General features: G+C 37.4%; 2 protein-coding genes, 1 long non-coding RNA gene and 1 other non-coding gene across 5 annotated transcripts; 2 read left to right on the top strand and 2 right to left on the bottom strand.

The window, feature by feature from the left end:
- Positions 1-8,333: 8,333 nt before the first annotated feature.
- Positions 8,334-13,595, top strand: LOC143853249 (transcription factor bHLH68-like). Of its 2 annotated transcripts, XM_077362978.1 has the most exons (9): positions 8,335-8,693; positions 9,570-9,882; positions 10,640-10,714; positions 10,851-10,916; positions 11,062-11,127; positions 11,276-11,329; positions 12,720-12,764; positions 13,012-13,056; positions 13,190-13,595. In XM_077362978.1, the coding sequence occupies exons 1-9, from the start codon at positions 8,488-8,490 to the stop codon at positions 13,319-13,321; spliced, it is 1,002 nt and encodes a 333-aa protein (XP_077219093.1). In that variant the 5' UTR covers positions 8,335-8,487; the 3' UTR covers positions 13,322-13,595. The 2 variants fall into 2 exon arrangements, with proteins under 2 accessions (XP_077219097.1, XP_077219093.1); XM_077362982.1 differs by lacking the exon at positions 12,720-12,764 and having other exon boundaries at positions 8,334-8,693.
- An 11,777-nt stretch (positions 13,596-25,372) lies between these two features.
- LOC143870187 (small nucleolar RNA snoR86) lies at positions 25,373-25,495 on the top strand. The gene has a single exon (XR_013244978.1). It is a non-coding gene; the product is annotated as a small nucleolar RNA snoR86 (small nucleolar RNA).
- A 63-nt stretch (positions 25,496-25,558) lies between these two features.
- Positions 25,559-27,439, bottom strand: LOC143861727 ((RS)-norcoclaurine 6-O-methyltransferase-like). Its single transcript, XM_077372620.1, has 2 exons — positions 26,940-27,439; positions 25,559-26,455 (listed from the first exon to the last, which is right to left on the bottom strand). The coding sequence occupies exons 1-2, from the start codon at positions 27,264-27,266 to the stop codon at positions 26,069-26,071; spliced, it is 714 nt and encodes a 237-aa protein (XP_077228735.1). The 5' UTR covers positions 27,267-27,439; the 3' UTR covers positions 25,559-26,068.
- Positions 27,440-34,122: 6,683 nt separating this feature from the next.
- Positions 34,123-35,727, bottom strand: LOC143861735 (uncharacterized). The gene is made up of 3 exons (XR_013240007.1): positions 35,554-35,727; positions 34,960-35,435; positions 34,123-34,223 (listed from the first exon to the last, which is right to left on the bottom strand). It is a non-coding gene; the product is annotated as an uncharacterized LOC143861735 (long non-coding RNA).
- Between the last annotated feature and the right edge of the window lie 25,271 nt (positions 35,728-60,998).

Consider the following 60,998-nt stretch of genomic DNA (forward strand, 5'->3'; position numbering starts at 1 on the left):
CTTCTTCATATCTCTCTATTGGATTTTCGGGTTGCTCTTCTAAGGTAAGGATATCCTATCCTTTCCGCTCGCATCTTGAATGAACTCTTCTTCTAAGGATGCGGCATTTCGGCTCACAAAACAATTTTGCTCACCAAGATTATAAAACATATATCCCTTCTTTTCCTTAGGATATCAAATAAAGAGACAACTATTGGTTCGTGCCTCCAACTTTTTAACACCTATCTTTTTTACATGGGCAGAACAACCCCATATCCTCATATGATTTAATGTGGGTTTTCTGCCCGTCTATATCTCATATGGAGTCCTTGGTACTGATTTAGTTGGTATTCGATTAAGGATGTAGAGCGTCGTTTCTAGGAAAAATTCCCATAGAAACAGAGGTGCATGTGAAAATCTCATCATAGATCAGACCATGTCTAACAGTGTTCGATTTCTCCTTTCTGACACACCGTTTAACTCTGGTGTTGCAGGTGGAGTCCATTGAGAAACTATTCCGCTTTTTTTTAAGGAGTCCTTAAACTCATCCGAGATGTACTTTCCTCCCCTGTCAGAGCAAAGTGTCTTAATCTTCTTGTTTAACTAATTTTCTAATTCACTCTTGAACTCTTTGAACCTTTCAAAGGTCTCAGACTAACATCGCATTGGGTACAGGTATCCGTACCTTGAATGGTCATCCGTAAAAGTCACGAAGTAGACAGACCCTCCTCTCACATGATGAGAAAAAGTACCACATATATCCGTATGTATCAATTCCAATACACTTTCGCTTCTTCCACTCTTGCCCTTGAAGGAAAATTTAGTCATTTTGCCTTGGAGGCATGGCTCACAAGTTGGAAAGGGTTTCACTTGGATTGAATCCAATGGACCATCTTTCACTAGCCTTGTGATCCGCTCTAGACCAATGTGACCTAATCGAAGATACCAACGGTGTGTTGGAATTACCGTGTCCCTTACCATTTTGAGGTTTGGAACTTCAACACCCTGAATATTCTCAACATTACTTACGTTCTCTAAGGCGTTAATCAAGTATAGACCATGACTCATTGTACCTTTCACAATCAAGGAATTTTTCTTTTAAATTAAAACATAACTTTTATTAAAACTAGTAAAATATCCATCATCAAATAACTTTGAAACTGAAATTAAATTCCTTCTTATTGAACGTACATAGAGACAATCCTTTAATATTAGAAAATCGCCTGAGAATGTCAAAATGTAGTCTCCTATATCTTGGACTGCAACTGTTGCTTCAGTTGCAACCTGTAGGTTGAGCTCGCCTATAGTCAACTTTTTTATTTTTCTGAACCCCTGCAAAACATTACAGATGTGTGAGGTCGCACCTGTGTCAACACACATGGAAAATACTGGACCAATCATATTGGTTTCAGCAAGTAAAACTTGCAACATACTTGAGGTAGGCTTGTTGCCCTGCATGGTAGCTAGATAGCTCCTGCAGTTCCACTTCCAATGTCCATTCTTTCTACAATGGAAGCAAGTGTCGTTGCCCTTGGTTGACTTTTTCTTTTTAAAGTTCTTCTTCTTCTTTACCACTTGCATGTTCTTCTTAGAGCCTTGGCATTTTGCTCTTCATTTTCCTTTACCTTTTGACTTAGGTGCTGAGGGTCCATTACCATCTGAAGTTGATTCATCAGCTCTGTCAGGGTCATTGTCATTTTGTTCATGTGGTAGGTTATAACAAAATCTTTGAATGACCCACATAGGGAATAGATAGCCCATCATCTTTAGCATGTGGTCCCTAACTGGGGTTCGCTCTACCATCTTGGTGGTATTAGTCCTCTAATCGCCAACAGCCTAGCTGTGCGATGTTGCTCTCCAAATATTTCTTTAATATTTAGCATTATATCTGAGGCTGCTGCCATTCCAATATGTTGCTGTTGAGGACATTGGACATAGAGTCAAGGATGTAACACTTTGCCATCTTATTGTCTTCAAGCCACTTAGACTTTCTATTGTGCTTTGCTTGAGGCGCATCGGGACCAGGTAGCTCAGGCTCCTCATTAGTAAGAACCCAATAAAATTTAGCAGTTGTGAGCACTAGTATTAGGTTCCTTTTCCAGTCGAGGTAATTTAGACCAATTAACTTATTTTCGTCTAGGATCTTAGCTAATGGATTGAATGAAACCATGGTATCTGCGTGCAAAGGAAAGAGGCATAATTAGCAAAACTACCATTTTAGTTAATTTCATAACATATCCATCAGATCTGGGATTTTTGATCTACGATGGAACCGCCCATTTCACGTCTCATTCACGGGCCCCTCAACCTCGTGAATCAAGAGAAATGTATGATTTCTCCAATAGGCATTGGAAACTTATTCAACAACTTTGAATAAGTAAATTCATCTAATCCTTTGTATTCCGATTTATGTTCGGCCTTCAAGCAATGCGGTATGTATATCCTTTGGACGCCAATACCCTTTGCTTGGTTAAGTTATACCCACCACCTAGAAAAACTATGCAAATCTACAATGGCCTCTACTTTGACATGTGACCAATGTATTTTGCACATTCTCCTTATCCTAGTAGGAATCTGACAGTTACTCTAGTCAAGAAATAAGATCGGTTTCTACTTTGGCATGTGACCATCTTATTTCCTAGACTAGCCAACGGTCAGATGGCTATGGAAGGCCATGAGATATTGTCCTTTCGAGTTAACCTCGTTTATCAACTTAATATCATTAAGAGGATTATTTAATGTGGGAGTAATAATTATCATTGTGTATGTTTGATTAAGGAAATATTGCATAAAAGTAAAACATACATAGCAAACCAAACCATGACATCCATCACATGAAAAACAAGCAAACAAACCATGAAAATAAACACACACCATCTATGAAACCCAATTTTGCATCTTAGATCATAGGGATTCTCCCACCTAACCTTTCTTGAACAAGAGAATCCCTAAAACACCATCTTGCCAAATTGAGGGTGAATTATGGGCAACTTTGTGCAACAGCACAAGGGGAACTTCATTGGCCTCAAAGCAAAATTCCAGATGAGTGCAATCAGATTTGCCTCATTATATGAAGCACAATAACATCAGGAACATCAGCAAGTGCGTCCCTCTTTGGTTGGATCGAATCCGCCTCCATCTGCCAGTTGATCTGGAGCATTCCCATGCCACAATATCCACGATCCATCGATTGAGTTCCAAGAGAATGATTTCATCCTCAATTGGTCTTGGACAAATAGATATAAACTATCCTAGTGTCCTACACTAGCCTAGGTAATCTATACATCATCATCAATCTCCATGGGAAACCAATTGTCTGCCCAACTGCCTAGAGGGGGTACTTTAAAACTGAAATTATTAAATTACATTGCGAACTTTAATATTACAAACTATAATATAAACCATCAGATCATATCATCTATAGAAAAATCATGCACCTCATGCATGAAGTGAGGTCCAATCTCCCTTTTGCCCATCTTTCACCAATAGTGATCAATTCGCACAAGAACCTGGTTAATTCAATTTTGATTAACACACAACCATCCTGATTTTAATTAGAAACATCATAAAATACTTTTACATGGTTTGATAAATCAGCGTACAAAATTTTTATCGACAACAAGATCATTTGATTTGTGAAAAATAAAAATTGTTCCATACCGGGAACACAATCCGGATAGCATGACCGTTCGAGTAACTTTGAGTGGGATATAGTTAGTCGAATGCTTTCTAAAGGCTATGAGCATGCTACGAACACCCCAAAACTCTGTTTGAAAAGTCTATGTCTGGGTTATAGGTTTTTTAAATCGTTTTGGGATCGAGAAACAAAAACCCAAATCAATTTTCAGAATTAATTTCCAGAATTCCAGCAACTTGCACCCAACTTTGAAAAATCGTATCTCCTAAACTGCTTGTCGGATTTCGATGATTCTTGATGTGTTGGATTTGTATTCGAGTCTAATTTCTAACCATGTGATGAGATCAATCAAGAAATCCAACGTGTGATTCAGTTCTGCTGTTTTCCGACAAACAGTCCTATGTCTATTAAAACACACAAAGACTATGAACCTTGGATAGCCGGGATAAACGTCCGGACTCACAGTAGATTACCGCATGATCTATCTTTGGTTCGTTAGCCTCCTAATCTATTTCCTAGTTTGCTCTGATAACACTTGTTAGAAAGGTTGAAAAACCCCGAGCAAAATCGCTACACTTAGCGGAAGAATAAACCCTGTAAAACAAAAATTTTGATTTTATAGTGATTTAATAAAAATAAATATAAATCAAATATTTTTAGTTGCCGTAGAGAAGAACACGTCTTTTTGATCTACTCCTCGAAAATACACCAGCGATCTAATCGACGCGAAACCCCAAGTTGAATCGATGGATTTCTTTTGTTGCACAAAGGAACTTGTGTACAACTCTTGTTTACTTTATAATCTGATCTAAATTAGGTTATAATATGAGAATAATTGTTTAGAACAATGGAGCTTAGTTGGATATTTTCTTTGACCTTGAAAATACAAAACTAGTTGATGGAATTGAGAGAGAAGAACATGAGAAAGACATTGGGGTGTCTCTACCAATTTTCAGCACATGGAATTATGGGAGAGCTCTTAAAAACTCCAGCACTTTGTCTTGTATTTATAGAGTTTTGAATTGCCTTTGCTACAATCCAAAGTTTCTAGAGAAATCCCAAACACTAAGGAAACTAGTCAAAATTGGAAGGTCCAATTAGGAAACAAGACACACCCAATTGGGAAACCCACATGAGGCGCCCAAGGTGGGCGTGCCTTGCTGCCCAAGCAACCTTGAGTTGCCTCATGTGGTTCTCTTGTTTCCAATTTTATTTTGTACATTGTTTGCTTCTTTCTCTCATTCCATTTTTCATCACATGTGTTGCTTTAATTTGTTCAAACAAATCAAGCAATAATATTTCAAATATTATTCGAATTTCAAATTGATAATGGCACACCACATGGGGCGGGCGGACATGGGTCCCACCAAAATTCGTCCTCTGTGGGTTCCACTTATCCAATTTAAATCCTCTTGCATTTTTATTTAATTCCTAATTAAATTAATCCAATCCAATCCAATAGGATTAAAGCTCCAATATAATTTATGTTATTCTCAAACTACCCTTACGGTTAATACTTTACCATTTTGGTATTCCCAATGTATCCTAGAGTGCATATACACTATATACATTGTGTATATCCTTTCAATGCATCTAATGCCACAAAACTAGTTCGTGTGGGCAACTAAATATATGCGGGACCTCTATCCAATAGATTATAATAGGTCAATCAAGTAGTGAGTGGGATCGTAGCAGGGATTTAACAGTAGATCCTGTAGAACCCACAAGTGAGCCCCGCTGCGATTATTGCTCCATAGCTAATGCTCGATCGCATTGAGTCAGTGGCCTCGATCGAGACGTAACTCTGAAGATAACCGTCAAATCATCATACCCCTAATCACATCAAATGTGCAAGTCATTTCTCCAAGTCCACTTCTACCGAGTTGAGTCCTACAGGGGGTGGGTGGACATTAACTACTCCATGGGCTCACTCAAGTTACACCTTTCAGTCATGCAGTGCCGTCCTGCAAATGCATTTGCTAAAACCATTTCAATAGAAAACTTATTTTGTGAAATCCTTTTGATAAACATTTTATCAAATCCATCTGGCCAGGTATTTTTCTAGGCCTACTGCTCTGACCAAAACCGTAGATGTTATCCTATTAAATCGGCGAAGAATTCCTTGTCGAGTGTCATTATTGACCTCGAAGGTTTGTCCAACACTCTAGTACTTCCCTCTGGTGACTCCAATAAGAATCACGGTTAGATAGACCAAAAATGAGAGACTCGTCCAATAACCAATATGACCCATCAGGTCAAAGGACATGTAAAGGGTCATGTCTGGTAAAATAGCTTAATTGTCTCCTATCCACAAGCTATTCTAATGTGATCCTGGTCAGTACACAATCTCATTGTTGTACCCATTCTATCTTGCTTAGGGGTCACGCCTCGACCCCACTGTGTAGATTTTGTCCGGTTTTGGGTCATCTACCCTCTCCGGTTTTGTTTTCCACCATCACTAACCATGCCCGACCCACTCCGCGGGGCCCACCCCTTGGAGATGCTGAAAACGCGTCTACATAGGGAGAGGAGAAATCCACATATATAGCCCAGTAACTTTTCCTCCCTTTCCTATGTGGGATCTTTCAACCATTATGTCATGCCCCTGCGCCGCTGTGTAGATATTGTCCGGTTCTGGGTCGCAACCCTCCCCGGTTTTGTTAGGGAGAGGAGAAATCCACATATATAGCCCAGTAACTTTTCCTCCCTTTCCGATGTGGGATCTTTCAATCCACCCCCTTAGGGCCCAGCGTCCTCGCTGGCACACCATACTGGATGGGAGGTCCCTCTCTGATACCATTATGTCACGCCCTGACCCCACTGTGTAGATATTGTCCGGTTCTGGGTCATCTACCCTCCCTGGTTTTATTTTCCAGCCGCACTAACCGTGCTCGATCCACTCCGCGGGGCCCGCCCCTTGGATATGTTAAAAACGCGTCTACATAGGGAGAGGAGAAATCCACATATATAGCCCAGTAACTTTTCCTCCTTTTCTGATGTGGGATCTTTCAATCCACCCCCCTTAGGGCCTAGCGTCCTCACTGGCACACCGTACTGGATGGGAGGTCCCGCTCTGATACCATTATATCACGCGCCGACCCCACTGTGTAGATATTGTCCGGTTCTGGGTCATCTACCCTCCCCGATTTTATTTTCCAACAGCACTAATCGTGCCTGACTCACTCCGCAGGGACCGCCCCTTGGAGATGCTGAAAACGCGTCTACACGGGAGAGGAGAAATCCACATATATAGCCTAGTAACTTTTCCTCCCTTTCTGATATGGGATCTTTCGTCCCCTACCCAAGTGATTGAGATAAGTCACTCCACATCTCGTGCATGTAGGCAAGATAGATGCTAGTTGTGTACAGGAGGAGGTGTCCAACCTCAACCCCAACTAGGAACTACTAAGGTCTGAAAAGAACCGGAATCCCTTATCTCCTTGCTCCCTAGGATCTGTGAATCCATGAGCATGGGTTTCCTACTTTGCTACCTAAGAACGAATGCGTGTCAATAACAAGTAACATATCACACATATTTAACTTTTAGTACCCATCAATGTCATGAAAAAGAAACTTTTATTTATTAGCATGCAAAATATACTGGGTTTTAAGGCACCTACTCTAACATGGCAAAATTATCCTTTAATCCTAACCAGTCTTTTGATCTCCAGGTGTCACGTGTCAGGTTCCTATTAGATGCCACATGTCAGGTTCTGATTGGGTGCCAGATTTTTACCCCTCAAAGTTTGAAAAAATGAGAGAGTTGTCCGCGTCACTAGTGTGCATGAAAATGTGGTGTAATCCACATCTGATTCTAGCATTTCACTAAAAAAAGAAGGGAAAAGGTTTATTTTCGCCTAGTTTCTTTGTGAAAATCATATAAATTCTTCCTTCAATTATTTGAGAAGAGAAAGAAAGTGAAATACAAATAGGGGTGGCAACGGGGGAGGGGGCGGGCCGTACCTTGCATTCACAATCCTTGTCCCGCTTCCCCGCCCCGTCCCAGCTTGGGGGATGCTGGGGAATCCGCATCCCCGTCCCGCACACTTCGGGGAAATATTCCCCGCCCTGTTATAATAACAAGGGATTTGCTAGGGTCCATCGCAAAAGGCATTTCGCAGAATGTCTGTTGCATGAGAGAGTAGCTACCGCATGAATAATGACAAAATTTGTTGAAAAGTGAGCCTATGTAGCTGCTCTCGTATGCAACAGACGTTCCGCGAAATGCCTTTTGCGATGGACCCTAGCAAATCCCTAATAACAATTTCTACTTTTTTTTTTTAATCTAATCTACGAATCGAAAGTTCCAAACTAAAATATAACACTTTATGAAGATATTTTTGTAATATTAAAGATATATGTATATTTATGTAATTTTATAGATGGGGATTGCGGGGCAGAACGACGTAGGGCTAGAACCACGCCCAGCCCTGTTTTGGAAAATATTTTAATCTCCGTTCCAGCTAAAATCTGGGAATCCCCGCGGGCGGGGCGGGTTCCCGTTTTTTTGCGGGTTTAATTGCCAGCCCTAAATACAACTCTAGGGACTAACCCTAACCCAAACACTAACTCTATCTCTAACTCCAAGATTAACCCAAATTAAAAACTAAGTTTTACTCATTTCAGAATTCAGCCTAGAAACACTGCCACCACCTTTTCTGCACCACTTTGTGATAAAGCAAAAGTAGAAAGAAGCAAAAAAGAAAAGGAAAAGGAAAATATAGTAAAGAAAGAGAGAAAGGAACCAAAACAAAGACCCCCCGTCTCATGTATCATATTCCTCATCCAAAGAAGAAAACCCAAGACAGTTGAGCTTTCAAAAACCGATTTGGGAGTCTAAACGAAAGGAAAAAGAGAGGAGACTTTAAGGGATGAATCGAGGGCCTTTGCAGGGCGGCTCGCCGGTGCAACAGATGATGGCTGTAAATCCTAACTGGTGGAATATCAATAACATGCGGCCCCCTCCTCAACAACCTTCTTCCATCTTTACTCAGTTACCATCTCCATATTCTTCTCTTCCTTTATCCTCTTGGCCTGAGAACCAAGAACTACCAGAGTCTTGGAGCAAACTTCTTCTGTAAATATCTCTCTCTCTCTCTCTAGTTTATCATTTTTTTATTTTCAATTTTTTCAAATGGGTAGTAAGGATTTTTTTCTGGATTATGAATCTTTTTCTTGGGTTTTTAATCTAGCTAGTCTTCGTGTAAGCCACTTCAGTCTCTCTCTCTCTCTCTCTCACGTTTATCATTTTTTATTTTTTATTTTTTCAATTGGGAACTTGGATTTTTTCTAGAGAATGAATCTTTTTCATGGGTTTCTAATCCAGTCATGGTGTAAGCCACTCCAAGCTCCCTCCCTCCCTCCCTCTCTCTCTCTCTCTCTCTCTCTCTCTAGTTTATCATTTTTATTTTTCACTTTTTTCTACTGGGTACTTCGGCTTTTTTTTCTAGATAATGAATCTTTTTCATGGGTTTTTAATCCAGTCATGGTGTAAGCCACTTCAAGCTCTCTCTCTCTCTAGTTTTTCATTTTTATTTTTCATTTTTTTCAAATGGGTACATATGATTTTTTTTGTAGAGAATGAATCTCTTTCATGGGTTTTTAATCCAATAATGGTGTAAGACACTTCAATCTCCCCCTCCCCCCCCCCCCCCCCCCCTCTCTCTCTCTCTCTCTCTCTCTCTCTCTCTCTCTCTCTAGTTTATCATTTTATTTTTCATTTTTTTCAAATGGGTACATAGTATTATTTTTCCTAGAGAATAGATCTTTTTCATGGTTTTTTTATCCAGTCATGGTGTAAGCCACTTCAATCTCTCTCTCTCTCTCTCTCTCTCTCTCTCTCTCTCTCTCTCTCTCACACACACACACACACACACACACACAAACACACACACACACACTGGTTTTATATCTAAAAATGAAAGACTTTTTGTGTTCTGCTGGCTGTTTTCAGGGGTGGATTGGTGGATGAAGATGATAGGTGTAGTTTTAATCATTTGCAGGCTAAGAAAATGGAGAATTGGGAGGAACAGGTGTTATTTTCATCATCAAATGCTCATATGGGTGATGTGAAGCAAGAAAGCTCTGAAAGTGGTTATAGCTGTAGGCCTAGAAATGAAGAATTTCAGGAAGTTATGTCTCCATGGGGTCAAATTCTACCAGCCTCTTCTCCTAGGTCATGTATTACAAATTTCAGCACCAATATGTTGGATTTTTCTAACTCCCAGCTAGAAGGGAGGCATCAACAACCAGATCATTCATCTGAGGTAAGAGAGAGAGAGAGAGAGAGAGAGAGAGAGAGAGAGAGAGAGAGAGAGAGAGAGAGAGAGGTATTAACTTGCATATTTTGCTTGTCTTAGATCATTGTTGGTAGCCATAAATTATTTTTCCATGAAATGTTAGTTTATCAAGTGGTGAGAGGGGGCTAGGGAGGGTTGGAGATGAAGAGACTTGAGATCCCATGATTGTGGAGAAGGTAAGAACTAGATAAAAATCCAGGAAAAAATAAATAGTATTTTGATTAGAGGTTTTTCTTTTCCTTCTATTTCAGGGTTTTCTCACCCTCTCCTCACCCATGCCCTCTCTAGTCTCTCCTCCTAGCCTCTCTAGCCCTCTATCACTGCTTGATAAACTACAATTCCATGGAAAAAGTTTTGTGGCAGCGCCTTAGTGATTATTAATTTCATGTGTCTTCTGATTGTCTCTTATCATTCAAAATAAAAAGTTCTAGTGCTACCATATATGACTTCATGACCTGATATATTCCTTTATTTTATGTACCCATTCTCTTAAGCCTTCCTATTTTTTTTATAAAGAAACAAATATAATTGTCCCAACTCCCAAGCAGATTGCGTATATCTATGGCGGGGTTACATTGACTAGGGTATTATTTCCTATATTTAGAGCTGGGTTGCATTAACAAGGATTTATTTGCCTATATTTAGAGATGGGTTGCATTAATTATGTTTTTTTACAGTTCTACAAATGGGTTCTTATTTTTCTGTTTCTTTTTTTCCCTTGAAGTGTAACAGCACAGAAAATGGTTCACTATTTAAGAAGGCTAGGGTTCAATCCTCTTCAGCCCAATCAACTTTCAAGGTTATTATCCATGACACATCGCCCTCCCTTCCTACCTCCCTTCCCCATCAAAGCAAAGAAAGAAATACAATTCAATACATGTTTGAAGGTCATGAAAATAGGCTATTAAGAGTTTTCAGGGTTTTAATTTTTCCAGGTAAGGAAGGAGAAACTGGGAGATAGAATAACAGCCCTTCACCAGCTAGTTTCCCCATTCGGAAAGGTATGTTTTGCTACAAAGTACACAACAAACCATTTTAGATTAAGAAAAAAAAAATTCCTAACAAGTGAAAGAGCTCTTTCTATTTCTTTTGTTTGGGTCTGTTTTAAATAAATGTGTATTGAAGGTGGGTGGTGTTCTTTTGCAGACTGACACAGCATCTGTCTTGTTAGAAGCTACTGGATACATAAGATTCCTTCAGAGTCAAGTTGAGGTGATGCTTCCTTTCGTTTTTTTGTAAACAACAAAGGAATCGTAGTGCACACAGTTAAAGTTTCATTTTCTCCATCTCTTTTAACATCTTTATGTTATGGGAAATAGCACAATGAAGGTTTAAAAATATTCCCCCCACTTTGATGCAGGCACTGAGCTCACCGTACTTGCGTAATGGATCAGAAAACAACATGAGGCACCCTGTAAGTAACTGTAAAAAACAAACATTCCCATTTCCCAACTCTCTCTCTCTCTCTCTCTCTCTAGATCTCTCTCTAACACACACGTGTGTATATCTGTATGGATATCCACATGAATACTCTCAATTGTGGCGATTATCTCGACCGGTCTCTCACAATGCTAAAACTCACAATTTACTCCAATAAAGTTTCCTTGATCTGGTTAGGAGTGTCAATGGATCCACTTCAAATCAGATCTACCGATATCTTGGTCACGATCCACACATGGGATTTCGTAACAATCGGTTCGAATCTCTGTGTCATGCCCCAATCCCACAATGTAAATATTTTCCGGTTCTGGGTTTACCCAGCCTCCCCAGTTTTGTTTTCTAGCAGTACTAACAGTGCCCGACCCAATCCGCAGGGCCCACCCCTGGGAGATGCTGAAAACACTTCTACACAGGGAGAGGGAGAGTTCACATATATAGCCCATGAACTTTCCCTCCCTTTCTGATGTGGGATCTTCCACTTTGTTGAAGTGATTTTGGATCCTACTTTATGAGTATGAATCAGGACCCATTTCCGATCGGACCATCCAACGGAGTGTCCTATCTCCTACTTATGTTGTACACAATTAGGGCTTACAGTTATCGTAGGGAAGATATGATAAACCCAACAAAATAAAGAATCGTCATCAAAACTAAAAAAGGGAAAATTAATGTTGTCTGCTGTTTTGAGTAGGACTTGTAAATACTTGGAAAATACCCCTGACGGATAGACATAAATGAACGAAAATATGAAGGGTATTTGTGTACATTGGTGCATCGAGATGATTTATATATGCTACTGATATTTGCACTGCCATATTTTGATATTGACACGAACACATCTCGTCTTTTCCTTTTAAATTAGCTGCCGAGAGCTTTGTAATTTTTTTTTAACAGATGGTTAAACAATAATTTGTGGTGTCCACCATCAATAATCACAACCTTCATTATAGCAATCACATGCCAATGGTGTCTGTATGCTTGTGTTTTACATATGCATTTTCTTCTCCAACACTTTGTAATGCATGCAGTCACTGAGTGTTCTACCACAAGCAGCCGTTTAGACTCTTCCTGTTGTCTATTGTTATTTGTTAGGTGAGGGAGTCTAAGCACCTTTGTATTTTCTGCCTTTTCTCCAACTTTTGGATTTTGAAAGTAACACATTGTAAGGAAATATTTTGCTGCCATGTATTTTTTCTGATGTATAGCTTTCCACATGAAAAGGTGGGGCACAAAGGTTGAAAATTCAAAGGTGTTTAAACCATCTCTTACTGTAGCCCATTTTGTTAGCTGCCATACTCAAGAAAGTGTATTGATCGAATATGTGTGTATGTGATAAATTACCTAATGCCAATGAGATTTGTCAGGTTCAAGGGGAAAGGAATTGCATTTTCCCAGAAGACCCTGGCCAGGTATTCTTTATTGGATCCAAGACCATCTCAAAAACTTTTCCATATTCCTTACTGAAAAGACACTATTTTAATGTTCTGCACCACAAAAAGTAGTGAAGGAACAAAGTTTTTTGTTCAAAGCTCTACTGACTTTAGTTAGTAAATATATTAAAAGCTTGACTGGAATATCTTGGTTGCGTTTAAGAATAATTAAACATTTAAAACTTATAAAAATGCTGATTCTTTATCATCATTTTTGCTTGACCAGCTGTTGAATGATAACTGCATCAAGAGAAGAGGAGTCCATGAGAAGGTAACATTATTGTCTAATAGCTATTTGTATAAATAAATTCATCTCTAATGTGTAATAATTAGTTTTTCCTTTTATTTTTCCATTAAATTAAGTCGGATTGATGATTTTTAATTTTCTTCATTGATAATGTCAGGATGTTGATGAGGCGCCGAAGGACTTGAGGAGTAGAGGGTTGTGCCTTGTCCCTGTGTCGTGCACTATGCAAGTCGGGAGCGACAATGGAGCTGATTACTGGGCTCCGACTCTCGGCGGGGGGTTTCGATAGGTACCGTTGAATCTGTGGTGCACCAAAGATTCATGTAGTGATATAATATCATGAGCAGTCACTCTGCTAAAATTCAAGGCTGATTGCTCATGATACTATGCACTTGGGATTGAAAATAAGTGTGCCTTCCAAAACTAGGATATCCATATCCTAATTTGACATATGTTTGTTCTTGTTTATCCTTGATTTTGACATATAATGGTTCATTGTATAAGAAATGGTATTACCATGGATAATCATGTTAAATTGTCACTTCGAAATTAGGGTTTGGTCTCTTGCTTTTCTTCCTTAATCAAGAAATGGGATTTGACCTTCTGTGTTTTAGCACATATAAGTCGCGCAGTTGAGCTTCAATGAGAAGATCATGGGCTCGAGTGGAAAACGCCATTCCCACGACTAGATATTGATAGATATTGATCTTATCACCTATGTTTATTTTCTTAATCTCGACAAGTGAAGGGGATTTCATATATACTATTCGCATAAGTGGTAATTACAATGGCTGACTTAGAAACTACACTTTTCCTTTGTAGCTACATAAATCATTAAGAAAATTTTGCGGCAGAGAAATCTGCCATTATATATAAATTTTGGTAATGGTTAGTCAGTGCAACGCTAAACTTTCTGTCATGGAAAATAATTTTATTTTTTATTTAAAAAATATTAAATTAGCAACGGATTTATCCGCTGCTATTTTAATAATTTGCGATGGTTTTGTGACCGACACAAAACATTTAGCAATATTGTGATGGATAGTTTTCCGTTGCTAAATTTATATAGCGATGAATTATGTCGATCATTAATGAGTCTATTTGTTGTAGTGCTTTAAACTTAGCAAGATTTCAGGATTTTACTTTAAAACAACACTTTTCTTCCCCTAAATAATTTGCATGGTGTAGCCGTGTAGACACCCTAAAATTTGCCTTTGTAGTCGGATGATTTGATTATTAGATGATACAAGGGCTAATTTGACTTGTCAGGGCTGGCGGGCTCAAGAACATCGAAGTTTATGATGAAAGGAAGATTCATGTGCTATAGAAGCGCCTATATAGCACGCCCAAGACCGGGTTAAAATCTTAGAAATTTGGATGCTTGTGGGTTCACACATACAAATAAGAGAGATCATGTGAGAACCCACATCGAAAAGGGAGGAAAAGTTGTTGGGCTATATATGTGACACTCTCCCTTGACTGTGTATACACGTTTTCATCATCTCCAAGGAGTAGGGCCCTACGGGGTGGGTCAAGCATAGTAGTGCTACTGGAAAACAAAACCGGGCCGGATAGGACTTAGAACCGGACAATATTTACACAGTGGGGTTAGGTCGTCACAAAATGATATCAGAGCGGGACCTCCCTCAGTATGGTGTGCCAGCAAGGTCGTTGGCCCCAAGGGGGGTGGATTCTGAGATCCCACATTGTGAGATCCCATATAGAAAAGGGAGGAAAAGTTATTAGGCTATGTATGTGACACTCTTCCTTAACTGAGTAAACGCATTTCAGCATTTCAAAGGGACAAAACCGGGGTGGGTATGAGACCTAGAACAGTATAATATTTACACATTGGGGTTGGGTCGTCACAGTTGATGTTTAATATCAATCAAAATCAAGCCAATTTGATTAGATCATTGAGAATTGCACCCCACCACTAAATTTTGAATTCTCGGCCATTCGTTCAATCGAACAAAATGGGGAATCAATGGACAAAATTGATCCCATCTCAAACAAGTTATTAGGATAACCACATTTTTAAGGACCGAATTTCCAAAAGGAAAATGCTGTGGTACCCGAGAGTATCATGGGGATCAATACCCGACAGCCAAAGTTTGCCATGTGTACCAAAACAATTATTTTTTTCTTATTTTTTCCGTTGTAGTCAAATTAAGGGCATGTTTGGATGTAGGAACTTTTTTTATCAGGAAAACTTTTCTTAAAATGGGTTTTTCATGGTCTGGATCAAAGTTACTAGAAAATACTCCCCAGAAGGTGCGAAGCATGTTACGGAACCAAAAAATGTTGTGCTTCCCAAAATTGGGGAGTTCATTTCTGTAGAGCGGAAAGCACATTTCCCAATTATTTTGTCTGTATCATTTGTAGAATTACAAGATTAACTTAAAATAATATTATTTGTAAATAAATGCAAGACGTACTCTGGGCTGCCGTTGGTTAAAGATAGATTAGCGTTCTAGATTCAAGATGGTTAAAAATGAAATTACCAAAAATACCCAAAATTAGTGTATAATTATTTTGTTAATTAAGCCCGGTTTGATTTGGATTTGAGAACCCATTGTGAGTCCAAATCTGATTATTGGACTCCAAATTACGTTTAGGCCCTGTTTCTTAACGGATTGTGGTGTCCAATAATCAGTTAATCAGTTTTGGACTCAAAATCAATTCTCAAAATCCAAAAGAAATGGAGTTTTAGTGTAGCCCAATCATATAAAGATAAGGTGGTTAATTAAATTTTATTTGATCTCATTAGATCAAATAAGCTTACCTGTCAACCACCACAACTCTCCTTTGTGGCAATAGTAACCAAGCAGATCATCTTCCAAAACTCTCCCTGGGAGTAAAGAAGCCAGCAAAGACATCCAATGGGGAGCCTGCCATTTATTTCAATGATGATAATACCTACAAGGCTTCAGCTCCCTTCGGGCTCTCCCTGATTGCAAAATGTTCATATGGAAAACCACCCGTAAACATAGTTAGGAAAACCCTCAAAGGCAAGCTCTAAGAGCACCCACTTGCATTGGTCTGGATCACCCTTCCTGGGCTCCCACTATTCTGCTACAACGAAGATTTTCTAGTTTCGACGGGCAGCACAATTGGGCATGTGCTAAAGATTGATGGCCCGACTCTTCATGGAACCAAGACTGATGCAGCTAGGCAATGTGTGTAAATCATGGTAAACTCCCACTTGCCAGAGAGGTTCTGGATAGGCTTCTCTCATAACCATGGCAAATGGCAGAAGGTCTACTATGAGATAAATCCAAACCACTGTTCAGGTTGTCTGAACTTTGGCCACAAGAAAGAATTCTTAAGTCCTCTCAGCCTTCTAAAGACCGGGAAAATCACCATGGGAATGCTAATATGCGGCAACCAACACAGGCAGAAACTGCTCTTCCCACCACTACCCTAGCTGTATCAAAAAAATTGGACTCAAGTAGGCAAAAAGTTGGGCAATGAGGCCTGAAAACACCTCCCACATCCCTCCTAGATAAGGACAATCCTCACAAAAAACTTCAATATGGAAAAGGAAAGGAAATAGTGATCGCTGGATCAAGCAGTGAAGCAGCATCAGGATCAGAGATTGATGTGGCAAAAAGGAAATGGAAGCTTTTGAAGATCACCTCATTTATCTGGCTAGACTCACCAAAAACAAGCCTGTACCCTTCCTTCCTAAACCAACACCCAGTTGCATAGCTGCCTCTATGTCTGATGACACCAGTTATACCCGCACCCAGATGGACAATAATCAACTTCAGAATTTTCCAAACACACCAAGGAGAAACCTCCCTACCTCCATCCAAGATAGCATTGTTATTGAGCCCACAATTACCATAGATCTCCAAGGTAGCATTACAGACACAGTCAAGGTTTAAAATTTGGATTTCGGTACCGGTTTCGGACCTTGAAATTTCAAAATTTCAGTCGAAATCTGGTACCAAACCCGAAACTAATATTTTATTCAATATTAAATTTATGCCGAAATTACCCAAATTTCGGTGAAATATTAAATTAATATTAAAAATTGGGTCAAATTTCGACCGAAATTCCGAAATTTGGGTCGAAATAAATGACCGTTTCGGTTTTTACCCATTTCGGTGTCGTCTCCACCGAAATCGGATTTCGGTCGAAATTTAAAACCATGGACACAGTAGCCACAACCCACCTGATGCACAAACCCACACGGGGTGCAACTCGGGTCGGGTTGAGGCCAACCCGACCCAACCCGAGGAACCCATTTTGCCAACCCGACCCGACCCAACCCGATTTCTAACCCGGCTGGACCCAACCCGATTTGCAATTGGGTCAACCCGACCCGACCCGACCCAACCCGATTTTCAATTTATGCACATGTTTTTTGTGGGCCCTACTGTTTTTTTTTTTTTGCTCGCATTCCCACAGAGGCATCCACCATATAAAACCTCTGTAACTGAACTGAAGGATAAATTTATGTTGAAATTTAAGCACATTTCTAGCTTCAATGGGAAATGTGTTCAGTTGAAATCGGGTTTTAAGCATATATCGGAATTGGAAATCGGGTTTCGGGTCGGGTCGGGTTGCCCGACACCCCAACCCAACCCAACCCGATTTCCAATTCGGGTAGATATTTCCCAACCCAACCCAACCCGATTTTGAAAAAAACCCAACCCAACCCAACCCAAATTCGGGTTCAACCCGTCGGGTTTGGGTTCAACCCAACCAAAGTTGCACCCCTACCACACTATAGCCACACTCACATTTCACCCCACCCACCCCCCACGTCTCTCTCCACCTCTCTACATCAGGACCTATCTTATAAAACCCTCTGTACTAGACTTTGCGAAAACCCAACAAGCTTCTCTATCCCCCCATCCTACACCACCTTTCCACCCACTATCGTCCACCATCATCCCTCTAACTAGTAGAAATCTGAAGAAAAACAGGGGGAAATCTCCCTCCTTACCCAGCTCCTCTGCCCCCTTAAGGCCCCTTCCAAATTAACCCCTCCTGGCCCTGCATCTGTAGGGTTCATCCCATCAAAAATCCCTTTAGCTTCAAAACTTCTTCCAGGACTGGATGCTAATGTGTTGCTTTGAGGTGTTGTGTTATATACAGGATTCTCATGTCATAATAACCATTACACAACTCAACTCAACACATGGCTTATAGATCAAAGGAACCAAGAGCTTGCACCTACATTAGATGCATCAACATTTAGAGATGTCTATGTCAAGAAGCTCATCATGAAGATTCCACAAGTTACAGTCAAGTGTCAAGAAGGAGCTTGGAGTTGAACAAGCCATGGTGACACCTCATGAACCATTCAACATGATTTGAAGATTGGAGGATGTCACAAGAGCGAAGACAAAGTTCAAGATGTTCACTCAAGCTAAAGAAGTCCGAGGAAGTGCAAATGAGCCAAGACATTCCAAGAAGACTCAATGATATTCACTATTAGAATGTATTTGGAGTCATCTTGATTTTATGTAAAATGCACTTTCAATAGGTTTTCAAAATGGTTTTCATACTTAAGTTTTTACATCTTTGGAAACCACACACACACTCAAAAATGTGTTTGAAAACCTAGGACTTAAGCCCAAAGACCAAAGCCCAAAAGCCCATGATCTTTAAAGTTAAAAATAGAATTTCACATAGGGCCGGTCGACCGGGCTATGGTGGGCGACCGCGAGATGATACCTGGAACTCCAAGTATCTCGAAATTTATTGGGCCGGGCGACCGCGGATATGTTTCTGTTTGAAACAGAAACAATCCAGGTTGGGCTTGGAGGTCGACCGCCATGGGTCCGGTCGACCGCGATAGTGTTTTGAGCGAAAATTTTATTTCAAACACGTAGCCCTCGCCGGGCAACCGCCTTGGGCCGGTCGACAGCGATGCTATGAATTTTGAAATTCAAATAGAGAGCCCGATAAGGTCAGGTGACCGCTGTGCCTCAGTCGACCGCCGCGGCCAGGAAATAGATCCGTTGGGGCTTTCGCAGGTTAACTTTTCAACCCTGTAATTTACAGTTTTTCTCCCAAACGGTCATATTTTCTTGTGGGCTATATATATACTATCAAAACCTTTCTAAACAACCTTTTGGAAGATCAAATCTCATCTTCTTGAATCTAAACTTTTATATGAAAGGTTAAACCTCTTTGAACTTATATTTTTACATTCTATCAAGTGGTACTACATAGGCTTTATATTTGTATCTATTCCTTGGAGTGTTTGTGAGCTTTCAAAGTTGTAATCTGCCTAATCTAGAGGCATTGAGAGTTCTTTCTTTTATTTCTTCATTTATATTTGAGGGTCTCCGATTTGGCCCGGTAAGAAAGGTAAATCATTTGTAAGAGGAAGGTGTCATTGGAAAGGCTCCGTGCGAAAGGGTGTGATCCCTTTGAAGTTGAAGGAGTTGGTGAACGGCTTTGAGATTCGCCCGTTGAAGAATCTTATTGGTTAGTGGAGAATCCCAAGGAGGAAAACTTAGAAGAGTGGAGTAGGTCAAGTTGTGACCGAACCACTATAAATTTTGTGCCTTGTGGATGCTTTCTCTTCTCCTTCTCTTTGCACTTGGGTGTTTGGAATCTCTACCCTTTACTTGTGTTTATGTTTGATTGAACAAGGGTTAGAGTATATAAGCATAAAGTAAGAGGAAGGTATCATTGGAAAGGCTCCGTGCAAAAGGGTGTGATCCCTTTGAAGTTGAAGGAGTTGGTGAACGGCTTTGAGATTCGCCCGTTGAAGAATCTTATTGGTTAGTGTTGAATCCAAGGAGGAAAACTTAGAAGAGTGGAGTAGGTCAAGTTGTGACCGAACCACTATAAATTTTGTGCCTTGTGGATGCTTTCTCTTCTCCTTCTCCTTGCACTTGGGTGTTTGGTAATCTCTACCCTTTACTTGTGTTTATGTTTGATTGAACAAGGGTTAGAGTATATAAGCATAAAGTAAGATCTAATCCCTAGCCTTCATTATAACTATTGATTGATTAAGGGTTAGACTTGTTAAGGCTTAATTGAAAATTTGATTTTAATAATCCATTTAATTAAGCCCCAAATTTTTAATTAGCCAATCCCCCCCCCCCTCTCGGGTTGTCACCTTGTATTTCACTTATGTCCCAGATAAAATGGTTCATTTCAAGCTCAATCTAAATAATGAATGATTTTTCAGAAGAAAAAAAATTTGAATCATGATCAAATGGAATGGATTGTGCTGGAAGGGTGCTAGCTATTATGAAAGTAGTTGACATGGAGAACATTAACTGCTATCTTTGACGAGAGAAGGTCATGATATTATGTTCCAGATTTAGCCAACTCGTCTGCAATTTCATTAGCAAATCCGCGGATGATCAAATTTGAGGTGCTTCTACTTTTTAATGACTCGAATTCAAATCTATTTCAAAAAAGAAAAGAAAAAAAGACTCGGATTCAATTGATCATATTAGCAATCTCCACAATATACTCATAGACTTACTAAGGGCCCAAGAAATAATGACCTTTGAATCTCTTTCAACATGAAACTTGTCACATCAGATGCTAACTAGGATGTTTATGCCTTCCAAACGCGACTTCATTTCTACTTCATTGGAGTTTGCTACTCCAATGGGACAGAAAAGCTTTTAGGACTTCGCTCTTGTGATTTCAAATATGCCACCTATTCCAGACGGTACAGATTTCCTTTCGAGCTTCCGCCAAAGTTTAGTGTGAGCGGGTGAAGAGACAAGGGTTTCCATCTCGTGCGTGCTTTACTCTTACGCGCTCTGTCATTGAGAGCAAGCCAACTTCAAATAGTACAATCATGGGAATGGACCTATTCTGAAGATCAGCTCTCGTCCAATTGAGAATGTCAAATTTGATAGTTGGGACTAGCTCCTCAACTTTAGTTTCATGATCTTAAAAAGTACAGCATTATGTTCATTCCAAAGTCTTCAAGCAATAGGGAAGGGTGTCAAATTCCAAAAAAATTTGGCCTTCTAGGACACTTTTCTGATTTTCCAGCTATTGAGAAGACTAAACCAAGAGTTAACGAAAACCCACTCAGCTACAAAGCTTGTTAGAATAATGGGTCAAACTTTACAAGCGTAATCGCAATCTATGCAAAGATGACGGGTCATTTCTTCATTTTAACTGCACATGATGCATATATTATTGATGCAGGGTAAGCGTATAGCGGAAGCTCTGATACACGATGATTCACGGTCTGTAGTGGAAGCTTTAGTATAAGGGGTAAGGTTAAGGGCAATTGGATTATTTGAGGGAAGATCAAAGGAAATGGGAGGAAAAACTAAGGAAAAGGGAAGGAAATTTTTGAAAAGTTTGTCGAATTTGGTGAAAAGGGACATGAAACTGATGAAAATCTTAATTGAAGGGAAGTTGGTTGTGTAGGCCAGTAGGGAATCCTATAGGGAACTAATGTGTGTTGTTGGTTAGAAGTGGAAGGTGGTTTCTTGGCTTCGAACCAAGAAGGTTGATAATGGAAGTTCTTGAAGGCCTTATTGGGTTGTTAAAGAATCGGATTAGGGCTTCTAAAGAATCAAGAAGAGAAAGAAGAAGGGGGGGGGGTGTTATTCACGAATTGGTAGATGGAGGAATCAGTTAAGGTACGAGGGTGCCTTGGTTACAAGTTTGATGATGAGGTCAAATAAAAGAGGGTTGAAAAGGGCTTGCAATGGGTGGTAAAAACCAGCAAGTGGGTTTTTGTGACTGAGACATTGTTGTTGATCGGCTGCAAAGGAAAAGGAATTAGGAACCGGTCGAAAGAGCGATTAGGCAAGATGTTGGAAGGGCTAAAATAAGTTGAACATGAGCAGAAGGTGGGAGGCTGAATGATAGGAGGGAAGGGACTGCTTGCTCTTGCAGCGATCAGATGGCGCAATAAGGAAGCAGAGAAGGGGTTGCTTCGTAATTCAAACTTGCTTGAAACAAGTTGATAATTTTAAATTTCTGGAGTAATAAAAAAATTTAAAATTTGAGAATTGATTAAACTATTTTGGCAAATCCACAAATCTTTCCATTTGAGGTTTGCCGAATTCAACACTTGATATCCGCTCCTTTCACCTTAGGAATTAGAGTTATAAAAGTGGCTCCCTTACCTTTGTCCAACAATAAACCATCATAGAACTCCTTGAAGAAATTCATAAGATCCTTTTTTACCACCTCCCAACACGTCTGGAAGAAAGCTAAACAGAATCCATCGGGCCGGGAGCTTTGTCCTTCCCCAAGGAGAATAGCTCTTTTTCAACTTCCTCCTCCTCAAAAGGTCTTTCTAAACTCGACCTAATCTCCAGAGACAAATTACTGAAATCAACTCCTTCTGGGATAGGCTGAACCCTAGCATCGGACGAATATAAATCACTAAAGAATTCTAGAATAGTACTAGAGATATCCTCTTTGCTGTCCACCCTTACACCGTTGACTTCAAGAGATTCGATTATGTTATTCCTTCTTCTAGCACTGACCATGGCATGGAAATATGCATTAGTTACCACGGAGGTTCTTTTTACCAATAGTAGAACAGAAATGACAAATGAGTAAATAAAAAATGCTAAACAATAAATAGAACTCGAATGTCGCTTGACTAGCAATTTCCTTATTCTAGATGCCATGACAGATGGATTGCATGATATATGGTAAGGTTGTTCCTATTTAACGGTTCAGACAAAAACACCGAATTCTGTGGATATCTTGTGTTAAGCTTAGAAAATAGAAAGAGGCTAAAATTGAGCTGAAATAATCAAAAGACTGGCAGAGACAATTACTAGAGATAGCATGGACACATCGCTTAAGGAAGTTGAGAAGCATCTGTTTCTCATAAGAAATAGTAGGCAATTTATATACGCTTAGAATGCTAGGGCATCTTCCAGTGAATTTAAACCACAACCAGAAAGAAACAAAGAAAGCAAAAAACAAGACATGTGAGATTAGATGTTTACTGTCAAGAAGTGCAATGAGGAAACAAACCTTCACTACAGTCTGGCTGAACCAGGAGATGAGACCATATTTGTTGAGAAAGCCGGCCATTGCAATAAGAGCAGCAAACCAAGTGAGGGTATCCCATGCCACTGATTCAGCCAAACATTCTTTCCATGTCACAACCCTAGTTATAACCACGATAGATAATCCGAGAATAGCAGCTGTGACACCCACATTCAGGACTCCTCCAAAAATCCAGAGCCCCACCTGTGGAAAGAACCACAAAGTATGGAAACTATTACCAAGATAAATAACACACTTTGTCAGACTTATTGATGTAAATTTCTCAATGGCTATTAAATACCTCACATGACAAACAATTATATTAAGAGGATCTATAAGTTATTATATAATATGGTTGAAACTTTAAACAGATATAAATATGTACACAATAAAATTTTCTAAAAAAAAGAGACTATAGCTTAATGTAAGGAGGCGGGACGAGGACGTAGTAAATATGAGTGGACAGGAGGTACCTAAGAGGGATATATTTTGATATCTTGGTTCAATTCTACATAAGGAAGGAGAGATTGAAGAGGATGTTAACCATAGAATAAGAGCAGGTTGGTTGAAGTGGAAGCTTGCCTCAGGAGTTTTGTGCGACCGTAAAATCCCTACGAAGTTGAAGGGAAAGTTTTATAAGACACCTGTGAGGCCAGCTATGCTGTACGGCTCAGAAAGTTAGGCCACCAAAATGCAGCATCTGCATAAGATGAGTGTAGCGAAGATGCGAATGCTTAGATGGATGTGCGGCCACACAAGGTTAGATAGAATTAAAAATGAAGACATTCGTAAAAAGGTGGGGGTGGCTCCAATCGAGGAGAAGATGAGAGAGCACCGGTTAAGATGGTTTGGAAATATCCAACGTAGGCCTTTGGATACTTCAGTGAGAAGAGGTGACTCGTGCCAAATTGAGGGAGTAAAAAGAGGTAGGGGTAGACCGAAAATAACATGGGTAGAAACAGTGAGGAAAGACTTGATAGCTAGGAACATAACAGAGAACATAACCTTGGATAGGATAGAATGAAAGAAAATGATCCACGTAGAAGAACCCAACTAGAACCAGGATTAGAGCCGGGTAGATCCCTTTTACTTTCTTCATGAATTTTTTTCTAAAGGATTCATTTAGCCGACCCCAACTAGCTTGGGACAAAGGCTTTGTCGAGTTGAGTTGAGAAGAGACTATAGCTATATCAAAAGAAATATTAAAAATATAACCATTCACATCCAAGGATTCTGATAAAAAACCATGCACGCATACATGCACAAATGCCGATACCCACGCCCGCATGCACACGTACATGCATGCGTACACACACCCACACATGCAAGTATGGGGGTAAGGAGGACAAAAGGAAATGAAGGATGACTCCACAACAATAAAGCAGTCTTGAAGGTGAGACCACTTGAGAGAGGCATAGGCGTAGGAGGAGTAGGATGCCAAGACCTAGCAGTAGTTATGGCTGCCATTGATAAAATGAAATACAGGGCCCAAATTTGCATATCGATACGGTCGTTGACAATCCATGCGTCCAGGCCCATGAGATTCACAAAAGGACAAATGAAGGGGTGTCGTTAGTGCCTTTTGGGAGTGGAATATCAATCCCCTAGAATTTATTAAAAAGAGAACAATAATTATTCATAGGGTAGATATTGTGCACATCTCAAATCCAATCTAGATACAACTCTCATTGATTATTTCCCGCCTCATTGGCTTCCCTCAAAATGTGTGAATAATGCAAAGGACATCAATTCCTCTATTAAGATCTGAACTTTTATCAACAATGTGAGCTATCCTCCAAGGTCCTAGATTTCTCTATTTCTTCCAAGCAATTCATTAGATGAGTCACTCTTCATCAATAATTTTCCTATAAATTCATCACAAAATATTCAAAGCATGATAAGAAGCTCAAAAGCATCAGCCTCGTTTGAATCTTTTATTCCTATGGATCAAAGTAAACCTTGACTATTTCCCCCATCATTTTGAAGACCTCCTATACATGCAGGAATAGGCTTTGCAAAATAAGACATATTCGGAATTGAACTTCAGTGTGCAGCTTAGAATCCAAAAGTAAGTGGGAACAAGAGCAAGAGCAAGAGCAAGAGCAAAAATAAGTTCAAGGTTTTCAATGGATTCAACATTGGGAGTGGTCAAGGGAATGCCTGTAAATGGATAGATCTATCTTCTAAGTTGTGCTGACTGGTGGAGCCATCCACCCAGCCACTACTCTATCTCTTTGTGAAGCGACCAAAGTCCTAGCATAATAGATTCCAATAGATAATTGAATGCATGAATGCTTGTGTTAACTTCTCAACTGGAATGGTGTTGTCTTTCTCCTATTGCTCCCCTCATTTGAAGGAAGCACTTAGTAATTTCGACAAAACTGCGGTAGACAAAAAGGTATAAAGTATTGAAGGTTGGCAAAATCATGCCCGAGAAATTCTCCGTGCCTCTAAAAAATCCCTCTTTTGAAGAGGCCCTTGAACAAATTGCCACATTTTTCATTATTTGTTTATTTCTTTACTTTTCAAAAAAAAAAAAGGATATAAATCAGTATGTATTTCTAAAACAATTTTATCAGTGCTAAATTTGCAACTCATTACATAAGCTGTAAATTATTTTTGTTTTGAATGCCGAAGCTATAGCTCAAGTTTGAAAGATTAATTTTGATATAGTAGTGAGAAGCGCTATTTAGAAATTCCTCGAGTTGATAGCCGACTTGCCTGAGTCAACTCCCTTTTACCTTGGTTGCGGCCTCATAAAAGTCCATGTTCTCCCCTACCAAGTCAATCAAAACTCCTTTGACTCACCGGAGTTAGGGTAAATTTGACAACGCCAATCATTGGCTCACCTATGTCAACTCCCTTTTACCTTGGTCGAGTTCTCGTCCCAGTCCAAGTTTTGAAGATGACAAGCATGTGCGAATCTCCAGCTAGGGCTTAGTCTGACTTTTGCATCATGAAATTGCGTAGAGTCATGTGCGAATCTCCAGCTAGTTCGGATTCAAACATGACCGCTAGACTGGACTAGAGACTGCCTCTTACTGAGCCTTCCAAACTAGGTGGGTCTGGTTTATATATGCAAAAAGTTAGGACTAGTGAGTAGTTCCACTTGTTCCACCTCAGGGTAATTGGGTATTGTCTCGATAACATGAGGAAGATCAAGAACACTGCACTTTATAAATGGAAAGGCCTTGGCAATGGCCCTCAAAGTAGTGCCTGTGCCACCTCCAATATCTACCAAAGATGTATTCCCTTGGAAAACGTCCCTACAACCATCAATCAGAGCCGGCATAACTATTCGGGCGTTGGAAGCCATGGCCTCATTGAAGAGCTTGTTAAATTCAGCATGTTTAGCAGCATAGCTCCACAAATCTTCTCCATTTAAAGCCTCAAAGGTCGTCTTTGATCCCTTCTCTTCTAGCAGAGGGCCCAGTTCAAGACAATTATTGGGGTCCCCCTGTTGATTTTTTTTTTTTTTACAATGAAAGATAACTATATTAAAAGAGAGAAAATATTACAGTTGCAAGTCAAGGGACAAAGATTCAACATAAAAGGAATCTCGCAAGGCCTAGCTAATCTCGTAAGGCCCCTGATTTCCTTGATTTGGTCAATCGATATGCAAGATCAATGACACTCCTAAGAGTATGGAAAAAAGAAATAAATATATCATACTAGAAATTTCATCCAAAAGCCGAGCTAATCTCTAAGGACCTATACTCTTAAGAATCTCGTGAGATTCAACATAAAAGGAATTCTGCAAGACCCCTGATTTGGTCAATCAATATGCAAGATCCATGACACTCTTACCTTGACAAAAGAAACAAATCTATCATACATTGTAGAAATTTCATCCAAAAGCCTAGCTAATCTCTAAGGACCTACACTCTTACCTTGAGCTCAAGAAATAACATTAGATGAATCACCATCTACTTCTAGGTTACCTGTTGTGTAAGCCGTGCGAATGGGACTAAGCTCTTTGCCTCGTCGGAGAGGATGAATTTCGTGGCCAAGGTAAGCCAATACAGGTCTTCTGCTTGGCTACTGAGGAGTCCCATGTGCACTAAGTAACACATTAAACGGCGAAGGTTATCGGAGTTCCCGGCGGGCATTGGTAGAGAAGAACTTAGTTGAGAAAGCGTGGTTGGGCCACCGTGCCGTTGGATAATGTCAGCTATGCCAAGATCAAGTGCCCATTTGAGAATTGCACTATCCAAGAATGCAACTATATGCCCCCAAACAATAGCAAGATCATTAAATTCTTCTCCCATTTCTTCTTTGTTGTTACTTGTATGACTTTTTGTAGAGATTTAGGCTTCTTCTCACAACCCCAACTCTTACCTCTTAATATATAGCGAAGATAATTGTTTTTACAAAGCTATTTTGTTGAGATTGGATTCTCAATAGATAGTCATTTCCACGTGATAATCTATTATGGAGTATTACTTTTCAGGCTAACTAAAATTCACTGAAGTTCGTTCCCCTATATATAGCTATCTATGTTTTTAATCCTCCGTGAGCTACCGAAGGAACGAGACCCTTGATATATAAAAAAGAGTGGTGTTTTTCACGTTATATCACCATTGATTTATTGTATCCTTGATCTTGCGGCTGAGATTTCCAAATTAATCTGGACGCAATTTGCACAATGGAAATATTTTATTATTGATTCTGCACACTGTAGTTGACAATCCACCGAAATGCACCAAATGGCATAGTGGGACTTTCATGTTAATGCGCATAGGTTAGAATAATTGGACCGTTAGATCAACAATCAACTTGCAATTTTATTATAGGTAAGGCACTTGATGGGTCTAGAGGCTTGGAAGAGCACGTAGGGCTGAAAATGAACCGAGCCGGATCACGAACATGTTTGGGTTCGGCTCATTAAAAGCTCGGCTTGGGCTCGTTCGTTTACTAAACGAGCCGAACCCGAGCCCAAAAAATAGGCGCATCAAATAAACGAGCCGAACTCGAGCTTTGTGTATAGTTCGGCTTGGACAAGCTCATAAACGTTTTAGGCTTGGTTCATAAACCGACCCGAGCTTTAAAGCTCGGATTATGTTCGTTCTATTACTATATATAGATATTATATATATATATATATATATATATATATATATATATATATATATGAGAAAAGAGCAGGTACTCCTTGGAGTAGATAACTTATCTACGCCCTAGCTTAAAAAAACAGTTGGAGCCACATTGTTTGGGTGATCCAAAGCATTCATTTGATGGGCCCTCACATAGATAGGGTGTGCCCAAAAAATCAGCTCGATAGGATCATCCTAACCCTATGAACTGTTGAGTGATCAAATGGTGATCATTCAAACCAATCCAGAGATGTCATAAAGGGATGTATCCCTTAATGAATAGACATCTAATGCTCTACAAAAAGAGCAGAATTCTGTCTTTTATAGATACTGAAAATCAGTTATTGCTGTATTTTTTCTTTCTTTCTAGCAATCTCCTATTCCCTTGATTTTTATTTTATTTTGTTCATTAAACAGCGCAAGAAACTAACATAAACATTCAAAGCAATATGCCAAAAGCCAATAAAACCAACTTCTATAGGCAGCCAGCAACGAAATGCAATAATATAATGTGCCCATCCATTCTGCTTTCTCTTCCATTTCAATTCGGTTCCCAGCTTTATTGCGTGACATCAATTTCAACAATTACAAAAGCCAAAACATTCTTCGTCCTTCTCAATGAGCATTTTTTTTACATGCATTTGTACATCGTTGTAATGAGCTTTTTTTGACATATATTATCCACATACGAATCTTGCCAGACCCAAAAAGCAAAAGATTCAATTATTAAAATTGACAGCATACACAAAAAACAGAGCATAAAGATCAAACTCTAATCATAAATTGGCTATGCTATGTCACAGACACCAAAAGACAGCCCTCCAAATCTAATGCTACCAATCAAGACGAAGAGGTTAGCAAACTAAATGAAGAAGAAGGCAACTTATATCCCACAATCATATTTTTATAATGATAGCATCCTGAGAATTTAGATCCGAAAGAAAGTGACAATAAAAAAAGCAGTTTTCTAATTGCAAAAAGTATGGTGTCTTCATGACAAATCATATTGGAGATCAAACATTTCCTGAAGAAAAGTTCGAGCAATCATGTGTCATGTAGAAAATACCATCCCTTCTTTCCAAGTATAAACCTTTCCAATATTAGCTCATTTAGCAAAGACAAAACCGAAGTAGAATTAAAAAAACTTGACATCAATGTCCTTGAGCTTTCATGCATTACTACTACATTTAATCACCCGAGGGAATAGACTTTCTAGGCCATAGCATTATTAGGGCTTTCTAATACCTTCTAAAAATTACGAACTTTGGTACAAAAAATGTTTGACCCTGATAGACCACAAGTATAATACCATTTCAATAAAAAAGGGACCTGAAATAGAATATTATGTGACCGGCGGATCACGAAAGTTATGAAAGATCTCCCACCAAGCCGTACATACGGCTTTCCACATTCATTGGGTCCACAATGTACCTCTTTACTTCATTGCCTATGTTTCTTACCACATTTCTCTTCTGTGTAGAGATGTTGAGGATGCGATCTTCAATGCTTCGCTTCTCATTCTCGGAATAGAAAAATTGCAAAAGCATTACTGTGGTTAAAGGGTGTTGGATGATGAATGAAAAAATGCAAAAGAACTATTGGAATATTGGCTGATGAATGAAACCTATATTCTTTTAATTGTGTTGAGTGGAATAAAATAAAACCAACAAGTGTTAAGACTGCAAAAAATTTTTTTTACAGAAACAACCAAATATGTAGATCTCTAAGATTCCAATTTCAAAGTAGAATACAAGCATCAAACACTATAGTGAAGATAATCAATGGGTAACAAATAGTATGTTTTGTGAAATGTGATTTATGAGGCAAACAAATGGCAACATAAGAATTTTGTTTAATGGCAGGCAGCATAATTAGAAAAGCCTTAAAAAGGATTGGGGACAGAAATAATAAGTAAACATACCATCACAATCCTTGGACATCTCAAATTCTCTAACATACTTGAGGAGGGTAACTTGAGTAAATTTGAGCTTCACCTTGGCTTGTCAGTTCACTCACTTATCCTGCACATAGCAACTATTATTAGTTCTCATAAATTAATAAAAAAGCACGCACAACCTGCTTTTCAAATTTCAAACCAGCTTGAAGCAAGATGTCTCAAATAACCCATGGTGAATATCCACAAACAGGGACTTGTAGTTCTTCTAGAGCTCAAAAGTGAACCTAGGAAGAAGTAAAGTCCTTCATAGGACTTTGCTCAAAGAGTTTGATGCATGCATCCAGCCCTAACTGGTCTGAAATATTCTTTTGCATTATGTAATAGAGAAAAGGCAATAAAAGACCAGCAAATTGTATGTCTAAAAAAGATAAAAATTTGAAAAGTGGAGCACTTATGAATACCATATTATCTGATGCAACATGTTTACAGGACGAGCGATTAGCAGTAGAACTGAAATTGAGCATCATATCTGGTTATTCAGTTTCATGGTCTTAGCAATGATGAGGATCTTTACATGGAGGGAACCTTAGTAAGGTAGAATGTTCCATGAGACAGTAAGCTTCTTTCCTTGGTGGACAACTTACAAAATCCTTGGCCCCATAGAGATGCCCTATCACCTATGTATTTTCGAGAAATTTTTCGGGTGGACACCGCACAAAATCCTTGGGATCGGGTTGATTCCAATTCACATTTTAGAAAAATCTCAATCCGACCCAACCCAACTTTGACTTATTGATCATGCAATCCACCTTTTCCTATTAAGGACTATAAATTTTGCAATATTCCTAAAGTACTACCCATTGTAGAAGAATCAGAAACCTTTTTACAGAACTTTTTTTTACAAATGAATTTTGTGACCTTCATCACCATTTTTTTCACATCGTTTCTTAATTATCCATTGTGATATCAATGACGTATATGACCAATGAACTTACTCTCTCCAAGAACAAAAGACTACGCACAATGTACCCATTAACCAGTAACCATATATATAGGGAAGTGATAAATCGACCACCAAATATCATAAATCGACCCCCTATGTGTTTCTCTCCATCAATTCTACATGTTCCTAAATGCCACTTTAGTTTCTTATTGTTTTATTTGTAGTAAGCATATATTGGCTCTCAAAGTCAACATCAACATTTCTCAGATATCTTTGATCTATCTCCAAGCATCAACTAACAAAGCTCTATAAAGAGCCAGAATGCATTACCCCTACCTAAAACCCCATCTCCTCCCACAACCATCCAAACTTTCAAGTTGGGATAAGAGGATATATCAAAGCATCAGCATTCATAGACCAGCTTCATTCTCACATATCAGCATTACCACCAATTTCATCCCTTTTTCAAAGACCTCACATCTCTTGAGCCCTTCTTCTGCCTCATCTTCATAATCACCTTCGTCTTCGGCTATCGCATTCTGACACCGCTGATATTCTGGCACCGGATCGTTCATGAGGCTGAATGATGTCGCATCCTGATACCGCTGACATTCCGACACCAGATCGTTTATGTTGCTTTCAGCCTCCAAAAATTCCATCTCATCCATCCCCCCTCCAGTGTAGCAATAGAAGAAAGATTTCTGTCTAAACATGACAGTAAACCGGTCTGACACTCTGTGTCAGTCGGTAACATCTCCTGGATTGAGTTTCCAATAAAAGTTGCAGCCATGGGCAGCCCCCGAGGGGGGATGTCGCATAAACTTGACTTCACATTGTTGGGGATCCATTGACCTTCAACGAACTTCAGTTCTTGTTCTGCACGTTGATCATGATCTGCTCATCTACTTGGTGCTCATCTTGCTTCTGAACATGGCAGAGGCAATCAAATAGCAGCCATGGCAGGGGTCATCCGCATACATCATGTTCTTTGAATCCTACATTCGCTGGGTTAGCTCAGGGACAGAGGGAGGTACTGCTGAGACACCCCTGAGGTTAGAGGGCCAAAACCAACCATGAAGAAGTGGAAACGGAGGAATGGGATCAGGTTTGCTACAAGCTTTCGGAGGTCAGAGTTCAACCGACCAGGGAACCTCAGGCAGCAAGTAACACCACTCATTGTTGCAGAGATCAATTGGTTCAGATCACCGAGAGAAAATTCAGTAAATAGGTTGTCATTATAGAAAAGAAACATGTCCAATGAGAAAGCATTAAATGAGAATACGAACTTCAGTGATCCTAGACTAAAAACACATATGAAGGGCAGCCAATTACATTAACAGCTTATGTGATTTTTCCTCCACTGTCCAGGACAAGCAACTTAGATCAGTTGTGTATCGAAGGCCAATCTTCATGTCATCAACTGAGCATTCGAGCTTAAGATAGAACAGAAGCTTATAGTGAAAGTTTGAAATCCTCCGAAAATAAACTTTGGATTAGCATATCAAATGCTAAGTTTCTTTACCCATGGCTTTAGCAAGCAGAAGAGATCAAGTAGAACTGTAAATATAATCAACACGAGTTTTAGCATTTCTATTAGGGCAGGAGGCAATTTAATCCATATTTTGGGTAGGGATGTCACTGCCAATTCTATTATCCAGCCTGATACGTGGCGTCGTCCTAAACCTCATAAAGAAAAGTCTTAAATCTCATAAAGAAGCACACTTAACTCATAAAGAAATGAAGTATGTAAATACTTTACTTTATATCTAAGAATTGTCATGGGGCGTAAATTATGTTGTTTAATATACACCTTTTAGCATCATCGTCCAATAAACCATGTGCATTGTGTTGACCTACTGACTGCTTGGTCAGTCTGCTGCCACATATTCATTTAGTCCAAAGATATCAAGTTCCAGAGAAACAGGCCAGTAGAGGGCCCGTCCCTTTCAAATTCTGATTACAAAACCACTTGAATCTACATATTATTACATGGGGAAATGTCACTTTTAGATTTGAGTACCGGCTTGGAAAAGAGGGCATTTTATGGACGACAATCCGAGAAAATTATATGGCAGTCATTTTACTTCTAATAAGCACATCATATGAAAAATTAAACAATGGTAATTTCAAAATTAATGGGTTTTCCAGACAGCCAGAAATACAGATTACCAACATCCAAGTCTAGATAAAATACCCTAGTAAGAAATAAACAACCCCATGTAATGCACTGGAGCAATAACCAAGCAAAATAAATTTTGAGGATACTTCTTCATGCTGGTTTTCCAACTTCCTTTTCAGTTCCAGCAAAAAAAAAAAAAAAGTTGTCTTATACTATAGATGGTACTCCTTGTCTTATTTTCCCAACAGGAGCTTCCACTCAAGCCGAAAGTGATAGGTGCCATAATCCCAACATGAGCTTTCCCAACAAGTGCAATTTAAATATATAATACAACATCATCTCACTTTGTTAGAAACATGAATATAAAAATCCATCTTACTGAAAGATAACAAAAATCGTTTAAATCATTACTTAATAAACAGTGTAGTTACAGTGACTATAAATAAAAGTAACCCATTTTTATAAACTAAGAAAAAAACACTCATAGAAATATCGAAGACCAAAAAAAAAATTCATAAAAATCCATATAATACTCTAAACAAGGCCCATTAAAATGATATTTATGTAAGTATTTGAAGCATATGTGGCACACTTACAGCTATCAGCTTGAGAGTTCTGAAGCAGGAGAAATTATATGATGACAGGGCGTACAAACATGTAAATTATATCATAGAGGGCCTCGTTATCCAGAACCATGCACTCATTGGCCTTCTCCCCAGCTGATGAACACAGAGAGTGTCAATGTATGGCTCAACCACTGTATCCAAAACCAACCAAAAATGTTAAAGAAACAAATCAAAGGATAAAACATAGATATCCAAACAGAAACCCTAAGTCCCTAACTACATAAGGAAAAAAAATCCTGTATAAATATGAAGGGTTTTATGTTGTCTGGCACAAGAAATTAGCAATGGGGTTTAATTGATTTGAGAGGGATGAACACCGACCTGAACCACTGGAACAAAAAAGTTTGTGAAGTGTCAAAACGAGTAGGGAAAAAAATGATCTAAGAAGCCCAACCTGCTTTGAGTAACAGGAGCTAATGAAGACTCTACCATCCATCTCCTCGAGTCCCCATCTCAAATCATACAAAAAACTACCATCCTTGAAAAAACAAGAGAAAAAGTTCAGAAAACCTTCAAGACACCCAAAACCCCAGAAAAATTTCTCTACCTGCCAACAAGAAACTAAAAAACCCTGAGATTTCAGAACACAATTTTAATAATGCAAAGGAAAATTATCTGAGAAGAGAAGAAGAACAAACCCCTAATCAAGGTCTCTATGTGAGAAACAGAGGAACAGATGCAAAAGAAAATCGTCTCTCTCTCTCTCTCTCTCGTTTGACGTAAGCTTGCCTCTGCTCCAGGGGAAAACTATTTTGACGATGGATGGAGGGTTCGATTTCGATCAACAGGTGGGGTGCTTGACTGAAAATGAGCAACAAGTGTGCTTCTTCTTCACGGATAATTTAGGCGGTTCGATCGACAGGTGTGATGCTGGAGGAGGACCGATGAAAAGACGAAAATGGGCATACACAGCGGACGCATGAGATGATTTTTATGATTGAACTTGAAAATCTAGGGCAGTGAGAGTTAGACGTTGTAGGATACAGTAGGAATTACAAAGGAAGATGGTTGATGAAATTACACCATTTAGGCTTTTAGAATAGGATGGATTAACAAATAATATGGTTTTGCAATCTAGTGTGGGACTATATAAAATTTGAAATTTTCTTAGTTCCCCATCACATTATATATGACATAGCTATTGATGTCACAACTGCAAAGAATTTTGAGCCGAAGTACCCTTAAAACACTAAGGCTGAGAGAAACAGATGAAGCACAAAGTATTCAATGCACGAATAATAGAAGAATTTCCCATTAGAAAAAACTTTAAGTAGTGCACTTACTTGAAAGATTGCTCGTATAATCCTCAATGGCCAGACCATCAATGAGGAAAGTTAAAGAAAAATTCTTTCATCAAATTCACTTGGCATCAACCAAGGGGCTACTGCTGATGCATTTTGAACAAAATTCCTGTCATTTGCACCTTCAGATTCTGTAAAATCTATTGGGCCAGGCAAAGGTTCACTCGGCACTAGCTGATTTTCCTGACTGTTCCGTATCATGTGTTTCACGCTCATAATTATCAGGTTTTGTCTACTTATCTTCTTCATTCCCTTTGTCCCTTGAGATTGTTTCTGCCATCAGAATAGAAGCAGTTCAAAAACCCTCAGGGTCATTTGTATGACAAGTGATGTTTAAGTTGCAGTAGATGATCTCCAGAATTAGCAGCAGCGGCCAAATAGTCAGATCGTTCGTAGTTCCTTCTCAAACATCTTCTCATTCTCACAGAACTTTCCATAAAATCCAACTTCCAGAAAACCTGCATAAGTGAAGTAAGCAGCACACCCTGAAGCCTTCAACAGAAAATTAAAATCGAATGCAGAATTGTGTGAACTAATCTGAAAACATATTGTTAAACAATGAATAACTTAAGATACCTGTCATTAGGAACAGATGATGAGTTGTTAGGTGTGTCAGGGGGCTTCTGAAAGCTTTAAAAAGTGTGCAGCCTAATTGTTTTTCTCTGAAGCAATGAATTGTCACGTCTAAGTTGCAAGTGTCACAGTTTCACTACCAGCAATTATTGCCAATGCCAACAGAGGAGGAGAAGCAAAAGCATCCCATCCAATAGATATCATCGGAAGAGAGGCCTGACACAGATATAACTAATACTAAATTTCAATGACAAAAGTAATTTGCAATTTAGAGAGAGAAGTTATGACAACAAAGCGAATGTAGGACGAAAGAGTCAATACTCAACAAACACATATATGAGTATAATTTTTCATATAATAGAAACATCAACTATTGGTAAGTAAGAACCAATTTAATACTAATGTATAGGACGAAGGAGACAATACTCAACAAGCCTATATATTAAATACTATAATTTTTGTATACCAGAGATGTCAATAATTGACAAGTATGAACCAATTTCATACCAACAACAGTGAGACTTCTCATAATTGACATTAACTATTACTATTCACCAATCTTGAGCATTTCCTTCATGAAAAATGCTGAAAACAATTGATGGTTTTACATGCTAGAACTCTAAAAGCAAATCCATTGCAGAATAAAATATTGTTTTATCAACAACTAAATAAACGCATTTTTATGTCTACCATCTCAAACATTTTCTTTTCTCAACTCTAACAAGGAAATAGAGCTTCTTATAATGAACATGCATGACACAGATACCAGTACCCAATATGGGTAAAACATGAGTATGGTTCTCATCCAAAAGTGTTGATAACACGGCTTTTTTAACAGAAATTTTCTTATAATTCTTCAATTCTCACTGAAAGGTAAAATAAGCATGCAATAATTATGAAACCCTGAATTATAATAGAACCAATAATGATTCAATATAGATTAAACATAGGCATCAAAAAGTTACATAAAACTAAAATGCCATAAATTCAAATGACCACAATTTACATGTACCACAAGCATAAGAAAATGCCTTATTAAGTAGTTACGAAGAAAAAAATTGCACGAGTTCGAAAAACCATTGTCAAAATCCATAACTGTTGAATAAGGCTGTGTATGGCGCACCCCCCCCCTCCCCCTCTTTATAGGGTCAGTTCTGTCTTTTCCCATGTATACACATACACACACATATATCAATAAAAACAGTGCGTGGGGTGAGACTCACCTCATTCACTCATTTTTCTCTTCTCTATCTCTATCTCCATCGTCTTCATCTCCAATGGAACGTAGCAACTTTAATTTCCTACAACCTATAATGATCTAAAGAGGAGTGGTAGAACATGCCCTTGTATCATTGGCAAGGTCGTGACTGCTAGTCTAGCTTACATACAAGACAAGCAGAGACTGGCAGACCTACCGTCATCCTACAAGGGTGCCCTCAAATAGCTGAGGCCAATACTCATACATAAAAAATTTAGCATCATGATGACCGGATCTCAAACCATAAACAATAAAGTAAAACTTAAGGAAGAAAATAAATAAAAGAAGGGCCGGAAGATTTAGTCTGGTATATTGTCCATTTATCCTGCAATTCCAAAAACAAAAGATGGAGTTTCTCCTTCCGACTTTGATTGGTATAAAAAGAAAGTAAAGATAAAACATGTGTTGTTTTGTAGATGGCCAAAGCATAAACAATGTTTTAAGATCAAATACAAGTTTTTATTCAAATTGGGCTATGAAAGAGGAAAAGGGGGTGTATACAGGCATAGATTTTTAAAAAAAAACAAGTAACCAAGAACTGAAATAGGAATGGCCATTTACCTGAAGAATGTCCCAGCAAACACTGCCATAGAGATCTACATTGGGATGGAAGCACAATGTCTTGAATTTCACCTTTGGATGCTCGATCGGATAATCAATGGGAAAGGAAACAGAGACCTTGTAAGCCATTCCTTCCAGTGATTGTCCCTTTCCGACCATAGACGTTATACCCAACAGGTAAAGCAAACCCTTTAGAATCCAGAGACATCTAAAAAAAATGTGGAAGATATGAATATGAGTACTATACAGAATTCTTTCAGAAGCAAGGGTTACAATATTAGGTATAAGGGGTGTTGACAAGAAATTTTGGCATGCTTCTTACCATTAAGGCAATACCTCAGGTTGTAGTCCGTTCCATCATAGATGAACATAAAAAAGAAGACCATCAGAAACAAGAATAACAAAATAAAATCAACTGAAGTCTGACAAGGCGAATGATAAAGTACCTTAGTAGTACCGCTTTAAATAACAAAAATGCATGATTTTCCTACCTACAATTCACACATAAATGTGCTCATCAGATTTCCCCATACTTAAACTTTGTTTCTCCTCAAGCAAACAAAAAGAAAATATACAAAAATAAAAGTACAAACAAAAACAAAATCCAAACTCACTATCGTAGAAATCATGATTGCACTTAGCATGTGCAACAAGCCTTTAAACCCCTAGGTTACCCTAGTGGACGAGTTTTGTCTCGTGTGTGTTTGCTGTGAATATACACACAAAATTCTAAAAATAAACTTTTCTTTCCAAATGTCACTATAGAATAAAGCCAAAAAAACTCTAATCATTTTTCTTTGATAAATTACTCAAAATAGAAGAACAAGAATACCCCCATACTTAAACTTTGCATCCTATCCCATGTTGAAAAAAATTAGAAAAATATTTTAATGAAGGAATCCTCTTTTGAATTTGTCCTACTTTGCTCCCTTAAACTTGCGTCTAATGTAATCGTACCATAAAAGAAATTTGATTTTGAAACTTAATAGAAAAATTGCAATCTTATATGGTCCACCATCCTTTACACTTTTCCATTACTTTCTAAGAATAGAACTCAGTTTTTGTAATCCTCTACTGCTTTTGGCGTGAATGACATGCAGGGCATGCACCAGACACCCAGGCTACTAAACAGTGTCCGACTAATCTTTGATTTGCATATGTCATAGACATTGATGCAAATGAGTTCAAACTTTATCTTTGATTACGTGCAATGCTTTGATTTATTAAGCTTTCTAATTGACCCATGTATGGAGTTTTCAGTCAGTTATTCTCAAGCCAGTTGGCTTTAAGGAACTAGGCGTAAAAACCCTTAAGAATTAATAGCTCAAGTCAAAAAGGCTACAAATCAAAACTACAATCAAGAAGCAAACTTTCTAAAAATCATTCTTTCTTTCTTTTGTTTCAACCTTTCTTTCCTTTTTATCAATAACATATAAAAAGCAAGTTTCTATTTCTATTTCTTATTCAAATCCTTTTAAAAGAAAGATTCCAAAAGAAAACAAAACTAAGAAAGGAAAGTATTCTTTCTAATTTTTCAAATTCCAAAATTAAAATATCCACTAACTTTCTTTCTTAAAATAGGAAAACAACTTTCTTTCTAAGAATACCAAGTTCTTTCTAATTTGAGAGAAATACCAAAAACAAAAGGAAAAGAAACTTTCTAACCTTAAATTATAGAAAAGACTAGAGAAGGAAAGTTTCTAAAAGCTACCCCCCATACTTGAATTACGCATTGTCCTCAATGCGTTAAAAATAGAAAGAAAAATATGAGGACTAAAAATAGAAAGGAGGGTACGTACCGTATTTGTTTAGGCATGATTCGAAATAGGAATGGGCATTTACCCGAACAATGTAACAGCAAACACTGCCATAGAGATCTACATTGGGATGGAAGCACAATGTCTTGAATTTCACCTTTGGAGGCTCGATTGGATAATCAATGGGAAAGGAAACAGAGACCTTGTAAGCCATTCCTTCCAGTGATTGTCCATTTCCGACCATAGACGTTATACTCTACAGGTAAAGCAAACACTTTAGAATCCAGAGACATCTAAAAAAAATGTGGAAGAAATGAATATGAGTACTATACAGAATTCTTTCAGAAGCAAGGGTTACAATATTAGGTATAAGGGGTGTTGACGAGAAATTTTGGCATGCTTCTTACCATTAAGGCTATTACCTCAGGTTGTAGTCTGTTCCATCATAGATGAACATAAAAAAGAAGACCATCAGAAACAAGAATAACAAAATAAAATCAACTGAAGTCTGACAAGGCGAATGATAAAGTACCTTAGTAGTACCGCTTTAAATAACAAAAATGCATGATTTTCCTACCTACAATTCACACATAAATGTGCTCATCAGATTTCCCCATACTTAAACTTTGTTTCTCCTCAAGCAAACAAAAAGAAAATATACAAAAATAAAAGTACAAACAAAAACAAAATCCAAACTCACTTTCGTAGGAATCACGATTGCACTTAGCATGTGCAACAAGCCTTTAAACCCCTAGGTTACCCTAGTGGACGAGTTTTGTCTCGTGTGTATTTGCTGTGAATATACACACAAAATTCTAAAAATAAACTTTTCTTTCCAAATGTCACTATAGAATAAAGCCAAAAAAACTCTAATCATTTTTCTTTGATAAATTACTCAAAATAGAAGAACAAGAATACCCACATACTTAAACTTTGCATCCTATCCCATGTTGAACAAAATTAGAAAAATATTTTAATGAAGGAATCCTCTTTTGAATTTGTCCTACTTTGCTCCCTTAAACTTGCGTCTAATGTAATCGTACCATAAAAGAAATTTGATTTTGAAACTTAATAGAAAAATTGCAATCTTATATGGTCCACCATCCTTTACACTTTTCCATTACTTTCTAAGAATAGAACTCAGTTTTTGTAATCCTCTACTGCTTTTGGCGTGAATGACATGCAGGGCATGCACCAGACACCCAGGCTACTAAACAGTGTCCGACTAATCTTTGATTTGCATATGTCATAGACATTGATGCAAATGAGTTCAAACTTTATCTTTGATTACGTGCAATGCTTTGATTTATTAAGCTTTCTAATTGACCCATGTATGGAGTTTTCAGTCAGTTATTCTCAAGCCAGTTGGCTTTAAGGAACTAGGCGTAAAAACCCTTAAGAATTAATAGCTCAAGTCAAAAAGGCTACAAATCAAAACTATAATCAAGAAGCAAACTTTCTAAAAATCATTCTTTCTTTCTTTTGTTTCAACCTTTCTTTCCTTTTTATCCATAACATATAAAAAGCAAGTTTCTATTTCTATTTCTTATTCAAATCCTTTTAAAAGAAAGATTCCAAAAGAAAACAAAACTAAGAAAGGAAAGTATTCTTTCTAATTTTTCAAATTCCAAAATTAAAATATCCACTAACTTTCTTTCTTAAAATAGGAAAACAACTTTCTTTCTAAGAATACCAAGTTCTTTCTAATTTGAGAGAAATACCAAAAACAAAAGGAAAAGAAACTTTCTAACCTTAAATTATAGAAAAGACTAGAGAAGGAAAGTTTCTAAAAGCTACCCCCCATACTTGAATTACGCATTGTCCTCAATGCGTTAAAAATAGAAAGAAAAATATGAGGACTAAAAATAGAAAGGAGGGTACGTACCGTATTTGTTTAGGCATGATTCGAAATAGGAATGGGCATTTACCCGAACAATGTAACAGCAAACACTGCCATAGAGATCTACATTGGGATGGAAGCACAATGTCTTGAATTTCACCTTTGGAGGCTCGATTGCATAATCAATGGGAAAGGAAACAGAGACCTTGTAAGCCATTCCTTCCAGTGATTGTCCATTTCCGACCATAGACGTTATACCCTACAGGTAAAGCAAACACTTTATAATCCAGAGACATCTAAAAAAAATGTGGAAGAAATGAATATGAGTACTATACAGAATTCTTTCAGAAGCAAGGGTTACAATATTAGGTATAAGGGGTGTTGACGAGAAATTTTGGCATGCTTCTTACCGTTAAGGCTATTACCTCAGGTTGTAGTCCGTTCCATCATAGATGAACATAAAAAAGAAGACCATCAGAAACAAGAATAACAAAATAAAATCAACTGAAGTCTGACAAGTCGAATGATAAAGTACCTTAGTAGTACCGCTTTAAATAACAAAAATGCATGCTTTTCCTACCTACAATTCACACATAAATGTGCTCATCAGATTTCCCCATACTTAAACTTTGCTTCTCCTCAAGCAAACAAAAAGAAAATATGCAAAAATAAAAGTACAAACAAAAACAAAATCCTAACTCACTTTCGTAGGAATCATGATTGCACTTAGCATGTGCAACAAGCCTTTAAACCCCTAGGTTACCCTAGTGGACGAGTTTTGTCTCGTGTGTGATTGGTGTGAATATACACACAAAATTCTAAAAATAAACTTTTCTTTCCAAATCTCACTATAGAATAAATCCAAAAACACTCTAATCCTTTTTCTTTGATAAATTACTCAAAATAGAAGAACAAGAATACCCTCATACTTAAACTTTGCATCCTATCCCAAGTTGAAAAAAATTAGAAAAATATTTTAATGAAGGAATCCTCTTTTGAATTTGTCCTACTTGCTCCCTTAAACTTGCCTCTAATGTAATCGTACCATAAAAGAAATTTGATTTTGAAACTTAATAGAAAAATTGCAATCTTATATGGTCCACCATCCTTTACACTTTTCCATTACTTTCTAAGAATAGAACTCAGTTTTTGTAATCCTCTACTGCTTTTGGCATGAATGACATGCAGGGCATGCACCAGACACCCAGGCTACTAAACAGTGTCCGACTAATCTTTGATTTGCATATGTCATAGACATTGATGCATATGAGTTCAAACTTTACCTTTGATTACGTGCAATGCTTTGATTTATTAAGCTTTCTAATTGACCCATGTATGGAGTTTTCAGTCAGTTGCTCTCAAGCCAGTTGGCTTTAAGGAACTAGGCGTAAAAACCTTTCAGACTTAATAGCTCAAGTCAAAAAGGCTACAAATCAAAACTATAATCAAGAAGCAAACTTTCTAAAAATCATTCTTTCTTTCTTTTGTTTCAACCTTTCTTTCCTTTTTATTCATACCATATAAAAAGCAAGTTTCTATTTCTATTTCTTATTCAAATCCTTTTAAAAGAAAGATTCCAAAAGAAAAAAAAACTAAGAAAGGAAAGTATTCTTTCAAATTTTTCAAATTCCAAAATTAAAATACCCACTAACTTTCTTTCTTAAAATAGGAAAACAACTTTCTTTCTAAGAATACCAAGTTATTTCTAATTTGAGAGAAATACCAAAAACAAAAGGAAAAGAAACTTTCTAACTTTAAATTATAGAAAAGACTAGAGAAGAAAAGTTTCTAAAAGCTACCCCCCATACTTGAATTACGCATTGTCCTCAATGCGTTAAAAATAGAAAGAAAAATGTGAGGACTAAAAATAGAAAAGAGGGTACGTACCGTATTTGTTTAGGCATGATTCGAAATAGGAATGGGCATTTACCCGAAGAATGTCCCAGCAAACACTGCCATAGAGATCTACATTGGGATGGAAGCACAATGTCTTGAATTTCACCTTTGGAGGCTCGATTGGATAATCAATGGGAAAGGAAACAGAGACCTTGTAAGCCATTCCTTCCAGTGATTGTCCCTTTCCGACCATAGACGTTATACCCTACAGGTAAAGCAAACCATTTAGAATCCAGAGACATCTAAAAAAAATGTGGAAGAAATGAATATGAGTACTATACAGAATTCTTTCAGAAGCAAGGGTTACAATATTAGGTATAAGGGGTGTTGACGAGAAATTTTGGCATGCTTCTTACCATTAAGGCCATTACCTCAGGTTGTAGTCCGTTCCATCATAGATGAACATAAAAAAGAAGACCAATAGAAACAAGAATAACAAAATAAAATCAACTGAAGTCTGATAAGGCGAATGATAAAGTACCTTAGTAGTACCGCTTTAAATAACAAAAATGCATGCTTTTCCTACCTACAATTTACACATAAATGTGCTCATCAGATTTCCCCATACTTAAACTTTGCTTCTCCTCAAGCAAGCAAAAAGAAAATATGCAAAAATAAAAGTACAAACAAAAACAAAATCCTAACTCACTTTCGTAGGAATCACGATTGCACTTAGCATGTGCAACAAGCGTTTAAACCCCTAGGTTACCCTAGTGGACGAGTTTTGTCTCGTGTGTGTTTGCTGTGAATATACACACAAAATTCTAAAAATAAAATTTTCTTTCCAAATCTCACTGAAGAATAAAGCCAAGAAAACTCTAATCATTTTTCTTTGATAAATTACTCAAAATAGAAGAACAAGAATACCCCCATACTTAAACTTTGCATCCTATCCCAAGTTGAAAAAAATTAGAAAAATATTTTAATGAAGGAATCCTCTTTTGAATTTGTCCTACTTTGCTCCTTTAAACTTGCCTCTAATGTAATCGTACCATAAAAGAAATTTGATTTTGAAACTTAATAGAAAAATTGCAATCTTATATGGTCCACCATCCTTTACACTTTTCCATTACTTTCTAAGAATAGAACTCAGCTTTTGTAATCCTCTACTGCTTTTAGCGTGAATGACATGCAGGACATGCACCAGACACCCAGGCTACTAAACAGTGTCCGACTAATCTTTGATTTGCATATGTTATAGACATTGATGCATATGAGTTCAAACTTTACCTTTGATTACGTGCAATGCTTTGATTTATTAAGCTTTCTAATTGACCCATGTATGGAGTTTTCAGTCAGTTGCTCTCAAGCCAGTTGGCTTTAAGGAATTAGGCGTAAAAACCCTTCAGACTTAATAGCTCAGGTAAAAAAGACTACAAATCAAAACTATAATCAAGAAGCAAACTTTCTAAAAATCATTCTTTCTTTCTTTTGATTCAACCTTTCTTTCCTTTTTATTCATACCATATAAAAAGCAAGTTTCTATTTTTATTTCTTATTCAAATCCTTTTAAAAGAAAGATTCCAAAAGAAAACAAAACTAAGAAAGGAAAGTATTCTTTCTAATTTTTCAAATTCCAAAATTAAAATATCCACTAACTTTCTTTCTTAAAATAGGAAAACAACTTTCTTTCTAAGAATACCAAGTTCTTTCTAATTTGATAGAAATACCAAAAACAAAAGGAAAAGAAAATTTCTAACTTTAAATTATAGAAAAGACTAGAGAAGGAAAGTTTCTAAAAGCTACCCCCCATACTTGAATTACGCATTGTCCTCAATGCGTTAAAAATAGAAAGAAAAATATGAGGACTAAAAATAGAAAGGAGGGTACGTACCGTATTTGTTTAGGCATGATTCGATATAGGAATGGGCATTTACCCGAAGAATGTCCCAGGAAACACTGCCATAAAGATCTACATTGGGATGGAAGCACAATGTCTTGAATTTCACCTTTGGAGGCTCGATTGGATAATCAGTGGGAAAGGAAACAGAGACCTTGTAAGCCATTCCTTCCAGTGATTGTCCCTTTCCGACCATAGACGTTATACCCTACAGGTAAAGCAAACCTTTTAGAATCCAGAGACATCTAAAAAAAATGTGGAAGAAATGAATATTAGTACTATACAGAATTCTTTCAGAAGCAAGGGTTACAATATTAGGTATAAGAGGTGTTGACGAGAAATTTTGCCATGCTTCTTACCATTAAGGCCATTACCTCAGGTTGTAGTCCGTTCCATCGTAGATGAACATAAAAAAGAAGACCATCAGAAACAAGAATAACAAAATAAAATCAACTAAAGTCTGACAAGGCGAATGATAAAGTAGCTTAATAGTACTGCTTTAAATAACAAAAATGCATGCTTTTCCTACCTACAATTCACACATAAATGTGCTCATCAGATTTCCCCATACTTAAACTTTGCTTCTCCTCAAGCAAGCAAAAAGAAAATATGCAAAAATAAAAGTACAAACAAAAACAAAATCCTAACTCACTTTCGTAGGAATCACGATTGCACTTAGCATGTGCAACAAGCCTTTAAACCCCTAGGTTACCCTAGTGGACGAGTTTTGTCTCGTGTGTGTTTGCTGTGAATATACACACAAAATTCTAAAAATAAACTTTTCTTTCCAAATCTCACTATAAAATAAAGCCAAAAAAACTCTAATCCTTTTTCTTTGATAAATTACTCAAAATAGAAGAACAAGAATACCCCCATTCTTAAACTTTGCATTCTATCCCAAGTTGAAAAAAATTAGAAAAATATTTTAATGAAAGAATCCTCTTTTGAATTTGTCCTACTTTGCTCCCTTAAACTTGCCTCTAATGTAATCGTACCATAAAAGAAATTTGATTTTGAAACTTAATAGAAAAATTGCAATCTTATATGGTCCACCATCCTTTACACTTTTCCATTACTTTCTAAGAATAGAACTCAGTTTTTGTAATCCTGTACTGCTTTTGGCGTGAATGACATGCAGGGCATGCACCAGACACCCAGGCTACTAAACAGTGTCCGACTAATCTTTGATTTGCATATGTCATAGACATTGATGCATATGAGTTCAAACTTTACCTTTGATTACGTGCAATGCTTTGATTTATTAAGCTTTCTAATTGACCCATGTATGGAGTTTTCAGTCAGTTGCTCTCAAGCCAGTTGGCTTTAAGGAACTAGGCGTAAAAACCCTTCAGACTTAATAGCTCAAGTCAAAAAGGCTACAAATCAAAACTATAATCAAGAAGCAAATTTTCTAAAAATCATTCTTTCTTTCTTTTGTTTCAACCTTTCTTTCCTTTTTATCCATACCATATAAAAAGCAAGTTTCTATTTCTATTTCTTATTCAAATCCTTTAAAAAGAAAGAATCCAAAAGAAAACAAAACTAAGAAAGGAAAGTATTCTTTCTAATTTTTCAAATTCCAAAATTAAAATATCAACTAACTTTCTTTCTTAAAATAGGAAAACAACTTTCTTTCTAAGAATACCAAGTTCTTTCTAATTTGAGAGAAATACCAAAAACAAAAGGAAAAGAAAATTTCTAACTTTAAATTATAGAAAAGACTAGAGAAGGAAAGTTTCTAAAAGCTACCCCCCATACTTGAATTACGCATTGTCCTCAATGCGTTAAAAATAGAAAGAAAAATATGAGTACTAAAAATAGAAAGGAGGGTACGTACCGTATTTGTTTAGGCATGATTCGATATAGGAATGGGCATTTACCCGAAGAATGTCCCAGCAAACACTGCCATAGAGATCTACATTGGGATGGAAGCACAATGTCTTGAATTTCACCTTTGGAGGCTCGATTGGATAATCAGTGGGAAAGGAAACAGTGACCTTGTAAGCCATTCCTTCCAGTGATTGTCCCTTTCCGACCATAGACGTTATACCCTACAGGTAAAGCAAACCCTTTAAAATCCAGAGACATCTAAAAAAAATGTGGAAGAAATGAATATGAGTACTATACAGAATTCTTTCAGAAGCAAGGGTTACAATATTAGGTATAAGGGGTGTTGACGAGAAATTTTGCCATGCTTCTTACCATTAAGGCCATTACCTCAGGTTGTAGTCCGTTCCATCATAGATGAACATAAAAAAGAAGACCATCAGAAACAAGAATAACAAAATAAAATCAACTGAAGTCTGACAAGGCGAATGATAAAGTACCTTAGTAGTACCGCTTTAAATAACAAAAATGCATGCTTTTCCTACCTACAATTCACACATAAATGTGCTCATCAGATTTCCCCATACTTAAACTTTGCTTCTCCTCAAGCAAGCAAAAAGAAAATATGCAAAACTAAAAGTACAAACAAAAACAAAATCCTAACTCACTTTCGTAGGAATCACGATTGCACTTAGCATGTGCAACAAGCCTTTAAACCCCTAGGTTACCCTAGTGGACGAGTTTTGTCTCGTGTGTGTTTGCTGTAAATATACACACAAAATTCTAAAAATAAACTTTTCTTTCCAAATCTCACTATAGAATAAAGCCAAAAAAACTCTAATCCTTTTTCTTTGATAAATTACTCAAAATAGAAGAACAAGAATACCCCCATACTTAAACTTTGCATCCTATCCCAAGTTGAAAAAAATTAGAAAAATATTTTAATGAAGGAATCCTCTTTTGAATTTGTCCTACTTTGCTCCCTTAAACTTGCCTCTAATGTAATCGTACCATAAAAGAAATTTGATTTTGAAACTTAATAGAAAAATTGCAATCTTATATGGTCCACCATCCTTTACACTTTTCCATTACTTTCTAAGAATAGAACTCAGCTTTTGTAATCCTCTACTGCTTTTGGCGTCAATGACATGCAGGGCATGCACCAGACACCCAGGCTACTAAACAGTGTCCGACTAATCTTTGATTTGCATATGTCATAGACATTGATGCATATGAGTTCAAACTTTACCTTTGATTACGTGCAATGCTTTGATTTATTAAGCTTTCTAATTGACCCATGTATGGAGTTTTCAGTCAGTTGCTCTCAAGCCAGTTGGCTTTAAAGAACTAGGCGTAAAAACCCATCAGACTTAATAGCTAAAGTCAAAAAGGCTACAAATCAAAACTATAATCAAGAAGCAAACTTTCTAAAAATCATTCTTTCTTTCTTTTGTTTCAACCTTTCTTTCCTTTTTATCCATAACATATAAAAAGCAAGTTTCTATTTCTATTTCTTATTCAAATCCTTTTAAAAGAAAGATTCCAAAAGAAAACAAAACTAAGAAAGGAAAATATTCTTTCTAATTTTTCAAATTCCAAAATTAAAATATCCACTAACTTTCTTTCTTAAAATAGGAAAACAACTTTCTTTCTAAGAATACCAAGTTCTTTCTAATTTGAGAGAAATACCAAAAACAAAAGGAAAAGAAAATTTCTAACTTTAAATTATAGAAAAGACTAGAGAAGGAAAGTTTCTAAAAGCTACCCCCCATACTTGAATTACGCATTGTCCTCAATGCGATAAAAATAGAAAGAAAAATATGAGGACTAAAAATAGAAAGGAGGGTACGTACCGTATTTGTTTAGGCATGATTCGAAATAGGAATGGGCATTTACCCGAAGAATGTCCCAGCAAACACTGCCATAGAGATCTACATTGGGATGGAAGCACAATGTCTTGAATTTCACCTTTGGAGGCTCGATTGGATAATCAATGGGAAAGGAAACAGAGACCTTGTAAGCCATTCCTTCCAGTGATTGTCCCTTTCCGACCATAGACGTTATACCCTACAGGTAAAGCAAACCCTTTAGAATCCAGAGACATCTAAAAGAAATGTGGAAGAAATGAATATGAGTACTATACAGAATTCTTTCAAAAGCAAGGGTTACAATATTAGGTATAAGGGGTGTTGACGAGAAATTTTGCCATGCTTCTTACCATTAAGGCCATTACCTCAGGTTGTAGTCCGTTCCATCATAGATGAACATAAAAAAGAAGACCATCAGAAACAAGAATATCAAAATAAAATCAACTGAAGTCTGACAAGGCGAATGATAAAGTACCTTAGTAGTACCGCTTTAAATAACAAAAATGCATGTTTTTCCTACCTACAATTCACACATAAATGTGCTCATCAGATTTCCCCATACTTAAACTTTGCTTCTCCTCAAGCAAGCAAAAAGAAAATATGCAAAAATAAAAGTACAAACAAAAACAAAATCCTAACTCACTTTCGTAAGAATCACGATTGCACTTAGCATGTGCAACAAGCCTTTAAACCCCTAGGTTACCCTAGTGGACGAGTTTTGTCTCGTGTGTGTTTGCTGTGAATATACACACAAAATTCTAAAAATAAACTTTTCTTTCCAAATCTCACTATAGAATAAAGCCAAAAAAACTCTAATCCTTTTTCTTTGATAAATTACTCAAAATAGAAGAACAAGAATACCCCAATACTTAAACTTTGCATCCTATCCCAAGTTGAAAAAAATTAGAAAAATATTTTAATGAAGGAATCCTCTTTTGAATTTGTCCTACTTTGCTCCCTTAAACTTGCCTCTAATGTAATCGTACCATAAAAGAAATTTGATTTTGAAACTTAATAGAAAAATTGCAATCTTATATGGTCCACCGTCCTTTACACTTTTCCATTACTTTTTAAGAATAGAACTCAGCTTTTGTAATCCTCTACTGCTTTTGGCGTCAATGACATGCAGGGCATGCACCAGACACCCAGGCTACTAAACAGTGTCCGACTAATCTTTGATTTGCATATGTCATAGACATTGATGCATATGAGTTCAAACTTTACCTTTGATTACGTGCAATGCTTTGATTTATTAAGCTTTCTAATTGACCCATGTATGGAGTTTTCAGTCAGTTGCTCTCACGCCAGTTGGCTTTAAGGAACTAGGCGTAAAAACCCTTCAGACTTAATTGCTCAAGTCAAAAAGGCTACAAATCAAAACTATAATCAAGAAGCAAACTTTCTAAAAATCATTCTTTCTTTCTTTTGTTTCAACCTTTCTTTTCTTTTTATCCATACCATATAAAAAGCAAGTTTCTATTTTTATTTCTTATTCAAATCCTTTTAAAAGAAAGATTCCAAAAGAAAACAAAACTAAGAAAGGAAAGTATTCTTTCTAATTTTTCAAATTCCAAAATTAAAATATCCACTAACTTTCTTTCTTAAAATTGGAAAAGAACTTTCTTTCTAAGAATACCAAGTTCTTTCTAATTTGAGAGAAATACCAAAAACAAAAGGAAAAGAAACTTTCTAACTTTAAATTATAGAAAAGACTAGAGAAGGAAAGTTTCTAAAAGCTACCCCCCATACTTGAATTACGCATTGTCCTCAATGCGTTAAAAATAGAAAGAAAAATATGAGGACTAAAAATAGAAAGGAGGGTACGTACCGTATTTGTTTAGGCATGATTCGAAATAGGAATGGGCATTTACCAGAAGAATGTCCCAGCAAACACTGCCATAGAGATCTACATTGGGATGGAAGCACAATGTCTTGAATTTCACCTTTGGAGGCTCGATTGGATAATCAATGGGAAAGGAAACAGAGACCTTGTAAGCCATTCCTTCCAGTGATTGTCCCTTTCCGACCATAGACGTTATACCCTACAGGTAAAGCAAACCCTTTAGAATCCAGAGACATCTAAAAAAAATGTGGAAGAAATGAATATGAGTACTATACAGAATTCTTTCAGAAGCAAGGGTTACAATATTAGGTATAAGGGGTGTTGACGAGAAATTTTGCCATGCTTCTTACCATTAAGGCCATTACCTCAGGTTGTAGTCCGTTCCATCATAGATGAACATAAAAAAGAAGACCATCAGAAACAAGAATAACAACATAAAATCAACTGAAGTCTGACAAGGCGAATGATGTGCTAATTTGTTTTACAAACCCAAAAAATCCACCCCACTAGGAATGCAAAACTCGAGAAATTTGAAAAAAAAAAAAATACTCCCATACCCAATTGAGCGTGCCACCACATCGAATGTGGGCCCGCAGGTGATTGTGATGTAGATGTTGCCAGATTCGAGCATCACATGGCTACCATCGAAAACCACTTTTTATCTCCAGCAACCACCCGGTTTCCAGAGTTTCTCCCTAACCCGGCCAACCATCCTCAGTTGGCCATCTGATCTGGAATGGAAACCCACATGTGTCCCTTCCCAATCGGTAAAACAACAATAAATGTACAACACCTTTGAAGGCTTGAATCGATAATCAATGGGAAAGGAAAGGACCTTGTAAACCAAACCTTCATATGTTGTATCATGGCTTCCAGTGATTGTTCCTTGTCCCTTTCCAACAGTAGATGTTATCCCCTTCAAGGCAAGCATACACTTTACAATCTAAGATCTGAAAAAAGAACATGGAAGAAAATAATGTAAGTATACACAGATTTCTTATAGAAGGAAGGATTACAATATTAGGTATCAGGGGAGTCAAATGGTGTGCTAATTTGTTTTATAAACCCAAAAACGTCCACCCCAGTGGGAATGCAAACTCAAGAAATTCAAAAAAAAAAAAAAAACCCATAACAAGACATTAAACCCTAAATTGATATCTCGCTTCGTACAAACTCAAAATACTGATGTTTCTTTCGAGGAATCGAGGGTCAAGTTGAGGAGAGCTTTTTCATGTTTTTGCGTCTCATCTCCAGAAGCACGAACTCGGGTGAAATTCATAGATCCAGCCAGCTCCATGGTTTGCCGACTAACACATCAATTACGGGAGAAGTTGTGTGGGAAACCCCATCCCGATCATCTCTAGATCCATCGCTCAGGTTATCGCTGCCAGATCTGCAGATAGAGGTTGAAAACAAATAAATAAAAAACACATCCCAACTCAGTTCAAACTAATGAGGATAAAAAAGAGAAAAATGAGAGGAAGAGAGAGAGAGATGGGGATGGGTAGGTAAAGACCTGTCCTCTTCAATTGGAGATGATAATGATAATGTTGCTGGTAGGAGATAGAGAATGGGTTTGAAAGATAAACAGGTGTTGAAAATGTAAGAGTAAGCTTTGTTTTCGCTCTCAATACAGATAAAAAAGGGGGGAAAGGCAAAGCAAAATAACAAATGAAGGAAAAAAATAGCAGAAGATTTCTAGGGTTTTGAGGCACTTGTTGGCCGACATCTCCTTGAGATGTTGTAATCTGTCTGTGGCGATTGTTTTGTAGAGGCCTGAGAAGATCATCGAGAGAGAGAGGAGGGGCGGCGTTTAGGGCATTAGAGAAAGGGCCTCCGTGAAATCCCCAAAAACCCAATTTAGCTTTTGATATTTTTTGATATTTTTGGATTTTGGTATATTGATGACTTTTTCTGTGGCGGTGGTTTTTTCCTTTCCTTTAGCGTTTCTAAAGCAAAAAGAAAACCAATAACAATGATTCCCAAGACATTGCCAAACATGTTTTTAGCTTTTCTGATTCGAAAATTAAAAAAAAAGAATGCAAAAAACGTTCTTTAAAAACGATGCCAAACACACCACTAGTGAGATGTGTTGCCGCACATGTCTATAATAGTAAAGTCAATAAAGAAATACAATGTAATGAAGCATAAGAAAGTAAAATGACCAGTCTCCCCTCTAAAGACCCCAACTCTATGTCAATACCACAGAGTTACATGCTAGAGTTGGTCCCGTGCCGATTTGACATCCCATGCATAAGATAGTTCCTTTGTTGTGCAGTTCAACGATGTTGCCTACCAAATATCATTCTTTACATTAATGAAATTAAATGCAAATCATGACTTTCAAATTTTTTTCATTCCAACCAATTCGGTTGATTTTCGGTTGAATTTCGATCGAATTTCTGTCCATTTCGGGAACTTCATTTGGAAATAAAGATGTGGAAGAAATTCATTGAGATTTCATTTCGGTAGGGATGGAAACGGAAACATTTCGGTTCTTTCAGGGAAATTTAAAAGCATGTTTCTCGCTTCCAGAATTTTCTCTTTATAAACCCCACTTCCTACTTTAGATACCAGCATCGCTTCTCGCAATCGCTTCTCACTCTAACAATAATGGGCATTACAATTTTAAAATCGAAAACCAATACGTAACTATTACGCTATTTGATTACCATTAAACATACTAAGGATTTCTCAAATTCTACCTCCAAGAATATACAATATTCAATTGCCTTTGGCTGCATCTGAACCTCAGGTTCTGAGGTAATTACTATTGTAGGATTCTCAAATTTAGATCTTTGTAATCCATAGCACTCTACAACAGATGTCGCGGGGGGGCGCATGTTTAAACCACTATTCCCATTTAATTAGAATGGCTAATTTTTATTGCTAGCCCTGCTATTCAAAAATTTAAAAACAAAAAACAAAAATAAAACAAACAACAAACAAGCCCAACTACATAAGGGATTGGGAGCGACTGCCAACGAAAACCCAATAGTTCCATACGTTGCTAGAAAAACACCCAAATTACTCGAAGTCCGTCGTTCAGTGTAAAAAGACAACCTTTATAGACTCATCCTAGAATCTTTGACAAAAATGAAAAAAAAAATCTATTTAACACCATAAAATTGACTTGTGTGCACTTCACATAAATATGAACAGGATCTCATCTCTTATGGAAGACCAGATCTCGTCTCTTATGAACAAGATATCTCATTTTATATTTTCACATAAAATGAGAGTTTTTTTTTTTTTTAAATTATCAAGTGGGGCCCACGAGGACCTCTTACACCCTATGGAAGACAAGAAAAGGTGGTAAAGGCAGAGAAAAGTATGTGTCGTTTTGACTGGTTTGACCATAGTCATCCAGTTGTGGGTGTCGTGAATGAATCCAAGAAGGAGAATGGGAGAGCATAGAACTAACACCGTCCAGCAAAAATTTTGTTCTACACCCTTTATGATATTAAATTATTAATCAAACTTACAAAAATTGCAAGATTGCTGCTAAGTGAGACATTCAATAATTAATTACACCATTGAGCACAATTCAATTCTATACCCATTATGTTAATAAATTACTAATCAAACTTAAAAAAATTACATGATTGCCGCTAAGTGAGAAGTTCAATAAAATCCAGGACGTCTTAATCCATAGAACTCTACAACAAGATTGGGGGGGGGGGGCATGTTTAAACCACTGTACCCTTTTAATTAGAATGCCTAATTTTTATTGCTAGCCCTGCTATTCAAAAATTTAAAAACAAAAAATAAAAATAAAACAAACAACAAACAAGCCCAACTACATAACGGATTGGGAGCGACTGCCAACGAAAACCCAATAGTTCCATACGTTGCTAGAAAAACACCCAAATTACTCGAAGTCGGTCGTTCAGTGTAAAAAGACAACCTTTATAGACTCATCCTAGATTCTTTGACAAAAATGAAAAAAAAAACCTATTTAACACCATAAAATTGACTTGTGTGCACTTCACATAAAAATGAACAGGATCTCGTCTCTTATGAACAAGATATCTCATTTTATGTTTTCACATAAAATGAGAGTTTTTCTTTTTCTTTTTTTTGAAAAAATTATCAAGTGGGGCCCACGAGGACCTCTTACACCCTATGGAAGACAAGAAAAGGTGGTAAAGGCAGAGAAGAGTATATGTGTCGTTTTGACTGGTTTGACCATAGTCATCCAGTTGTGGGTGTCGTGAATGAATCCAAGAAGGAGAATGGGAGAGCATAGAACTAAGACCGTCCAGCAAAATTTTGTTCTACACCCTTTATGATATTAAATTATTAATCAAACTTACAAAAGTTGCAAGATTGCTGCTAAGTGAGACATTCAATAATTAATTACACCATTGAGCAGAATTCAATTCTATAGCCTTTATGTTAATAAATTACTAATCAAACTTAAAAAAATTACATGATTGCCGCTAAGTGAGAAGTTCAATAAAATCCAGGATGTCTTAATCCATAGAACTCTACAACAGATGTCCGGGGGCGGGGCGGGGGGGGGGCATGTTTAAACCACTGTTCCCTTTTGATTAGAATGACTAATTTTTATTGCTAGCCCTGCTATTCAAAAATTTAAAAACAAAAAACAAAAATAAAACAAACAACAAACAAGCCCAACTACATAAGGGATTGGGAGCGACTGCCAACGAAAACCCAATAGTTCCATACGTTGCTAGAAAAACACCCAAATTACTCGAAGTCCGTCGTTCAGTGTAAAAAGACAACCTTTATAGACTCATCCTAGAATCTTTGACAAAAATGAAAAAAAAAATCTATTTAACACCATAAAATTGACTTGTGTGTACTTCACATAAATATGAACAGGATCTCATCTCTTATGGAAGACCAGATCTCATCTCTTATGAACAAGATATCTCATTTTATGTTTTCACATAAAATGAGAGTTTTTTTTTTTTTGAAAAAATTATCAAGTGGGGCCCATGAGGACCACTTACACCCTATGGAAGAAAAGAAAAGGTGGTAAAGGCAGAGAAGAGTATATGTGTCGTTTTGACTGGTTTGACCATAGTCATCCAGTTGTGGGTGTCGTGAATGAATCCAAGAAGGAGAATGGGAGAGCATAGAACTAACACCGTCCAGCAAAATTTTGTTCTACACCCTTTATGATATTAAATTATTAATCAAACTTACAAAAATTGCAAGATTGCTGCTAAGTGAGACATTCAATAATTAATTACACCATTGAGCACAATTCAATTCTATACCCTTTATGTTAATAAATTACTAATCAAACTTAAAAAAATTACATGATTGCCGCTAAGTGAGAAGTTCAATAAAATTCAGGATGTCTTAATGAGGAATAAAATAGATATTAGATTCCTATATTTGTTCACACTTTCACCAGCTCCATCCATACTCTACAAGTTAAAACAGGACAATCCATCATTCGATCTTTCTAGAAAAGATAAAACCGAAGAAATGAGTAAAAGAGAAAAGACTTTAGGACATGAGGAGAAAAATTAACAAGATAATTTCACTGACTTCACATGGCAACTTTGATCCACTTCAGCTGAAACTTAGGATTTGATGTTTTAGGGAATTGTTGGTTTTTGAATGTTGATCACTTAACTTCGAGCAACTTTACGTTTTCGTTTTGTCCTCCAGATTCATTCAAGGTTATCAGTATTATGCATAGTTACCGAGAAACACCCCTTTTGGTCATCTTACTCGTTTCCCAGAAAACATAATGGAGACGGGTATAAAATAATTTTTTTATTTAGGAAACATGTTTATGCAGGATGGATAAGGGAAGACAATTGGGTATGTAGCTCTGAAACCAATTGATGTAGGCCAACCAAGTAAAGGACTGCTTCAAGGTAGAGTCAGACTTTGGTTGGCTAATCTAAGGGAATATGGGGATAGAGTGGCAGGATTAGGTAGGCTTGGGAGAATAGATGAATGAAAAGAAATAAAGAGAAGGAAAGAAGGAAAAGGAAAAGTACAGGAAAAAAAAAACCCGAAGTCACACTAGGTTCTCCTAGGCATCACACCTAAGGATATGAAGCATCACACTTCAGAAAAAGACCACACCCAATCAACATAAGAAAATATCAATTTCCACTCACATTCAACGGTTTTCAGGACCAATATGTCATTCATATTTATAGACTATGCAAGCCATACGAAATTTGAAAAAAAAAATCCTAATCCTTATTACAAACCAACTCCTAGTCTAAATAAGACTCCTACTATACTTAAACTGCGAACTCCTGACTAACCCGTACGGGTGCGGCTCTTTGGCTTAAAGATACGGGTTTGCTCCCCACTGATGCGAGTTCGAATCCCCACGGGCTTACCCGGTGTGCATGGTTTACAGCTGATTGCACACGCATCATAGGGAATAGTCCCACCCTATAAATTGAGGTGGGATACCCTATGTGACTGTCAAAAAGAAAAAAAGGAATTCCTCACTGAAATGGACTAGGAACAGGTTATTGAGGTGGGATACCCTAGGAATTCCTCTTATTACATGGACTCTCCTTACTAAAAGTAAACTAGGACTCTTGAAACCCACTAGGACTCCTAAATTCTCATTGAAACCAGCCCACTTCAAATATAAGGACTCAGTTATGTTGCAATGTGGGCCCTTTTTTTTTCTTTTTTTGAATGGCAGCAATGTGGGCCATATTAATCACTTAAGTGACACGATGTCACGTTATGTCATGTGGGCCCTTATGGACACTTAAACTTAAGTGAATTAACAAAACAAATAACATATGTGTTATTGTAACTTAAGAAATTCATAATAAACATGTGGACTCCAGCTTTTTATTAATGGTAACATGTGGGCTCCATTTTAACACCTGCAACTTACAGAAACCAAGTGATATTGTTGGGAAAACCTTGGTGAGTCTCATAGACTTTAAAAACATCTAAAGGACACCTAAAATCAAAATATGGACCCTACAATAGCCTCCATCATTGGAAACTAAACTAGGAACCGGTTTCCTAAATTTAGGGAACACATTTTCTAGTTTTAGGAAACAGGTTCCTCAATTCAGGGATATTTATTACTAAGCTAGTTACATAAAATTAACAAATGATTAAAAACTAGGGGATAATTCTCCACCTGTTCCTCATTAAAATAATAGTAAGTAGCCTTTCTTCATTGGAAGCTTTAGTATTTTACATTTAGCAAACATTAAGATTCAAAATTATAATGTTTAAATAGTGAGAAACCTAATAGACTTTTCATTTCTATCTTGTGAGAACCCTGGCTCACCCTCTCTGGCATATATGGACCATGAGGAGCAAAACATCAAAATAGTCTGAGAAGGGTGAAGAGCAAAATATCAAAATAGTCTGAGAAGGGTGACCATAGTTCTCTCATTCGTTGTGTTATTTCTGTTTTTGTTCATAGGAATGGCAATTCTTTCTTATAGGTCCATTTCCCTGCACTCTTTTGTTTAAGAAAGTTTCATTTTCCCCATAATTCTTTCCCGCGACATTATTTTATAAAATTAAGGCTATTGATATTTGTACTACCATGTTCCGATAATTACACAAACTCAGCTTGTCTTTTCTTTTGGATTGGCTTCTGAGAGCTTTTTGGGAATGATAATAAACTTTGACAGTTGTTTAAATAATAAAAGACAAGATGAATTAGTGCAATTATCAAAACATGGTAGTGCCCGCCCACATCAGTAGGCTAAATTAATTACGAATGAGTTTCTTTTCTTTCTCACTTTAGGACTCCTTTTATGGAGCTAATTTTCATGTGAAGTTGGTTTTGTAGTTTTGATAGTTGTTTGGCTATATGGAAGTTAGAATAGTGTATCATTTGTTGTAGATATTTGATGGATGTATTTACATATATAGGCAACAAACTCAACTTATTACTATTGTTTTAGACTTTTAGTGTGTAAAATATTAGAATTATAGGTCAAATAATTTGATAATATTAGTTTGACATGAAGAATTAGGAAATGAGGAATGGAAGTGGGAGTTGGGGCTACCCAAACAATTGAGTGCACAAGGATTACAGAAATAAAACCTATAGTAATGAATATATAATTGTTATTAATTTAAATATAAATGTTATTATGGTATTTTTAGTATAATAGAATAACTATGTTTCTTCTCTCCCAAAAAATGACTTGAAATAAAATGGGGAAGTGACATATTGGCCCCGTTTTTACTTGGGACGGCCCCCTCTAGTGTATCATCTACTCTTTTACACTAGAGGGGGCTGTCCCATGTAAAAACGGGACGAATATATCATTTCACATTATGTGTAGACTTTTTGTGGGACCCTGTGTACTCTAACCTGACCCCGCTTCTCACTTTTAATTACAACGCATTTTTGCCTGAAGGATAAGTAGACCTTCTTTCCAGCCTATTGGCCAATAGACCTTCTCCGTCTAGAATGATGATTGACTTATAGGATAATATGAGGAAGTAAATTTCTCAAATGATTGAAAGCTTAGGAAACAAAGAAAAGGTCAAATCTCTGTCTAGTGATGATGTTACTTATAGGGTAATATGAGAAAGAAAATTTCTCAAATGATTGAAAGCTTGTAAAACAAAAAAAAAGGTCAAATCTCTGTTTAGATTGAAGTGAACTTCTTGAACCATTTTGTGTTGTTGATAGCTGTGAATATTTCTATCATGAAAATTAACCTATATGCCTTGCCATTTTTTTGGTTCTCTATAGATTATTCTCAGCAGAATGCTTTGTTTAAGATTCGGGGTACTGTAATTGTTAAAAGGGGTTTAGCATAGTTAGTATGCCTTGTTTTTCCTAAAGTTTTCAGTTCTTAACTCCATTAAGCAATGCAGTAGAGGAAACTTTTTGACTGGGAAGTCGACAGGATAGCCCAGCTCATTGACACTTTGGAAGCTCATTATATTGAAAAATCTGTCAGAGATTAAAGGGTTTGATTTTGAACTCCCTTCGGTCTTTCAGTGTTAAGTCTTTTTACAACCAAATAGCCTCTTGCCCTCTATATTCATCACTATTTAGAGTTAGAAGCTCTCCGGCTCCGCTTAGAGTCTGCGCATTTGGATGGACAACACTTTAGGACAAAATAGAGACATCATCTTCGGAGTCGACATATGCTCGTCATCAACCACTGCACTCTGTGTTTGGAAGCAGGGTAATCTATAAATCATTCGCTCCTCCATTGTAGGTTTTCTAGAGATGTGTGGACCCAGATCCTTAAGAGGTTCAGGATGTCATGGATTTTCCCCACCTGGTTGACCAACCTTCATAGCCGGTTTTATGCTTCTTGGCCCAGTAAAGGGATTATCCTTTGGAAGTTAGCACTTCTCACAACTCTTTGGGCTCTTAGGAAAGAAAGGTTCTTCATTTACCAACTCGATTATTATATCGTTTATTATCTCTTGGGCTAGAATCCTTGCTGAATTTAGGTTGTACTCCGCCTCAGATATCAAATGATGTTAGAAGGAGATTTATTCGTCTAAGGAAAGGACCCTGGGCCTGGATGACTAAAGATAAACTCTGACAGGTCAAGCATAGGTAATCTGGGTCCTGTTGGCAGTGGAGGGCCCCTAATATATGAGAATGGTTCAGTCAGATGGGCCTATTTGGGGCCTATTAGGTTTAAGGACTCTAATGAGGAGTGAGGTGTATTTTGCAGGGTATCAAGATCACGGACCCTAGAGATTTGGATAGCCACAGTGTTGAAGGCATGGTTTTAAATTTCGGCTGAAACAAAACGTTTCTGCCGAATTATTTTGGTTTCGGCACAAACCGAAATGAAAATCACATGAAGTCGTTTCTTTACAATAATTGACCGAAATTTTGGTTGAAATTTCATTTTTGGACTTTTTTTACAAAATTTCCACTGAAAATTTTAAAATGTACACCGAAATGTTATAATTTCCATCGAAATTTATGAAATTTCCACCGAAATGGCCGAAATTTCAACCGAAACATTTTGGTTTCCGAAACCGAAATTTAAAACCTTGGTTGAAGGGGATTCCCTTAATGTCATAAGATGGATAAAAAAAAGCTATCCTCACCCCGTGGAGATCTTTGGAGCTGATTGATGAGATTCTGGATCTCGGATTGAAATCTAAATGGGGTGTGGCCAAGTGGTAAGGCAGCGGGTTTTGGTCCAGTTACTCGGATGTTCGAATCCTTTCGTACCGGACCGATTCTATCAAGATTGATGAGATTCTGGATGGTGTGGAACGAAGTCTAGTCCTCTTCCAGTATGTTAAGAGGCTGACTGAGAGAGAGGCAGACTGTTAGGCCTGCTCTGGTAGATAGGGCATCCTTGGAGATTTTTGACTTTTTACTTCTTTGACGTCCTTATTATTTGGTGTACTTAGCTTGGCCACTTTTGTATTATAGCTATGACCACCTTGGTCACTGGATCTATTATTTTATTTAATAAAACATCCATTTAAAAAAAAGGAATGACCTCGGGTAGAAGAAAGTCTGCCCTTCAGAACATCTTTCCATATGGTTGTGACTTTGTCAAAGTAGACAAAATGCCCCACATCAATGAGGTTCAGACAAAATGCCCCACATCAATGAAGTTGGGGAAATAACCTTTACCTGTTGGTCTGAAGACGTTACACTACAATATAATTGACACATGAAGACTACTGGAGGTTATGTTACAAACACATGAATCTAGATGTTGTGACTTAAAAGAATAAAAGCATTGGCAGGGGATAGTACGTAACTCATATTTAACTCAAAACACATTATTAAAGTTATGCCGTTCAAACCTGGATGCGTGG

Source organism: Tasmannia lanceolata, unplaced genomic scaffold (genome assembly GCF_043159265.1).
Source record: "Tasmannia lanceolata isolate RefF3 unplaced genomic scaffold, GAP_Taslan_0.1 ptg000003l, whole genome shotgun sequence".
Classification (NCBI taxonomy): Eukaryota; Viridiplantae; Streptophyta; class Magnoliopsida; order Canellales; family Winteraceae; genus Tasmannia; species Tasmannia lanceolata.

Excerpts from the sequence above, each read along its gene's own strand:
- LOC143861727 (XM_077372620.1), bottom strand. The coding sequence starts at position 27,266 with ATGGGAGAAGAATTTAATGATCTTGCTATTGTTTGGGGGCATATAGTT. Across the intron at positions 26,456-26,939 it reads TCGCACGGCTTACACAACAG|GGGGACCCCAATAATTGTCT; the intron begins GTAACCTAGAAG and ends AAAAATCAACAG.
- LOC143853249 (XM_077362978.1), top strand. The coding sequence starts at position 8,488 with ATGAATCGAGGGCCTTTGCAGGGCGGCTCGCCGGTGCAACAGATGATG. Across the intron at positions 10,917-11,061 it reads TAGTTTCCCCATTCGGAAAG|ACTGACACAGCATCTGTCTT; the intron begins GTATGTTTTGCT and ends GTTCTTTTGCAG. Across the intron at positions 13,057-13,189 it reads GAAGAGGAGTCCATGAGAAG|GATGTTGATGAGGCGCCGAA; the intron begins GTAACATTATTG and ends TGATAATGTCAG.